The 72089-nt window shown below is 38.6% G+C and overlaps 1 protein-coding gene across 1 annotated transcript; it reads left to right on the top strand.

Annotated features, from left to right (window-relative positions):
* Positions 1-32316: 32316 nt before the first annotated feature.
* Positions 32317-54720, top strand: SLC10A2 (solute carrier family 10 member 2). Its single transcript, XM_054446651.1, has 6 exons — positions 32317-32861; positions 40359-40477; positions 46040-46128; positions 47317-47492; positions 49289-49446; positions 52467-54720. Exons 1-6 carry the CDS (start codon positions 32452-32454, stop codon positions 52592-52594), a joined length of 1080 nt encoding a protein of 359 aa, XP_054302626.1. The 5' UTR covers positions 32317-32451; the 3' UTR covers positions 52595-54720.
* Positions 54721-72089: the final 17369 nt, after the last annotated feature.

Genomic DNA, 72089 nt, shown 5'->3' with positions numbered 1-72089 from the left:
TAGGACAGAGGCATCTTATTCATGGGACCAGAGTTCCAACACCATTTGTAGAGAAACTCACCTGACTGGTCATCATAGCCATACCTAATGAAGTTTTAATAACCTGATATGTTTAAAGCTGAATTCAAGTTAACAGAGGCCTGAAGATATTAGAGTTGATTAGGGAAAGTACAAGAGAGAAAGAAAGAAAATTAAATCTGAGAAAGAGAAATAAAAATGATAATCAAATTTTACAGTAGATGATTTTGTTCTATTTTTCTGTCTCAAAGTGGAGGTGAAAGTAGAATTTTCTTTTATTCTTTAGAAAATCCACAACTGGCCCAGGAGGCCAGGCATGTACTCAGTTCCCACCTCAAGACTTCATGTATAGCGTTCTCCTATTTTTAAAAATGGATTTCTGTAAAATGTTTCATAATGTGGATTGGTTTCTTTGGGGTCTGCCTCTGCACTATAGCTGCATAAAAAAAGACATTAATAACTTCTCCGTTAATGGGTTTTTCAGAGTCTCCAAAGACTCACCTTGTACATTATAACTTCCTCCCACTTAGCCCCCTGGCTATATCTTGATTGCCCTTGTAAGACATCTTCAGGACATATTGCTTAAGTTAAAGATTGTCCTTATGAGAAATAACTTCTCATACTATGCACAACGTACACTCAAGAAACAGCAGTGCTTAAGTGCCGTCATTTCATGTGTCATTTTACCTTCATCCTGTGAAATGCTCAGCTCTGAGAGGGGCTGACCCTGCCTAGTAAATGAAGAATTTCAAAGACAGAGGTAGCTGAGGCTCTATCTAAGACATGAGAGGTGACTTTGAACTGGTTATTTCATGTTTTTGTCCTTTGCCAAGACACTCTAGTCAACTCACCCAACCTTCACTTTTACAGGGTGAGGTGGAGTTCCCAGAAAATTACTGTTCCATTTTGAAACCTGTAGAAGAGAGAAAAAAGATTCCATAAAATCATAATTTGCTAAGTGTATGTATATGTGTGTATACATGAAACATATGAGTATCTTTTCTATCATCCAGATATGCTAATATTAAAGATAGAGTCTTGCAACGGGTCTCAAATTTTGCTACACTGTCTATGACACCATAGAATGTAAATCATTAGAGGGTAGGAACTATGGCAGCCTCGTGTTTGTCACTGCTTCTAGTCTTGTAATTTTAGCATTTTCTGGTCCCGAAAGAAATCAGCCTTGCATCTCCCTAAATATCTGTCATTGGGACTAGCAACTGGCACCAGCAGCTTTAGCTTGGCAAGTAAACCCTGAATTCAGAAGTGACAAGCAAAGGTCCCAAGATTCTTCTTGCTAAAGTAGAAGTTCTTTACCTTTTATGAGTTACAGACAGCTTTGGGAAGGTTTTTTAAATGCACATAGCTACAAACAAAAGTTTACATGCTGTTTTTGGAGGGTCATAGGCCCTGACAGCTAATTCAGCATCTCTACCTTGAAAATATTTTTAAAAGCAGCCTGCCCCATCTCCTCATATTCTGCCCTCTCTTCCCCGGGTTGGCAGCCCCTTGCTTTATTTTGGTCTCTGCTGTCTTCATGTTACTCAGAGAGCACTTGTTAAGTAAACAGCCTCCGCAATGATCGGGTAACTGCAGTGGTAGTTGTGTGCCTCACCATGCTGCTATTAAAGAAATGACAGTCTGGTTAACCAAGCAGCACTGGTTTTTGACAGATGACAAAGCATTCATGGCACTGAGATCAGTTTCAAAACAAACGGCTGTCTCAGGCTACTCACCACTCTGTCATGAGACTGTCAGGGGCTGCCTGTGCGTGGTTCATATCCGAGGAAGCTTGGCCAACTGGCACTCACAAGAGATGACATCTATCAACAGCATCAGTCTCTACAGGCCTCCAAGTACTACACCCAACATTCAAACACAAAGCGTGATAGAAGAGGCATCCCAGTGCGGCAGCTGCAAATTAGCAGCAGACAATGAAAAGCTGGTTCAAAATTTGGCTTCATGGTTTTCATTCAGGGCAGCATGATGAGTGAAAGCAGATTTTTGTCTCCAGTGGACCTCATTTGCCACTCACTTGCCCTTTCAAACCACCCTTTTACTCAGTTTCCCTTTATAGAAAATGGGGAAAATTGAAAAAATTATTTTCCCAGGTTACTGTGAATGGTAAATGTAGTGGTAGTTAGTGCAGGTAACTAATACAGTGCCTGTCAAGTCTTAAAGGATTCAAGAAACTTATGAATGAAACAGTAAATGCAAGTTAATTCTAACTTATAAAAGGAAATCATCTAAGTTTTATCTGAGAACTACATAGTGAAGTCAGTCTGCATGGGCTGCCATAACAAAATGCCATAGACTGAGGGGCTTAAACAACAGAAATTGATGTCTGGAAGTCCTGGAGGCTGGAAGTCAAAGACCGAAGTGCGGATGGAGATCAAAGTGTGGGTGGTCTCTGTTCTCGGTGTGAGTCTTCTTCCTGGTTTGCAAATGCTGCCTTCTCGTTGTGTCTTCACGTGGCAGATGTGGTGTGGGGGAGAAAGAGGCAGACCTGGTGCTTTCTGGTGTCTCTTTTGTAAGCACACTAATCTCATCAGATCAGGGCCACACACTTATGACTTCATGTCACCTTAATTCCCTCCTAAAGGCCCTGTCTTTAAATACAGTCACATTAGTGTTTAGGAATTAGTGCAACTTAGGAACTTGGGGGGAATACAATTCAATTCCTTGCAAATGGCAATAGATTTTAGGCATCCTGAGAAATTCGGAAAATGAGACCCAAACTGAAATAATATCTCTAATTCACAAATTTTATAAATCTCGAACTGAGAAAATTAAAATTCTGAATTGAGAAAGTCCATATGAAATTATATTTCTTCTTCTCTGGGTTGAGGGCGAGCCATGCCAAGTCCAGAAATTCTCCATTTGGCCCATTTTGTGAGTCTATTGGTACAATTTAAGGGTTGGACCACAGACACAGAAGTATGATCCAAGGGGCACTCCAGCAACTGTGCCAGGGAGTGAGGGCAGGGAAGGCGGGCTGGCCTGCAACTGCCACTTGCTCCGAGCGGCCATTGTCAATGAAGGATCCTGGGGGCCAGAAAGAGTATTTTAAAGTTCGTGGCACACAAAGAGTATGGAAGAAGTCAGGGATATTTTCTGAGTTGGGAAAAATATACCTAGTTTTCGGCTAACTCGACACAGCTTTTCTTTTTCTTCTAGCTCTGGAGAAACTAAAATGTGAGGGAAAATCTCCCCTGCATTTTCATGCCCAGCTGTCTGTGCTTTGCCATTCCTTTGGCTTCAATACTGTTCCTGCTTTCCCTCATGGGCAAAATAATCAAGTCCCAAGGCAATAACACATCCTCCTTATAATTTCTCATAAGTCCCTTAGCCCATCAGCATTCTCTCTCTTTCGCCCCATATCCCAATACACTTTCCTCTTGCTACTCTGTGACCTCTTAGCAAGTTCTTTACCCCTCCACCACTCAGTTTCCTTGCCTGCAAAATGGGTATGTTATTGATATATATCTCATAGATTTGTGGTAATTAATGAAACAATAAATGTGAAGCATTTAGTACTGTGCATGACATATTATAGCCGCTTAATATATTTTAATCTATTGCTATTATAAATAGTTTGTAACATGTGTTTCATATATCTTGAACAACTTTCCAGGCCTTAGTGCTTCTATTAACTACATAATGTTTATAGGACTGTATAAAAATAGACAAAGACACTTAAAAGTATGTATGACATGTTCTTTTTAAAAAGTTAGATTGAATTTATGATTCTCGGAGAAATGTATGATTTTCTCCTATAAATCATTATACTTTTAAAATCAGTCATGTTGAGGCATTTAACATTCAATGAAATTAACTCATTTTATGTGTAAAGTTTAATGCATTTTCACTAATGCATACACCACTGTGACTGTCACCACTCATGAGACACAAAACACTTCCATCCCCCTGAAAGGTCCCTTGTGTCCTGGTCCACCCAATTCCATTCCACTCCTACTCTGGGAAATTACTGATCTACTTTTTGTCACTACAGATGAACTTTACCTGATCTATAAGTTGATATAAATCAAATCCTACAGTTTGCTTTCATTTTTTTCTAGCTTCTTTTCCCAGATTAATGTTTTGAGATTTGCCTATATTGTTAAATCTATCATTAGCTAATTTTTGTTGTTTTCAATTTATTTTTTATTTTTACCCATTGTATGGCTGTACCACACAGTTTGTATATGGCTTCACCATAGACGGACATTTGATTGTTTCTGTCTTTTATGCATCATGAATAAATCTGCCATGAACATTTCATTACAAGTCTTCATATAAACATACATTTTCATTTCTCTTGGTATTAAACTGTTAGGTAAAATTGCAAATGCATATTTATAAGAAACTTCCAGGTTGTCTCCTATTTTGATTTCCCCCCAGTGATGTATGACTTCCAGTACTCAATGACATTACCAATATTTTGTGCTGTAAGTCTTTACTTTTTGCCTTTATAGTAGGTGCACAGCAGTATCTTACAGCAATTTTCGTTTATTTTCCCTGATAATTAATGATGTTGATGATCTTTTCATGTGCTCCTTGGCCATTCTTATATTGTCTTCTATGAAGTTCCTGTTCAAATATTTTGTTTATTTTTTTCTCATTAAGTTGTAGAAACTCTTTCTGTATTCTAACTATAAGTCCCTTGTGAGATACATGTATTCTAACATCCTCTTACAATCTTCAGCTGGCCTCTCATGTTCTTAACAGTATCTTTTAAAGAAAAGAGCTTTGGATATAGTCAAATTAATCATTGTTTCTCATATTTAGCTTTGTTTTCTGAGGAATTTTTGCTTACCCCAATGTCACAAACATTTTCTTGTATGTTTTTGACTCATAGTTGTATGGTTTCAGCTTTAACTTTTAACTCTATGATATATTTAAAGTATATTTTTGTGTAAATTGCAAAGTAATGGCTGAAGTTTATTTTTCCCATACATGTATCCAGCTCCTCCAGAACAATTTATTTTTTAAGAAATGATTTTTCCCCAGTGAACAACTGTAACACCTTTTTTGAAAATCAATTGACTGCATATGTATGTGTCTATTTTTAGACTCAATATTCTGTTTCATTGCTTCATGTGTTTTTCTTAGGCCGATATCAGTCTTGAACACAGCTAAGCCTTGTGTCCCCACCCAAATCTCATCTTGGCTGTGTCCCCACCCAAATCTCATCTTGAATTCCCATGCATTGTGGGAGGGACTCAGTGGGAGGTAACTGGATCATGGAAGCAGGTCTTTCCCATGATGTTCTCACAGTTGTGGGTGAGTTTCATGAGATCTGATGGCATTATGAGGGGGAGTTTCCCAGCACAAGCTCTTTTTCTTTGCCCGCTGCCATCTGTGTAAGACATGACTTGCTCCTCCTTGCCTTCTGCCATGATTTTGAGGCTTCCCCAGACACTTGGAACTGTAAGTCCATATTAAACCACTTTTTTGTAAATTGCTCAGTCTCAAGTATGTCTTTATCAGCAGTGTGAAAACAGACAATACAGTAAATTGGTACCAGGAGTGAGGTGTTGCTGAAACAATACCCAAAAATGTGGAAGTGACTTTGGAGCTGGGTAACAGGCAGAGGTTGGAACATTTTGGATGGCTCAGAAGAAGACAGGAAAATGTAGGAAAGTTTGGAACTCCCTAGAGACTTGTTGAATGGCTTTGACCAAAATGCTGATAATGATATGGACAATGAAATCCAGGCTGAGGTTGTCTCAGATGGAGATGAGGAACTTTTTGGGAACTGAATCAAAGGTGACTCTTGTTATATTTTAGCAAAAATACGAGTGGCATTTTGCCCCTGCCCTAGAGATCTGTGGAACTTTGAATGTATGAGAGATGATTTAGTGTATCTGGCAGAAGAAATTTCTAAGCAAAAAGCATTCAATATGTGACTTGGGTGCTGTTAAAACCATTCAGTTTTATAAGGGAAGCAGAGCATTAAAGTTTGGAAAATTTGCAGCTTGACAATGTGATAGAAAATAAAATCCCATTTTTTGAGGAGAAATTCAAGCTGACTGAAGAAATTCGCATAAGTTACAGGGAGGTGAATGTTAATCCCTAAGGCAATGGGAAAAATGTTTCCAAGGCATGTCAGAGGTCATCAAGGTAGCCCCCGCATCACAGGCCCAGAGACCTAGGAGGAAAAAATAGTTTCATGGGCCAGGCTCAGGGTCCCTATGCTGTGTGCAGCCTAGGGACTTGTGCCCTGCATCCCAGCCACTCCAGCATGGCTGAAAGGGGCCAATGTACAGCTCAGGACATGGCTTCAGCAGGTGCAAGCCTCAGGTCTTGGCAAATTCCACATGGTGTTGAGCCTGCCAGTCCACAGAAGTCAAGAATTGGGGTTTGGGAACCTCCACCTGAGATTTCAGAAGATGTATGGAAATGCCTGGATGTCCGGGCAGATATTTGCTGCAGAGGAGGGGCCCTCATGGAGAACCTCAGCTAAGGCATTGAGGAAGGGAAATGTGGGTTCAGAGCCCCCCACAGACTCCCCACTGGGACATCATTTAGTGGAGCTGTGAGATGAGGACCTCTATCCTCCAGACCCCAGTATGGTAGATCCACTGACAGCTTGCACCATGTGCCTGGAAAATCCCCAGGCACTCAACGCCAGCCTGTGAAAGCAGCTGGGAGGGAGGCTATAACCTGCAAAGCTACAGGGGCAGAGCTGCCCAAGACCATGCGTATCCACCTCTTGCATCAGCATGACCTGGATGTGAGACATGGAGTCAAAGGAGATCATTTTGGAGCTTTAAGATATGTCTGCCCTGCTGGATTTCAGACTTGCATGGGGCCTGTAACCCTTTTGTTTTGGCCAATGTCTCCCATTTGGAACAGCTGTATTTGCCCAATGCTTGTACCCCCATTGTATCTAAGAAGTAACTAACCTGCTTTTGGTTTTACAGGCTTATAGGTAGAAGAGGCTTGCCTTAGACTGTACTTGGACTTTTGAGTTAATGCTGAAATGAGTTAAGACTTTGAGGGACTGTTGGGGAACCATGGTTGGTTTTGAAATGTGAGGACATGAGATTTGGGAAGGGTCAGGGGTGGAAAGATATGGTTTAGCTGTGTCCCCACCCAAATCTCATCTTGAATTCCCACATGTTGTGGGAGGAACTCAGTGGGAGGTAACTGGGTCATGGGGGCAGGTCTTTCTCTTGGTGTTCTCATGGTGGTGGGTGGGTCTCACGATATCTGATGGTATTATAAAGGGTATTTCCCTGCACAAGCTCTTTTTCTTTGCCTGCTGCCATCCACATAAGACGTGACTTGCTCCTCCTTGTTTTGTGCCACAATTGAGGCTTCCTCAGACACTTGGAACCATAAGTCCATATTAAACCTCTTTTGTGAGAGGCTTAGTTATATCTTTATTAGAAGGCTCAGGTATGTCTTTATCAGCAGTGTGAAAATGGACTAATACACTTTGAAATCAAGCAGTATAAGAGATTCCCGTTCATTCTGCTTTTTCAAAAACTTTAAGCTATTCTTTACCACCATCCAATGTAAATTTTTGTGATGATAAAAATGTTCTATATTTGTGCTATCCAATACAATATCCACAAGCCACATGTACCTAAGAGCATGAAAAATTTGGATTTTATAGCAGAAACTAAATTTTTAATTTTACTTAATTTAAATTTGACTTTAAATAGTTACATGTGGCTAGTGGTTACCATATTGTACAATAAAGTTCTTTGCATTTCCATTGAAATTTTAGAATCACTTTGTAAATTTCTACCAAAAAAAATCCTTTCTAGGATTTTGATTGGGATTGCATAGAATCCATAGGTCAATGGGGAAAATTCATAGCTTAAGATCAAGTCCTAAAATATAAATAAAGTCCCATTTATTTATATCATCTTTAACTTCTCTCTGTTTATTTTTTGTAGATTTCTGTACACAGATTTCACACACCGTTTTAGTTCATTCTGGCTGTTAGAAGAAAACACCTCAGACTGGGTCACTTGCAAACAGCAGAAACATTTCTCACAGTTCTGGAGGCTGAAAGGTCCAAGATTAAGATGCCAGCAGATTGAGTGTCTGGTGAAGGCCTGCTTTCTGGTTCATAGATGGCACCCTCTAGCTCTATCCTCACACAGTGGAAGGGGTAGCTGAGCTCCTTCAGGCTTCCTTTATAAGGGCACTAATCTCATTCATGAGGGCTTCACCCTCATGACCTCACTACTTCCCAAAGGCCCAGCCTCCTCATACCATCACCATGGGGGCTAGGATTTCAACATATAAATTTTGGGGAGACAAATCATTCAAACTAGAGTGCATGTTTTGTCTAATTTATTTTTAAGTTGTTTACATTTTTATATGCTATAGAAAAGACTTTATGTTTTTCTATGGTTATTTCTAATTTACTAGTGTTTTGCTAAGAATTTTTGAATTTATGTTCACTAAGGTGTTAAGACTGTAATTCTGGTTTGCATTGTCTCTTATGAGAAATCAGTGGTGACTTTTAACTTTGTTCTCTTATGTGTCATGCTTTTTTCTCTTGCTTCTAAGATTTTTCTCTTATAACTGTTTTTCAGCAATTTGATTCAGATGTGTCCTAGAGAAATGGCATTTTTATTTATTTTTGTATTTTTTATAGCTAATACATAGAAACAAAACTGATTTTTGTGTATGAAGCCTATATCCTGCCATTTTACCAAAAACTCACTAATTCCTGGCTTACGCAGTGAAACCCCGTCTCTATAAAAATACAAAACATTAGCCAGGTGTGGTGGCGGGCACCTGTAGTCCCAGCTACTCCAGAGGCTGAGGCAGGAGAATGGCGTGAACCCTGGAGGCGGAGCTTGCAGTGAGCCGAGATCATGCCACTGCACTCCAGCCTGGGCGACAGAGCGAGACTCCGTCAAAAAAAAAAAAAAACTCACTCATTAGTTCTAGTATCTGCTTTGTAAACTGTAGATTTCTAAGGTTATATATGTACAATTCATGCCATCCATATATAAAGACACTTCTTCCTTTCCAATCTAAAGTCTTTGTTTTCCTTATCATATTGCACTGCATAGAAAATCCTCAGTTACAATACTGAGTTTAGGTGATGAAGATGACTAGCTTTGTCTTATTTCTGTCTTAGGTGCCTAACGTCAGTAGGCATGACTGAAGTAGGTTTCTTTTATAGACACCCTTTACCAGGTTGAGGAAATTTTCTTCCACTCCTAGTTTACTGAGAGTTTTTACCATGAGTGGATGTTGTATTTTGTGAAATTCTTTTCCTCAACTATCAAGATGACATGAGTTTCCTTTTAGAGTAAGAGTTAATAAGTTTTTCTTTTATAGCAAGAGTTTATCTCTGGAATGCAAAGTTGGTTTATTGTTTGGAAATAAACCAACAATGTAATCATTATACTAACATAATGGTTAATATAATATGGTTTCTATATATCACTTAATTCAATTTGCTACTCTGTGTGTGTGTGTGTGTGTGTGTGTGTGTGTGTGTGTGTGTGTGTCTTGAGATAGAGTTTTACTCTGTTGCCCAGGCTAGAGTGAAATGGTGTGATCATAGCTCACTGCACCTCAACCTCCTGAGCTCAAGCAATTCTCCTGCCTCAGCCTCCTGAGTACTCTGCCCTGCAAATTCCAGCCTCCTCCTTCTCTGTCTTCTCAGCTCAGTGCAACCACTATGCTCTGCTTGTGTTCCCTCTCCTCATATCACGGTCCAAAAAGTGTTCTCAGGGAGAAATCTGAGGCAACTATAGGACTCACATTATTAGTTTCCCTTTTCTCAGGCATTAGAAGACTGTGCTGCCTATTGCCAAATATCTGAAAAGTTATTTCCTATATATCAGCCAACATTGCAGTTGATTGCAGAGAAAAATGAGTCCTATATTACCTATTTCCTTCTCTTTTTTTTTCTTTTTTTGGGGAGGGGGAGGGACAGAGTCTTGTTCTGTCACCCAGGCTGGAGTGCAGTGGCCCAATCTTGGCTAACTGCAACCTCTGTCTCCCAAGTTCAAGGGATTCTCCCACCTCAGCCTCCTAAGTAACTCAGATTACAGGCATGTGCCACCATGCCCAGCTGAATTTTTTTGTGGTTTTGGTAGAGATGGGTTTTTGCTATGTTTCTTGGCCAGATTGGTCTCAAACTCCTGACCTCAAGTGATCCACCTGCCTTGGCCTCCCAAAGTGTTGGGATTACAGGCTGAACCACTGTCCCTGGCCCCTATTTCTTTCATAGTTGAAAATCTCTATGTATTTCTACATACATTTAATATACAATGTGTCAAATGAATTATAGCTTTTTAAAATTAATCGACAACACCCTGCTAAAACACTTTGAGGTCAAGAACTTCTGTCTTTCATATTTATGAAACCTGTATTTAGCAAAATGCCTGGCATATAATGAACATTGGCGTAAAATGTTTGTGGAATATGTGCTTTCTTCTTCTCTCCCAACTCTGGCCTCCAGTCTCCCAGATGTGTACTGGCAGGCTGACTTAATTTTATTTTTCATGAACCTTGTTTCCCCCATTATTCTCTCTGTTCCCTTCAATTCAGGTGCAGAACTATGTAATTTAAGCCAAGTCAGGTAAATCTACCCTGATTCCTATTTATTTCTTGACTTGATTTTTGATTTTTGGTATCCCAAATCCAACGAAATTAGTAAGAGAAAGGGAAAGATGTAAGCTTCCTCCCTTAGCAGGCCTAGGAAAATCAGATAACATATGTGGTAATACATATCCAAAAAATCAGGTAACACATAAATGGTACTTAATCAATGTTTTGTTATTCTCCTACTCTCGCTTATCAGCCTTCATCAACACAGAAATCATCAAAAGACCCACAACTTTTCCATTCCCAAATACAAGTTAACAAAAACACTCAACAGTTAATTTGCCAACCCAATTACACAGCTACCTTGCCTTTTACATGCAAAATTTTTAATCCAGTTTTGACCCATACTCACTTTGAGAGTTTTTGTCTGCTGACGTATTAGTTCTGTGTTTTATGCCTTTGTCTATCAGTTCGTCATGTACATAAGCTCCTAGTAGGCAGTAATATCAGCAATAGCTCACGTTTATCTGGCACTTAGTCTGTGCCAGACACTGTTGCAAGTATTGTGGATCTATTAACTCATTTAAATTTCCCAACAACCTTGGGTGGTAGGTGCTATTATTTTCTCTACTATAAAGATGAGATAACCGATGCCCATAAAGCACATGAAACTTGCCCAACGTCACCTAGCTAGTAAATTCAGGAGCTGGGATTCAAATTCCAGAGCTGGAACTCCTGCCCACCACAAGATGCTGCCTCCACAAGGATGTTCTTATGTTTCCTGACAGCAGAATAGTCCTCATACATTTATATCATGTGCCTTGAATTGGATGCCAGACCATTTTATCATTACCCCAAATCCACCAGGCCCCATCTGCCCCCTGGGTCCCAGCCACTTGCTTCATCTTCTGGCCACAATGGCTGCAGTAAAGACAGAAGCTTCTGCAATCATTTCTCTGCATCTCATAACACCATCACTTTTCTCAGTCTCCCTAGAGGATAAGAGTCAGGCTTTGTCTTGGCTTTTATCTCACTCTTTCCTGCAGGAAATACAACCATCTCAAAGCCCAGATCCAATGTGACTGGACCCACCCATGGTCTAGCTATTCAACAAGATGTCCAGAGTGACAAGTTAATACTGCTAAGAAGGATGAGGAGTTGATGCCTCATGGAAAGTAATGTGACCTTTGATAGACAGGAAGAAGCCAGGAGATCAATTATTCTTCCTTCCTTCCTACTTGACTGCTCCAAGACACAGTGATTCCACGTCGCCTCTCCAACTCTCTAGATACAGCCCCAGTAACTGAGCAACCAACCATGTCATCTTGCAAAGATGTAGCCTGCTCTACTAGGCACCACTTTGAATTGTTTCCTGTCTTCCTTGCCTTGCTTTATTTTCCCCTCATTATTGTTCCCTCCAATTATATTCTCCAGTAAAGCATAAGCACACAAGCTTGACTTGAGGCTCTGTTTTCTTTCGGCAACGAACTTGTTTTATTCCAATAATACTTAATTTGTGCTGACATATATGTTCTCCGTCTTTGTATATTAATTATCTATTGTTGTATAACAAATTAGTCAACACTTAGTGGCTTAAATCAAGAAACACTTATTATCTCATGGTTTGCATAAGTAAGACATGCAGAAGCTGCTTAGCTGGGTGGTTATGGCTCAAGGTCTCTCCAGAGGTTGCAGTCAAGATAACAGGCAGAGCTGCAACCTTCTGAAAGCTCAACGGGGGCTGGGCCATCTGCTTCCAAAATGGCCCACTCACAGCTATCGCCAGAAGCCTTGGTTTCTCACTAACTCTTAGCAGAAGGCCTCAGTTCCTCACCACATGTATCTCTCCATAGGGTTGCTTACGTGTCCTCCAGAATGAGTGTTCCACGAGAGGGCAACAAGGAAGATGCAATGCCTTTTATGACCTCAAAGTCACACACCATCATTTTTGCCTCATCCTATTCATTAGAAACAAGTCACTAAATGTGGCTCACATTCGAAGGGAATAGAATTAGTCTCTACCTTTTAAAGAAAAGAGTGTGGACAGAATTTTAAATTACCACACCTGGTTTTTCTAGTTGCTAAGAATATATATTTACAAGACAGATTGCTAGGGTTACAGTCTACAAGCTTGAAATAGAGTTGCTAATGATTCTACAAAAAAAAAAAAAAAAAAAAAAACTGAACTCATGGCCACCACTAACACTTTGCAGAGTTCTAACTAGCTGTCTTGCTGTACTGCACTATCATAAATGATTCAAAATTCTTTTAGGATGTAATATGTGATGTCAGCATCCCAAAATCATTTTGGTTCTGCCTTTCTTGGTTCTTTATTCGGTCCTCCAAACCTATATCTGCATTTTATGATAAACATCCCAACAAGTGATCAATACTGACCACATCTACTATTGGTAATGAATGTTAACAAAAATAAATCTTCTCATTTGTCAGTAATAACAAGGTTATTAGAAGAATCAAGTAAGTTAGCAAATGAAAAATGACTATAGAGTACTGTCTGGCACAGTGGGTGGTCAATAAATGTTCTCCTTTAAATCAAAACAAAAGAAATCTAAAAAAACTATTTATCAGCTAATAGCTCTTACCTTGCTGCTTCTTGAGTCACTACAACTATACTCTTGCAGATCACATAACCCAAATTTGTTCTGTCCCTACATGGTGATAAGTAACTTGCCTCTTTCATCTGATATTTTGTTGGTACAAAACATATAAAAACAATGACATGTCAGGTTGGGTATTTCTGCTTAACTATCTTCGTCCCATACTTTTGATATACCTTGTCTACCACTTTGGCCTTGGTGAAATTGAATCTCACTTACACTACAGGTTCAATGAGATTATTATTGCCCTGCATATTCAATAAGATAGTAGTTTATGTCATTAGTTTCCTACTTCAAGATACATCCACTCAGCTATTGAAACAATTAAAATTTTAACTGAAAACAAATGTTAATTGCTGGCCACAGACACAACTTTCTATGTATTATTATTATTTAAAATGAATGTTTTGAACACACATAAAGGTAAGCCTTATAGCCACTCATCGAATATCTTTAGGTCTCTTGTTAAGTTCCTATGTAAAGTTAATTATTTATGCTAATAAGTAACAACATAATTGAAATTAATGAGCCAGTAACTGTCTCCTATCTTCCAAAAACCTTCCCTTTTCTCTTTACTACAATGTCTACCACACTTAAATTATGTGTTTTATTTCCTTCTATTTCTTCTACCTATGCTTATAAAGTGCTAATAAGCAGAGAAGAGTCAAAATAGGTCAACCTGAAGAAGAAAAGCAGAGATCTTAGTATACCTAAAGATGAATATTCATTCCTCAAACAAATGGGAATGCAATGCACTTCTAGGTATAAATACAGAGTGGGAAAAATCTTTATATCATGGTAATTGTAAGTGATATGCCCTTAGACCAAGAAATTATGTTTATAACTAGGCCAATAAATAGTTTTCAACTCGTGCCAATTTCATATGGTACACATACTGAAAAGGATCCCAAAACCAAGGACACAAGGGACAGAGGATGATAGCACATCCTGGAGACGCAGTTGATCCCCACGCTCAGCACATAGCTCCCCAGGTGTATTTTGTCACCAGGCTAACACTTTATTTGGCATCCATTTCTTTAATGAGTACATTGCCCTCACAGGGTTGACTGTTGACTCAGACAGATGCAAAAGGCCTCCACACTTGATGTGCCCAAGATCTGGAATGTCCTTCCAGCCAAATGCCGAGTAGCTGGGAGCCCATTTATTGGAAAGACAAATGCATTTGTTCCCATCACAGAACTGCAGGCAAAGTCTAGCAGAGTGGGAACGGGAAAATGAAAAATATATCTTTATAGTCTATGTCTGTGTATGATTTCAACCAAAGTAACAAGGCCAACAAACTAACAAGGCAAAATAAATTTACACCAAAGTCTTCCTACTCCAATGTTAACATTGTTGTGGATACAGTTTGTAAAATATAAAAAATAAAAACTGGATGCGGTGGCTCAAACCTGTAATCCCAATGCTTTGGAAGGCTAAGCTGGAAGGACTGCTTCAGGCCAGAAGTTTGAGACCAGCCTGGGCATCATAGCAAGACCCTGCCTGGAAAAATTAAATAAATAAATAAATAAATAAATAAATAAATAAATATAATTTTTTAATTTTTAAAAAATCTGTTTTGAAGACCAAATCTTAATGTTGTAAGTACCTAATCTAAGTACCATTTATTTAGGTTACTCTAGTGGGCCCTAGATGATATCCATGTGCAATTTTTACCTAAATTTCTATGACTTTACTGTTGAAACACTGGACTTAGTATTTTTTAACTTTCCTAGGCTACTTACCTTCAATTTTTCTTTTCCTATTTTTCTCTTTAAGCTAAATTCTAACTTCACCACTTCCAGGCTATGTGATCTCGAACAAGTCACTTCACCTCCTTCTGAAGTTTACCTCCTGAAGTTTCACCTATGAAGTGCAGATAAAATAGACCCCACCTCATAAAGCTGGTGGAAGAACTGAATATGAATACATTGAAACCTCACAGAACTGAGGCATGCCATTCTCAGATTCAATATCACCATCGGAGAGAGGGAAAAAATGCAGCTTACAATATCTGCAACTTCACTCTTATATAATGAATATTAAATAAATATTGCCTATTATTATTGGGCCCACTACCCAATAGGACCATGTTCCAAGTATACCAATCCTAGGCATTTTTATCTTATTCAGTCATTTTTCATCAACATTGTTCTCATCATAAGCTGACTCCTGACTTTAGACTTTTCCTCTTTTAAGTAGGCAGGCTTTGTATTTGTCTTCTGGTTCCAGTCTTTCCTGGTTGGAAAGTATGGATGCAATACCTATCCTCCCACGCCTCCCTCCCAACACCCTTCCCAGGGTAACTGAACATTGATAAACAGGCACCTGTGCAGTGAGAGGGAGCTGCTCAAGGGCATGAACTGGAAAACAGTGTCTTGAGCAAGGCCTGGATAAATCAGTATAAGTGCATTTTTGGAGCTTGTTTCAGCTCACTCTTTCTTCCATCACTTTGTGGTTTATAGAGTGATAAATAACATTTTTAAATGTTGCTTTCGTGATACTCAAGTGGAAAGAAAATTTGCCGTCAACTAGATAGCAACCTTTGCACATGCTATCCCCGTTCCCATTTCCTGGGCAAGCCTAGAAAGCCCAGGACTTAGGAAGGAAAGTGAGACACATCTAAGTCCAGAAGTAGTGGGGAGCTGATTGATTTGGTCTAGCCAAGCCTCTTTGAAAGACAGAAGCAGGCACAACTGACGCTCTCGGCTCTCCTCAGATCCACCGTTACTGCCACCAACCTTCTTTAGAGTCTTATCACCTCTCACATGGATTCTAAATTGCTTCCAAGTCTTTCTTGCTGTTACTCGCAAATTCCTTCTGATCCACAGCACTTTTCAAATGGATGCCAAATTAATCTGATTATTGCACTCAGATCTTAAATGGTTTCTTGCAGCCGGCCACATTAGGTAGAAAAGACGCATTCTGGCATTCAAAGCCCTTCAGAAGTTTAGCCCCAACCTCACTTTCTAGCCTGTGCTCCTTTAACTGCCTACACACACCATACTCTCCCGCAGGGCCAGATCTTTCTCAGTGATCCTTTTCAATGACTTGCAACTTGATATCCACCAGAAACTTATCTCCCATTTCTCCCCCAGTCGATTTCCATTTCAAATTTTCCTTCCTTCCTGAGCGCAATCACCCTATCCTCCTGCTCTCACAACGAGACGTAATCTCTTCTCCATCACACATGTCTCGTTGCTGTGGGTATAGCCCTCCTTAGGCTCTTACTACATTCTGTTCTATATGATAATCACTTTCATATTGAATTTTTTCCTTGCCACCATCAAACCATAATCAGCCTGAGCATAAAGACTGTATCATTACATTTCCTCCGATGCCTAAAACAGAGCTTGGCCTGCTGAAAGCACTGAGTAAATATTTTTCAAATTGAATTGAATACCGTATCATGGAGAAATATCCTTTATTTACCTTATATTTATTTAAATTTATTTTATTTTGCAAATATTAGTAACTATATCAACCTGACATTTATTTTTCCCTTCTGTTCCTATTACTGGCAGTGAACAATATTTTCCATAGCTGTGTCTATATACTGAAAGCCAGAGACAGAGAGAGAGAGAGAAGAGAGAACCAGGCACTATATTTAAAGTTTCCAGATGAAAGCCCACCAGTACTTCATGTTCTCAGGTGACCGCATAATGCACCAGGCCATGGAGTCACTGAAATAAAATAAAGTTTAAAAGGCAAGATTCTACTATTATTCTTTGGGACCATACTTCTCAATTGCCCTTTGGTTTATCTTTAAAAGAGTCTTTCATCCCATGAAATTTAGTGTTCTCTCCCTTTTCTCATTATATACAATTCACTTCACATATGCAGAAAAATGAAATTAGGTTGAATAATACAAAGTTATGAATGCTGACAGAAAATAAATATCTTCTTATCTTCCTTTCACTTTGCTACTTGGTCTCTGTGGTTTTGCCTTTCTGGATCTGCGCCTTTTAAATGCCTTAAAGTCTAAAAGTTGAAAGGTAGAAAAGACGAGAAGATTTACTGTTAATGAGCACAATTGGGTCCTATGTCTTTATAGTCAATATTTTAAGTAGTTTAAGGAAAAGAATGTTAATTTAAGAGATAGGTCAAATGTGTTGTCTTGTTTTTCAACAGGAGCACCGGGAAGAATATGTTGTTTTTATTTATTAGATATTTACAAGGCTCTCATAGCCCAGCAAATTATGATGAACACTAGGTATTTAATACTATGTGATAAACATAAAAACTGCCAATACAGTTTGTTTGTTTCCCGATTTTTAAAAAAAGTACTGAATCACGGAACCAGTAAAAAAAAAAATGACAGAGAAATAGAAAGAAGGAAGAGAGGAAGGAAAGAAGGAAAGAGAAAAGAAAAAGGAATGCGGATATTGGGAGAGTTAGCCCAGGCTGTCTTTCATAACAAGCACATTGAAAGAGCAAAGGGAAGGCTTTCAGCTAACTTACCGAAGCACCTGTCAAAATCCAGGGTTGAGTCTATCTAAAGAAAACAATACGGTCAGTTTCTATTTACATTAAAGAGCTACAATAAATCTATTTGAAATGTCTAAATATATGTTTATCATGAGTCACTGTTTTCCTGAACACACAGTCATGTACCTATCTCTTATACAGGCAGTAGCATTTAAGGTAACTTTATAGGTTGAATGACCAAAAGGCTATGTGTCTTGCAAACCCTTTGCCCTTTACCTTATACAGAACATCTATGCTGGAGGATCGAGGAACATCAAGGTGGGGTCAGGGGAGGGTGCTCAGAAATATACAGTTAAAAAAAAAATGAGAAAGAAAGAGTACTATTCCAGGGATTATTCCCACCCCAATTCTTCATTCAGATATTTCTACTCAAAACCTAATTTTCTGAAAAACAAAATGCCTACGTATATTTCTCTTGCCATTTCCTTAAATTAAAATTCCTTCTATTCCCTATTTCTCTTATTGGGGTTGCAAGATTTAGCAAATAAAAATACAGAACATCAAACGAAGTTTGAATTTCAGAAAAATAATGAATAAATTTTAGTAAAAGTATATTCCATGCAATATTTTGTATATACTTACACAAAAAAAATTGTCTGTCTGAAATGTAAACAGTGAATCATTTTCAGTATAAGTATGTCCCAAATATTGCATGAAACATATTTACACTGAAAAAAAATTTGATGTTTATCTGAAATTCTTATTTAACTGGACACCCTGCATTTGATCTGGCAACTCTCATGTAAATTCTCCCATCATTCAAAGCCCATATCAAATCTCATTTTTTTAGTGAATAGTTTCATAGCCATTTTATTTCAAAAGGATTCATGCATTTATTCATTCAATCAACAAATATGGGTTGAACATTTAGTGTCCTCCAGAAACTGTTAGGCATTAGGGCTAAAACAAAGAGCCTGTTGTTAGAAGGCAGAGGGTACCCTTGAAACCAGCAAGAAGGACACAGGGGAACAAGAGGTATGAGAAAGGTGCACGGGACACCATGGGAGACCCTCAGTGAGCCTCTCCCTCTTGTCTCCTGTCTGACTGCATCACACATCAGCATTTGGAGCTACACCTTTCACTTCTAAGCTTCTCCCTAGTATACTACGGTGCTTATGGTAGGCACTTAATATTTATTTGTTTTCATATAATGAAGGGCTTTTTCCATTCACTTACCCTTCACTGGAGTTATTAGAAAGCTAACCACAGGGTTGGGTTTGGTTTGTTTCTCTTTAACCAAAGTAAGAAACTGCCTTTTCCAATAAGCTAAATGTGACAAGCTTTGCTCCATATTCTTTGAACAGTCATTTAATCCTCATGCTGTCATCATGAACTAGGTACTATTTATAACCCATTTTACTAAAGAGGAAACAAAGACACAAAATGCTTCCGTCAATTTGCCCCAAGTCAGATGAGTAGGAAAGGTGGGGCTGAGATTCAGACGAGCGGTCTGGCTCCAGAATGTTCTGTTGCCACTCTGTAATAAGTAATAGAGGTGATTTTAAAAATTAAAATTAATAAGCTTCTGGAATTTTCTGTAGACATTTAATATGTTCCTTTTTAATTTCATATTTTAAAAGAGCTATTCTTATTATATTTCTGATGATCCGCAAATGAACCAGATAGATTCCTCTCTAATTCAAGAGGAAGAAATGTTAAGGAAAAGGAAGCCAAAACTGTGCCATCTAACACAATGAAAGCATTTGTTTGTTCATTGCATTTTCCTTCATTGCAGCCAATGCAAATCATTCTGGTCTGTGCTGCAGTCTAATGTCTGATTCCAAGGGTCAACTCCATACCCACCCATATGGCTTAGTACTGGACAGTAGCAAATCTGATGTCACTGGGAAAGTAGAGTCATGAAAGCTTTTCCAAGTGACTGTTTAACTTAAGGTTGGCCACTGTGGAGTTAAAATAAATGAAAACATTCACAAACATTCACTAAGAAATGTTGAGGAAACGTAACACAGGAGAAAGAGAAGTCCCAGGTATTGAGTGTTGTGACTTTATTGCCTGATCTATGAAAATTCGAATTTAAATATCCTGAATGTTATAAAGTCTAACTGACTTCCAAAATGTGTTCTGTGTGAAGCTGTTGATGAATGTTAAAAGTATCCATTTTCCATTTGTATAGAATGAGGATACTTAAAACATAAACAGATTAATTTGGATGCACTACAAGTCCCCTTTCTCTCAACACAGTACTGCCTGTTCCCACTTCTTGATAGATAGGATTTCTCACAAATATGTCATGATTTAAACATTAGCTACCTGGGATACCAATAGGAACCAGATAAAAACCACTTTTACTATGGGAAAAGATGAAGAATTGACACTGCTCATAAACAGACTTTCATCTTCAGGAAATAATTGTCCTGCTTTGAATAGTGCAGGTTCTTGTGATTTGGCCTCAGTGTTTATGTCCCACTTAGATTAATGCATTATATTAGGAGAAGGCTAGCTTCGTGGAGTCTTTGCTAATAAATTATGTGTTAAGATAAGTAAAATAAATAAAATTGTCGGGATAGACCTGTTTGTCCCTACATGGCATTCTGATACCAAAGCTAAGACTCCACTGATATTTTTTAAAGGTCTGTTAACTGTAAAATATAGTTTATGGCCTCCTTCACTTTCAAAGTCGGAAAATAATGCAGAAATTGGAAGTTATTGTAGAAAATTCTGTTTAATATCTTATATAAATCACAAGTTTCAGAATCTCAAAACCATACAAAGCCCTCTTATTTTGCATAAACTGTCCCATATAGAAACTAATATGAATTTCATATATAATTGATAGGAGAGTGACATTTAGAAAAATATAAAATGTCAACAGGGACATCTTGAGTAAACACATCACAAAAGCCTGTGTTTATAACAATAAAAGACAAACAGATCTGGGGGGAATAAAAGAATCTCAGAGGTTGAAAGAACTTTAAAGTTCATCTAGTTCACCCATCCCACTCTCATACATTCTATATTATCTCCTCCAGAAACTTGAGCCTGGGTGCTTGGACAGTATCTCCTAAGAGTTCACAGACTCTGTGTCCACCCAAACATTATCCCTGGGACTTATTGGAAAAGAACAAGAAAATAAGGCCAAGATCAGGAAGGACTTTGAAAGCAACTATTTTCCCCCTCTCCCACAACAAGCAATACTTTTGTCTCCCTCTTAACCTCTCAGCACTTTGCCTCCTAACCCTTGGGGAATGTAGATGCTCGAGGAAGCACCATGGGGTGAACCAAGAACCATGGACAGGAAAATCCACGTGCAATGAAAGCAAGGCCAGGAAAAGTGTGAAGGTCCGTGGGACAGTGCAGGGCTCTGATGGAGGTGGCAACTGTCCTGGCATTGGTCTGAAGCTGAGAAACAGCCATATGATCCAAGACTATCCTTTCATGTTTAAATTGTGGTTGAAAAAATACGTAACATAAAATTTACAATCTTAACCATTTTTAAGTGCGTAGTATTAACTATATTCACATTGTTGTGCAACAGATCTCTAGAACTTTCCATCCTGCAAAACCAAAACTCTATGCCCACTGAACAACAACTCCCCATTTTCCCTTCCCACACCCCCTGGTGACCACTTTTCTACTTCCTGTTTCTAAGAGTCTGACTACTCTAGATACCTCCTGTAAGTGGAATTATGCAGTATTTGTCTTTTTGTGACGGGCTTCTTTCATTTAGCAGAATGTTTTCAAGGTTCATCCATGCCGTAGCTCATGATGGGACTTCCTTCAGTTTCAAGGCTCCATAATATTCCATATATATACAACACATCTTGTCAGCCTTCCATCTGTCCATGTTTATTTAAGTTGCTTCCACCTCCTGGCTATTGCGAATAATGGTGCAATGAAACATAAATGTGCAAATAACTCTGTGAGATATTATTTTCAACCCTTTTGGATATATACCCACAAGTGGGAATGCTGGATCATACGGTAATTCCATTTTTCATTTTTTAAGGACCTCAAGACTTCTTATTTAACCATACTGCTACTTATTCTTTTCAATTGCCTGTTCTTCCAATTCTTGCTTCCCAGTAGAGGCTCTTTAATCGATCCAGGGACACCTGGAGACAACCTGCCACTGGCTTCTCCTACACAGATTCACACTATTACTGGGACCAAACCAAGCCTTTCTATACCACCTTTCACACATTGCTACAAAGATGAAACACAGACCAATCATTCTTTGCTTACTACATTTGGACAGGAAATAAATGTTGATTCGTTTTAGTAATTATTTCCCATTTTAGTTTCAAGACATCATTCAAGAAAGCCTCCCAACTACACAAATGCAATTTTTATTTCGAAGGAGTGATCTTCTTCCTTTTTCATTTGAGACAATATTTAGATGTTTTTAGGGGTAAAAAGTATTATTTTGAGAGACTTGATATGAAACATGTAAATATGTTTGTGTATATTAACTTATGAACATAATTTATTAACTAGATAATGCCCACCAAATAGCTAAGATGGTTATCTTCTGCAAATTAAATTAGTAAAATAAACGTGTCAAGGAAAAGATAGATTTATTGCAAAAGTCTTCAGAAAGACAATGTTTTTAGGTAAAATCCTCAAAAAGCAGAGGCTATGATACGGTTTGGTTGTGTCCCCATCCAAATCTCACCTTGAATTGTAGCTTCCACAATTCCCACGTGTTGTGAGAGGGACCTGGTGGGAGGTAACTGAATCATGGGGGCAGGTCTTTCCCATGCTGTTCTCATGATAGTGAATAAGTTTCACAAGAGCTGGTGGTTTTAAAAAGGGAAGTTCCCCTGCACAAGCTCTCTCTTGCCTGTCGCCATGTAAGACATGCCTTGCTCTTATGATGTGAGGCCTCCCCAGCCATGTGGAACTGTGGTTCAATTAAACCTCTTTCCTTTATAAATTACTCAGTCTCAGGTATGTTTTTATTAGCAGCATGAGAGCAGACTAGCCCAGAAAAAACCAGTTATCAAGAAAATGTTCAGTGGGATTATTATTCTGAAAAAATAATACATAAGCATCAAGGTCAGCAGAGGTCAAATAAAGGCAAGTGCAAAGCAAAGAAATTCCTCTCTGTTTATCGAGTATTTAGAAGAAAGCAAGACTGAATCAGGGACAGAAATGCCGTTCTCTCTAAAGCTCACTAGAGTTGGGAAATCTGGAAGGCAGAAAGAGCTCTCTGGATTTTACATAGCCTGGAAAAAAAAACAGATTTTAAGATTATCTTTCTGCCTTTCTTCTTTTTAGCAAGCAAAATTCTGAGTACCCCTAAGGTACACTGACACTGTAAAGGAGGTATGTGAATGGAGACCACCAGAAACAAATTTTCTCCATTGCAATTAATAATTATTTGGCATTTTGGTTCAAATATCACTGTCTTGTGAGTTGATTTAAGGAATCAGTCATTGGAAAGTTGATAAACTCCAACCACTCTGTACCAGCACACCAGAAGCTAAGACATAGGGAGACCCTATCCTTGTTCTTGCTTAGCTATGCAATCCATCTACCACTTCCTGAGTGATAGAAACCCAAAAAGTGACCAACTGCTTGGAATAAAAAGAAATTCTTACAGCAAAAATAATAATAATAATAATATTCAAAGAATTATTCTATCACACATGCAGCAAAAATTCAAAATGTTCTCTTCAGTAATTATCAAATGTTAAGAAAACCCTCCATGAAACAGATGGAATAAATTGTAGTTAAATTTTTAAACATTTATTGGGGCTGCAGCAACTTTGCAGACAGTCCAAAATTCCAGAGTAATATTCTTCAAGATATAGTGGAGAATTTTGGAGTTCCGACCACATCTGAGAAGCTCTGCTCTTCCTTTTCAGCACTCAGTAACAGAGAAGGGTGTTCTGATTAATAACTTCCAAATCAATGAGATTTGCTGTTTGTGGAAATAAGATATGCCACAGGAAAATCAAGCCCATATGTGAGTAAATTGTGGGGCTTTATGATGCTTGATGGGAGTTGACACCCATTTATTTTCCAAAATATACATTTTACCAGAACTCAAATTTTTGTTTGTTTGTTTTTTGAGACAGAGTCTTGCTCTGTCACTCAGGCTGGAGTGCAGTGGTATGATCTCAGCTCACTGCAACCTCTGCCTCCCGGCCTCAAGAAACTCTCCTGCCTCAGCCTCCTGAGTAGCTGGGACTACAGACGTGTGCCACCATGCCCAGCTAATTTTTGTATTTTTAGTACAGACAAGGCTCAGATGTTTTACAAGACTTTCCCACATAGTATCATCAGCTTCATTCATTCTATAATTAAGTTCAATCAATATGTCCCAAATACCAGAGGAGTTGTCAATAGTGACAATATTTAGTACAATTGATGTATAAAAATTAAAATGTTTCTTCTTTATTGCATTTAGTTACATATCATACTCCTCTTTACATCTCTAATGTCTCTTCTTAGAACCCTGAGAATTAAATTTTCTTGTGGCAGTTTGTACATATCAACATATTTTAGAGGCAAGTTTACTGGAAGACTACATAGTATGAAGATTAAACAATCAGCTCATAATAAGAGTGAGAAGTTTCCATCCCTGGCCCCTCTTTCCTGTCAGTTGGCGGGTTGAAATCAGGCTTCGTGGAAGAGATTATCTTTAAAGATGAGAAAAAAAGAAATAGAATATTCCTCAAGATACGCAATAGTAACCCCCACTTCTATCAAGTAAGGGGAATGAACTAAAATAAATTCTAAGTACAGTCATACCTACAATATTTAGTGACTATTTGAGGATAAAACAAAATACAATGGTAAAAATCAAAGACAGGCAGCAGCCAGCAATAAACTACATGGTAAGGTTTGAGATGGTGCTTACTAGTATGACTTAATACCACATTTTTCTCAAAATAAAGCTTCCACATTAATTGCAAATTCTGATTGACTAACTCATTGACAGAAATAAATTCACATATGAATGTCAATCAATAAAAGGACAAAAGAAAAGTAACACTGAAAAGAAACATTTGATAATTCATCAAAATAGAAGTACCCAAGTTAAAGCAGAGTAAGCATTTTTGACCAACATTTTCATGAGATGAAAATAGGGGTAAAAACCTTAAAAAAATCTGCTTGCAGATAACAGAGAGCTAATAAGATAGGAAATAGAGATCCAAGGAGGTTAAACAAACAGTGGAGGCCATTTTTCCCAAAGGATTGTTCTTGGAATACTATAAGAGACAATAGAGAGAATTAGCTGCACAGCTGACATTGTTTTAGGAATAGAAGACAGTGACTGGAGTCTGGTACATAATTTTTTAAAATCATCAAGGAGACAGGCCAACATAAATGAAACCCAGTATGAAAAAAAAAAGAAAAAAGGCAATGGAATCAGATCCATGGTGGTTCCAGATACTGGAGAGTCTATATTTTTAAGGAAGTCTGCTTACTGTGTTCAAGAAGATCACAAACAAAATTTTTGTCAGAGAACTAGACAACTTAAAAAACTAAAAATTCTGGAAATAAAAGGTACAATAAATGAAATTAGAAACATATAAATCAGCTCAGCAGCAGAATAAACACAGCTGAATGAAAAGAGAATTGGTGAATTGGTACAGACCAGAAGAATAGATTCAAAATAAAGGATGGAAAAAATATTATAGATGATATATAAGAAAGAGTGAGAAACTCAGAAGGCACAGGGAGAAAGCCTAAAGTATGTACAATTTGTGTCTAAGAAAAAAAAAGAAGTAATATTTGCTAAGATAGTGGCTGACAGCTTGCCAAAATTGAGACGAGATATTGAGTAATATATTTAAAATCATTATGAAGCTCAGGCAAGATAAATAAAAATAAAAGTATACGTAAGTACATTGTATAAAAACGCTGAAAACCAAAGACAAAGAGAAAATATTAAAATCAGCCAGAGGTGAGAAAAAGGATAAGTTACTTTCAAAGGAACAATAATAAGCCTTATAGATAATCACTCAACAGACACAATGGAATTCAGAATAAAATGTAATTATAGCTTCAAAGAGCTGAAAGTAAATCACTCCTAAAATATAATTTCATACTTAAAATATCTTACAAGAACGGAGATAGCAAATCATAACTGAAAAAAAATGCTGCTAGAAGCCCCTCCCTAAAGAAAATGCTAAGTATTGTCTTCAGGAGGAAAAAAAACAGTTGTTCAGAAATGCAAAAAAAAATTTAAAAAAAATAAAGAGCAACAAAATAAGAAGTATTTGGATAAATGTAATGAATATTGACTTGTAAATGAAAATAATGGTTTTTTCTTAATTTAAGCTAGGGAGACAAAATTCATGGCATTAATGACATGTGTCCATAGGGGTTCTTGCATTATCTGAGAATGAGACAAAAATAAACTATGGCTTGAAAAGTAAAGGAGGCGTGGTGTAATGTCTAATGCTACCAGTAAAATAATGATAGCAACAGTGTTTAAAACTCCCAATCTAACACATAGGACAAATGTGATAGAAAATAATAAATTAAAAACAAGGCAAGAAAGAAAAAGGGAATATAAAATATGTATTCAAATAGAAAGTATTTGGTAAAACTAAAGATTTAAACCCAAATATAGAATAAATCATATTAAATGTAAGTGAAAGGAATTTTCAGGATAAATAAACTCTACATTGCTATTAAAAAAACACACACATCTTAAATTTAAAGAAAAAGAAAGATTACAAATGAAAGGATACAAAAAGATATGCCACACAAGCACAACAAAGAGAAATCTGCTGTAGTCATTGATATGGTTTGGTCCTGTGTCCCCACCCAAATCTCATCTTGAATTATAATAATCACCATGTGTCAAGGGTGATGCCAGGTGGAGATTATTGAATCATGCGGGCAGTTTCCCCCATACTATTCTCGTAATAGTGAATAAGTCCCACGAGATCTGATGGTTTTATAAATGAGAGTTCCCCTGTACATGCTCTCTTGCCTTGCTGCCATGTAAGACGTCCCTTGCTCTTACGCCATGATTGTGAGCTCCCCTCCCCCAGCCATGCGGAACTGTGAGTCCATTAAACCTCTTTCTTTTATAAATTACCCAGTCTCAGATATGTCTTTATTAGCAGCAGGAGAACAGACTAGTACAGTTATATTTTTTAAAACTGATAAAATTTACTTTAAGACAAAAACATCACCAGAGATAGATAGATTGGCAGGCATTCCCGGTGTCACTCAACATGTCCAAATTTCCTCTTTTTCTGAGGACACGACCCTAATGGCCACATTATAACTTAACCACCACTTTAAAGACCTTATCTCCAAATATTATTACATTCTGAGGTACCGGGGATTAAGGCTTCTGATTCATGATTTTGTGGGGACACAATCAACCTATAATCAGCAATTACAGTAACTCACAGACAGTGCTGATCTGATTAGCTTGAAAATCACAGCAGATAAGTAACAGTCAGTTTTTACTATTTTATATTATATGACAAAAGCCCCCACGCTCCCTGTTGTTTATAGCACAACCTCGTGTTTCTGTGGTTCCATGGCTCTGCTCCATATGTCTTCTTATTCTAGGAACAGATGAGGGAAGAGCTTTTAGCTGGGATTTGCCATTCCCACACACAGGGGAAAGAGTGGGGAAAATGTGGTGCATGATTTTAGGAGTTTCTGCTTGGAGGTAGCATACCCATCACTATCACTATTGCTTACTTGGCCAAAGCAATCCCATGGCTCAACACTAACACTTAACAATTGGCTATTCTGGACAGGTGTGGTGGCCCATGCCTGTAATCCCAGAACATTAGGAAGCCAAGACGGGAGGACTGCTCCAGCCCAGGAGTTTGAGACCACTCTGGGCAACATAGTGAGACTCCCTCCAGCCCACCCCCGACCCCATCCCACCCCCGCCCATCTTTACAAAAAACTTAAAAGTTAGTCAGACATGGTAATGCATGCCTGTGGTCCCAACTAGCAGAGAGGGTGAGGTGGGAGAACTGCTTGAGCCTGGGCGATGGAGGCTACAGTGAGCTGTGATCACACCACTGCACTCCAGTCTAGGAGACAGAGCGAGATTCTGTCCCCCGAACCCCACAAAAAAAGCTAAAAAAAATTGGCCATTCCTTCAACAGGGAAGCACTGCAAGTCAATTTCAACAGCTGTGGCTATAAAATCCCATTACAGAGAAGTTGGAAGCAATTAACTGAGAGCAATAACACAATCAGCCACCGCAAGGTCATGGATTTACAGGAATTTGCTATTCATCCATGTTATAAAATCAAAGACAAAAAATGTGAGTAACAAAATGTTTGTCATGTTTGCAAGAGACAACAGGAGCTATTAGCAAAATACATCAATTAATTTTCTACTTTAAGATCACGTGTTACCAGTGAACCAGAAAGCATGCAAAAGTTGCTGTCTACGAAGAGGATTTGCTTGAAGCTTTATCTGGGACTGATTCACCAAAAAGTATTTAATTATAGATTCAGAAAACTTAATGTTTTCAGATACTTAGAAAATGTTTGACTGACAACAACAAAATGAGTAAGACACAGGATAATTAACAGAGCCAACCCTTGCTAAAATGATGAAGGAGAACCAGCCATCCACCTACGCACCTCCTAGCCCTATCCCCCAACTTCTCCTGCCATCTCTCCTCCCAGCCTTTATTCTCTCCTGACTTCTTCTCAAGTTCAGTGTCATGTCCTACCTTCTCGAGGCCTGGGCATAGACCACTCCCCAATCTCTTCTTATCATATGTGTCAGGTTGATTTTTGTTTTTGTTTACTTTATATTGAAGTATTGGTACTTGTGACCCCTCCTAGTCTCTGATCTTCCATACTTCCAAGGTAACGACTATCCTAACTTCTAACACCATAGATTTGCTTTGCCTGTTTTTGTATGTGTTCTTTAGTTTCTGGTTTCTTTCACTCAACATTACATTTGTGGTAGTAGATTGCTCATCCAGCTGATGTATAGAAGTCCATCGTGTGAATATACCACAATACATTTACCTATTCTACCCTTGATGGACACTTGGATAGCTTCCAGTTTGACGCTATTATGAATGGAGTCACTGTGAACATTCTATGTCATGTCTCTTGGGGAACTTAATCTATAGATTTCTTTAGATTGAAACCTAGGACTGGAATGACTGGGTCGGAGGGCATATGGACATTTAGCTATAATCATTTTTCAAAGTGGTGGGACCATCCTACAGATGTTTAATAAGGATTCGCATTCATTCATAAAAACCTGAAGAGTCTGCACAGTATTTTCAAAAGAAACAGATCTAGAACCCAGTTCTGATTCCAAGCCTAGTGCATTTTCCATCCAGTAGATTCCAGGTTCTTCTATCCTACTTTCTTCTCCTCAATACTATGCTGCCTTTTTCCTCCAAAGACTCAAGAATGAATAGCTAGTCATTCACGGGGCATTCTCCCCAGGGTACTTGTTGCCTTAAAGAGGGTTAGTGGTAACTCCAAAGAGCTGTAATTGTGGGACTTTCAGTTTTCATAGAAGATCAATCTGTAGAAAGGAACTAGAGAGGGGAGAGAGGGAGATAACTTCAGTCACGGGAAAGTACTTAACAGAGTCAATCAAATCCAAGACGGCCATTGATCTGAATAGAGCCATTTGTGATGAAACACAATAGAAGATAGGAAGCTCATCTTTTATCATGTGAACTTCAGGGCAAACATGCTAGAAAGCTATTAAACCCTGGCCTCCTCAAATTGATACACAGGAACCAAAGGGAAGCCTCAGATGTCAAATTCTCATGTCTGTGCCCAGGCGGCCAGAAGCAGGAACCGGCTCCTGGTTTCTTGAGGGTGGCCTGCATGTGAGCCCAGGGTGTGACAAAATGTAGCAGAAAAGACTGAGAAGGATGACGATGAAAACGAAGCTCCAGCCTCCTGACTACCCCTCTCAGGTGTGCATCTGTTCCCAATTCCGTATTACAATTAAAGAGAATGATTTTTATATATTTACATACTTTCAGTGTCTGGATTTGAATATAGCTGAAGTTAAGGGTACTAATTAATTGTGAATCATTCCAATACGTGAACATAAAACCTCTCGAGCCTAATGTGCAAATTTATGTAAAAAACAATGTGAAAATTAGAAATGCATTGGCACTTTTTTTTAAGCAGAACTGTAGCACTCTGTCTAGTCAAACAGACTGCTCATTTGCAAGTTGTCTATATGCAAAGCATTCTGCCCCTGGGAGCCTAAAATCTCCTTAGCAAGTCATCTGAAATTTGAGAAGAGCTTTGTTCTGAACCTGCTTTCTGCTCTCTTCACTTTTCTTCCCTGCTTCCAGTACTGTGGGCAAAAAGCCTAAGTATGGATTACACCTGGCCAACCCAGAAATAGCCATGGCCCAAAACAGGAGGCCCGCCCTGGGAAACCCATTTGAGTTCAAAGGAGGGTGTCTAAATATGCTTGTCTTGAGCCCTGTGCATTGGGCCTTGTGCTGCAGGCTTCCAACTTTAAGAGAAATTTCAGAATCCAAATCCTTCCCACCTGCAGGGCTCAAATTTTCCTTTGCAGATCAGACCTTGTGAAGAGGCTATTTGCCGTTCAATCCTAGGCTAGCTTTCTGCCTTTCACCTAATGTTTGAGGTTAAGAGAAATCAGAAAAGAGAGACCGTAAACTGGTCAACACTGCATGGGCATCTGCCTCACCCAGCTTTGGGAGTGGGGGGACGAGCCAGCCACAAGTGCTCAGGTGCAGGTGCCCAGGTGTGAGCGGCCAGGTGCAGATGCTCAGGTGTGGCAGCAGGGAGTGCACTTGGCTCATCTGCTCTGGGGAGGGCCAGCTCCCGACAGAAGTAGGCCAGAGGTCAGTCCCAGGAAATGCTTGGCCAGCAGGGTAGGGCCAAGTCATGATACACCTAGGAGTGGGAGGGGAGGCCTCTTTGGGAATTACCTGGTTTATCATTTAGCTGTTGGGGTGGGGAAGGAGGTGGGAAAGACAGAAGGCTCTCCCAGGAATTGGCAGGCAGCCAGGTCAGAGGTAATGGCAGCCCCCACTTGTGCTAGAAAGGCAGGCAGGACATGACCGCTCAGATATTCTCTCCTGGGCCAGGAGCCACATCAACAAGTACAAATCGCAGTTGCCCTGGAAGGAAATGGCTCAGGTTTTTCCCAGTAGCTCAATGCCTAGGCACTCCCACCAGTGGTTTGGGCATTTCACTCTATTAGCTCTTCTGCTCAGTGGCCCATTCTGCTAGCCACAGCTCACATTTACTCAAGTTATGAAAAAGGTTAATTTTCCCATATTGAGTTTCTCTGCAAAAGCTGCTTTCAGTTGTGACCGGTAAGTTCCGTTGTCACCAATATGGGTTACAACTGTTGTCACCCTGATATTCTGAAGCTGTGATACTAAAAGTGTGACCCCAGATCGGTGTCATCGCCATCAACTACAAGCTTGTTAGAAAGAAAACTCGCCCTAGACTTCCAGAATCAGAATTTGCATTTTAACAAGGCCCCCAGGGGAATCCTGTTCACACTGAGTTTTGAGAAGCTCTGTTCTAAGATATTACTCCAATCCCCAACAAGCCAAACTGACCACTTTCTTCACATAATCAGAACGCTCGGTTCCAGTATTTCCAGATACCAGCCATAGGAAAGCACATTGTTCTTTCATTTCCCTTTAACCTTATCTAAAGCACTCAATTTCCTCAAACCTTAAGTCGTCATCTGTAAAATGGGAGTGCTAATCCTACTTAATTTAAGATGATTGAGTTGAATAATAAATTAGAATTTGTCCTACAAATTGGGAATCATGATCGGAATATTCAATTTTATTATTACTCTGTGTCCTAACTCAATAACTGGGTTATAAACTTCTGAAAACAGGACAATCTCTTCTCTACCTCTTTCTTTATCTTCCCTATATACTGAAATACAGCGTTCTGCCAATAATGAGGTCGACTATTTGACATTTACAAAAATCTCTCTTGGAATCCCCCTGCCAAAAAAAAAAAAAAAATTGAACTTCAATTTATGACTCCAAGCACAAAGAGATCCTGTCACTTTGACCTAATTCTCTGAGGTTCATCCCTCTAAATAATTGTATTGTCTCCATCTATAAAGTACTCTGTTACTATGACAACGCACACATAAGTGCATGTGTAAGTAGTTGAGGGTGGCTGTACAAGTCAGACTCCTTTCCACTAGAAAACACAGAAAACATTCTATCTTCCTAAATGTTACTCTCTCAGATTTGCACCCAGACCCTAGAAGTTTCTTAAACTTCCATATACTTTATGGACACTATAAAGCAATTCCGGGAAACATTGATACAGTAGCAAAACTACTGGGAGTGGAAATTGGATGGAGATCTGGGTCCCAATTCAGAGTCTGACACCTGATTTGCAACATAATTAGGCACAGGGTACTCAACTATTCAGGGCCCTAAACCCTTCTATTGAAAGGGAAATGAGAGAACAATATGTGTTCCTATGGCTCAATCCCTATAAGATTCTGTACTATTCAGAGTCGATTTTAAGTGTCACTTAACTGAAATTATCCAACAAACCCTCGTGGCATTAAACATTAACGTGGCTCTTTTTATATGGCATGGTTCATTACCATGCCAATAAATGATTAATTGTAACTCTCTGTCTTGACCAATAATTTTGCTGGACTTTTATGGTTCACAAAGTGCTCTATGTTGTAATGCTACCTCTTGAAACTGACATCCTAGCATTTATTGTTTTTTATTACTTCCCTAAGGTGGTTTTCAAAAGAGACACTAAGTGACATATTTTTAGGAGGGGTTTAAAAGTTTGATGGGGTAGAAGTAAACATTGCTTAGCTCAACCGGCAGCAGAGCCAGGGCCCAGGGACCAGCGCTTCTATGGACTTGGCCTTTCAAGCAGCCGACCCAGCAATGAATGATCCGAACAGCTGTGTGGACAATGCAACAGTTTGCTCTGGTTCATCCTGTGTGGTACCTGAGAGCAATTTCAATAACGTCCTAAGTGTGGTCTTAAGTACGGTGCTGACCATCCTGTTGGCCTTGGTGATGTTCTCCATGGGATGCAACGTGGAAATCAAGAAATTTCTAGGGCACATAAAGCGGCCGTGGGGTATTTGTGTTGGCTTCCTCTGTCAGTTTGGAATCATGCCCCTCACAGGATTCATCCTGTCGGTGGCCTTTGACATCCTCCCCCTCCAGGCCGTGGTGGTGCTCATTATAGGATGCTGCCCTGGAGGAACTGCCTCCAATATCTTGGCCTATTGGGTCGATGGTGACATGGACCTGAGGTAAGATTATCTATACCTCTAACTACTGCAGTCACCTTGGAGTAATCCTTCCAGAAGCCTATGGCATTCTGAATGTCCAACTGATTTGCTACGCATCTAAAGTATGACTAAGGAATTAAACAGGAGAGAATAAATGCATTCACATGCCTTCTAGCACAGCTGTTTAGCTATTGGAATTGGGGGATTTATATTTTGTGTTTGTGTTTTTAAATCTAACTCAGTTAACAGGGAGTTGCATAATTGCTGTTGATCTCTAGGAAAAGATTCAAAGGTTTTTTTAAAAAAGTAATCTTTTCCAAACCACAAGCTGCAGCTGAGGAGGTTTATCCTGTTGGTAGCAAGAAAAAAAAAAAAGCAAAATACACTTTCTTTGTAATGATGAGGAGCTCTGGGTGCAATCATAAAATAAAACTGTTTGTCAAACATTAGAACCTCTAGTGAGACAGTGGTCAACTCCATCAAATACAGCCAGTTCTTTGGGCAAACATTTTCCTGGTATAAAACCTAAGGAAGAATTCATAAATTTGCTTCACCTCTACTGGCATTAAAAGTGGGGGAAAAAGCCTACAGCAGCTTTTTTTAAATTATGCTTACCTTACTACAAAATAAACAGAAAACGGTTTCTCCACTTCCTACGGAGTAATCTAAATTGCAATGTTTGCCCATTTCATCCCATGCCAGTCTGAACTAGCACTGGAAAAAAAAACTAATAGAAATAAGATGAAGCATTAATGTGACTAGACTGAGAAATTTAATGCTGAAAGTTGAATAGACAAATGTCTTTTTCCTTAGCTCACAATTCCTCATTTCCCTTGAAAGGTATGCATTTCCTTCTGCAAGCCATCCAGGTGCTAATGCAACGTGTGCTTATTAAATACTGTACAGTAGGCAATTAGCTCTGTTCATCCCCAGCTACTATTGGCAGAGGAGAGAAGCACAAAGTGTAGAATTGTAAACGGTGGATTGATAGAGTACCCAGTGAGCAATTAGGAACCTGCTGTCTCATTTCAACTGGTGCTGGTTTCTCCAGAAGCTTTAGAAAAGTCATGCAAACCCTACACCTTTATATGGCTTAGTCTTTCACATAAGAAAACACATGATATCCACCTTGCAATTGCTTTTTTTTTTTTTTTTTTTAAGGAAAGCCCCTTAAAACAACATAGGATGGCAAGTGCTATTCAGGTTTAGTTAATCTGTGAACCACAATATAGCAATAAGTTCTTTTTAGACCTCAGTTTAGTTTGACCTGGACACAGGTACACAGAAGTGAGAATTCTAAATGCCAGCACCTATTACACTGAGAAAAGTGAACTACATGGAACATTGGGCCTTGACCTCCAATAAACAGCTTTCTCATAATATTTGTAACTTTTAATGCAGAGGAGTTTTGTACCTCAATGTAATGCCACACATGGAACCCTTTTATAAGACAGAAAAAAATGTGTGTGGTGCTGGACTATTAGGTTGTTGAAATGAATTCTCTTCTGTGAGCTAAAAACAGTAAGATCTAACCTAAAAGCTCCAAGTTACAATTTTCTGTGGTTTTAAAGAAATCTTATTTCTCTTGAAACAGGAGATGATTATGTAATCCTGGCCACCTAGCATAACAATTCCTATAAATTATTTTTTTAATAAGAACTAAAAGTAGAATATGAAGCCTTGGTAGAAACCTCCAGCTGAGTCTGTGCAAATGAATCCTTCCCGCAAGTCAAAATAAGCCCTATAATGCAACATGGAGCAACCTCACCTATCCAGAGCTCAACAAGATCCAATAAAAGACACTGCACACCCAAAATAAATTTCACTTAATCTCATAAACGCTCCTCATGCATGACCAACTTAACTATTTTTATTTTAAAGCTCTGTTGTGCTATTTCTCAGAAATAAGAAGCGGGGAAGGAAGCAGAGTGTTAGGAAGGGCAAAAGAGAAGATCAAATGCCTACAAAGCAAAGCAGACACTGACAACACACAGCCATCTCTCTATCACTTATCCTCTATCACTTATTCTCTCTATCACATATTCTCTCTTAATTATCAATTATTCTCTCTGGTTTCTGTAGCACTTATTCTAGTCTCTGGTCTCTGTATCACTTATTCTTCTACAAACACAAGAAGATGTCACTGTATTTTAGAACAACCGATAATCATGTTTATCATGATCAGTCTTAATCATTGAGAAGAGGTTAAATTATACTGCTATGTAAGATGATGACATATGCATTGTGTGTTAGGAAAACAATATTCCAATCTTTCTTTAATACAAATTAATTAAAAGAGTAAAATCTGAGCTATTGGGTAACAGTTTTCCAAAACTTTTTATTCTTCTGGATTAAGAACTGGATAACTAAAGTCTCCTGATAATTTATTTAGATACAATCCTATCTAACATTTATATTTCCAGTTGCGTACACTTAGAATTTTACCTTCTCCATCTCCACTTGAACTCTAGCAATGGCATGAAGACATGACTGTTTATGTTAACAGGCAGCTACACTAATTGAGCTAATGCCACACAATGCAAGCAAAACCATTCCACCTGGTTTTAACTCTCTTGGTTATGGTTCTTGGGAGAAGAAACCAAAACATTTCCCTCTCACCCTATCATCTCTTATGAACCTGGAAAGCCACCGCATTTTGCAATCTCTAGTGACTTTGAAATACAAAATAATACACAATAATCCTTGATCATTGGAATCCAGCAAGTACTATTTCAGCTCCTTCTCTGACCACTCCCAGCCTGGAGTTTGTGAATCTGATTGGTGCACATATAGTTTCACCTAAGTTGCAGCTGTGCCATGGACATCACATGCACAAAAAGCATCAGGGAGAAGAGACGGTGACCTTTCAGGTGAATCTGCTGGTGGCCAAAACCCATAGTTGAGGGGACACAGAAACATCCTATCTCCTTTGTGTCTGCTCTCTCCCCAGACACAGGCAAATATCCGGTGTCTTCATCCTTCTTAATGGCCTCAGCCACACCATGCAAAGACTTCTCATTTCCTTTCTTTGGCTTCCTCTTTGGGGAATCCATTCTTATGCGTCCTTCTCCCAGTTTCCCCCAGTTCCTTCCCTGCCACCTACTTTCTACTTTCCTTTTTATTGTTTTATAGACTTTCCTACCACATCCTTTGTTCTTTGGGCAAATGCTGTTAGATTTTTCAGCTTCCAGTGCAACGTTCATTGATATTTCAGATATTCAAGAAACCTGACCCTGTAGCTTACCACAAATTCACAGCAATCAATCCTTCCTATGTCAACCCCATAAATGTCCTTCTCTTCTCTATTCTGGGAGACCTAACCCAAAACCATTTGGCTTTTTCCTTTATTCTCCCTCAAAGTAACCAAACATTGTTTCTCTCCAGTAGCATTGATTTTACTACCTACTATTTATTAAACACTAGTATATGCCACGCGCAGTGCTAAGTACTCAAAATACGTGGGTGTATTTCATCCTCCCAAGAATCCTCTAAAGTTAGTACTATTATTTTCTGCATTTGGCAGACAATAAAGTTAAGATTCATAACCTTGACCAAGGTCATTGAGTCAATGTATGCCTGAGTCAGAATTGGAATCACCCAGATCTACCCACTACCACTTTGCAGGCTCATAAGCTTTCTCTACACTGTTTCTATCACTTTTCATTTCCCCAGTTTCTAGCACTGCCTATATACACTACGTTAGAGCCTTCAGACTTGGTATTTTACTTCTAATATGATTACAGTCTTTTACACTGCTTAACACTGATTTCACGAATTCCTCAACATTCACTACATTTACATTTATTCTTTCTTTTATTTCCATACACACAAAAGAAAATCTCCCTGGCAGTTAATAGAGCTGAAGTGAAAATTAAGGCCAAGATTTTTTTTTTAATTTTCTTATACTTTACTCTTTTCTCTCATTCTAATATAAATTCAAGGCAGTAAATGTATTTTTTATATCCATGCCTTTTATAGAACTTCAGATTTTTTCGTGTAAGATGATATTTTCTTTTGCTAATTTGGGCTCCTATATTATTTCTTAAAATTCGTTATCTGTGAATTGTTTTGAATCTTATTTTGAGTGATTTGATTTTGTTCTTATATTCATTCAAATAGCATCAACTTCCAGCTACCTATTCGTTCCAGCTACCTATTCATCTGCAAGGTCTCTTCGTCAAGGCTGCTCACAAGTCTAAACCTTTCCTTCTCCAAATCCTCTTTTGTCCCTCATCACGATCCTTAAGAAACTGCTCTCACCAAACTCAAAATTATGATACAACATCATAGATTGTCTTAGCAATATTCGGAATTAAAGGTTTTGCAAGGATCTTTGAAAGAAAAACAAAGACAGAAAAAGACTTCCTTCTTAAACATTTTCTCACATTTTAAAACAAAAATTCTCAGACTTCTCTTCACTGGAACCTAGTTAATAAATCCTCCTCACTTCCCCACCAGATTCCCACTACACTCTAGAAAAAAATATTGGAGGCACAGAAACAAAAGTGATTTTATTATAGGGACAACTTTAAATCCATTCTAATATATTTTTTAAAATAAAAGATAAAAAAGAGGACACTGAAAGAAGAGAGAAAAGAACAGAGAAAAAAATTACCTTCAAACTCCAGTACTTTCATTGTAAGTAGGACAAAGTACTATTAATAACAAATTAACTTGTTTGTCTGGTGTACAATTCTGCCTTAGCATCATTTTATACCTAAATTAAGTTAACCTATAACCAGAATAGATTGAACTGCTTAAAGTTTTAAATACATCCACAGCATTTGTTTCTGTTATAATATTTTAGCTCTACTAAAACAAGTATTTTAATCTAAATTATTTAAGCCTATTTTAAATGAGGTCACTCTGGTTAAAAATAAATATATTATTAGAGAAGTTAAGTTCTCTGATGAACTTTGTCCCACTCTGTATTTTGCCAAAGCGTGCAAATTTAACTGTGCCTTAAAACAAAATTTCTCATTGCTAGCTCCTTTCTTAGTATAGTGTCTTGTTGTTGTTGTTGTTGTTTTGGGGGGCAGGTAATATAAATATTTAGCATTTTCTTTCAAGTTCACCCATAATACCCTTAAGAAATTACTACTCTTGACAACCTCAATGACAACCTGTTGGGAGAAGGGCCTTTCAGAGAAATTTCTCATTTCTCTAAGTTTCCTGATTCTATTTGGTGGAACACAAAATACACAAACATGGTAACATAAATGATCACAGCAGAGAGATGCAGGGTGCAGTGACTCTTGCCTGTAATCCCAGCACTTTGGAAGGCCTAGGCGAGCAGATCACCTGAGCCCAGGAGTTTGAGACCAGCCTGGACAACATGATGAAACCCCATCTCTACAAAAAAATTTAAAAATTAGCCTGGCATAGTGGCTCATGCCTGTAGTCCCAGCTACTCGGGAGGCTGAGGTGCAAAGATCACTTGAGCCCAGGCTTCAGTGAGCCAAGATGGTGACCCTGTACTCCGGCCTGGGTGACAGAGAGAGACCTTATTTAAAAAAAAAAAAAAAAATGGTAGTAGCAACCAGCTCTTAATAGAGTGCTTTGCATTGTTCTAAGTGCCAGACACCATTGGCTCATTCTATCCTTACAGCCATTTTAGATAAGGAAACTGGTAAAGAGAAGTCAACTAAATTACTCAAATTAACACACTAAGTGGCACCGCCTGCTTTCAGCCCAGACAGTGTGTGGCTTTAGAGCTCAGGCTTTAAAGGCAGAGAATGTACACTGTGTACAGATCACTTCAAAGAGGACCAGAAGACTCACTCCCCAAAAATATTCCTTTGACCCACTGTCCTAGTACTAGAGATAGCATCATTTGGCATTAATGTCTCCATGTAGAAAGCCTACTCAGCCAGACCCTCTTACTAAAATGCAAACGCTCTGAGCAGGGATGATACCAGACACTAGTTCTTCTGAACACACATTTGCTAAATTGCCAGTGACTCACTCAGTGCTAAGAATTTAGGTCTACCCTGCCTGCTTGCATGCTTTCTTTTGATTTTTAAGTCAGTTTCCACTTCTTTTCTCAAGCTAGAGTCACTTGGGCAGTAATTTTTCTGCTTTATGGCAACACACCGAGGCCTCCTCCCTGGGACATGCATTCTATTCCGGAGCCCAGGGAGACCCATTCCATCTCAGCATGGTCAGACACGTGCAGCCTTGGTGGTGTCAGCTGCTTTAAATGTGTTTGCTGTTCTTTGACTGAATGTTTGAAGGATGGCACACCCAGCGAACCTTATACATTATTTAATGATGACTTTTAAACCATCGTTTAATACTGTTTCTGACCCTTAAGAATAACAGGGGAGAGAAGGACGGCACAAGGCAAAGTGGAAAGACACCAAATATGGCCCATTTTGCTCAAGGCCAGGCCCTGAATACACTCAGGCACAGGTATATTACTGTTCATCACGCCAGACGATGCTACAGGTTGAGACAGATTCTTGCAGGACTTTCTTATCATGAATCGAAAATAAAAATTTTCTCCCATTCGGGAGGTTGTTTGTCTACTCAGTTGATAGTTTCCTTTGCTGTGCAGAAGCTCTTTAGTTTAATTAGATTCCAAGAAAACAACAAACAAACCCATTAAAAAGTGGGCAAATGACATGAACGGATGCTTCTCAAAAGAAGTCACACATGCAGCCAACAATCATATGAAAAAAAGTTCAACATCACTGATCATTAGAGAAATGCAAATCAAAACCACAATGAAATGCCATATCACACCAGTCAGAATGGCTATTATTAAAAAGGCAAAAATTAACAGATGCTGGTGAGGTTACAGAGAAAAAGGAACACTTATCTTCTGTTGGTGGGAGTGTAAATTAGTTCATCCATTATGGAAAGCAGTGTGGCAATTCCTCAAAGACCTAAAAACAGAAATACCACTCAACCCATCAATCCCATTACTGGGTATATACCCAAAAGAATACAAATCATTCTATTATAAAGACACATGCATACATATGTCCACTGCAGCACTATTCACAATGGCATACACATAGAATCAACCTAATTGCCTATCAATGATAGACTGGATAAAGAAAATGTGGTACATACACACCATGGAATACTATGCAGCCATAAAAACGGACGAGATCATGTCTTTTGCAGGAATATGGATGGAGCTGGAGGCCATTATCCTTAGCAAAGTAACACAAGGACAGAAAACCAAATACTGCATGTTCTCACTTATAAGTGGGAGCTAAATGATGAGAACACATGGACACATAGAGGGGAACAACAGACACTGGGGCCTATTAGAGGGTGGAGGGTGGGAGGAAGGAGAGGATAAGGAAATATAACTATGGATACTAAGCTTAATACCTAGGCAATGAAATAATCTGTACAACAAACCCCCATGACACAAGTTGACCTATATAACAAACGTGCACATGTACCCCTAAACTTAAAATAAAAGTTAAATTAAAAGATAAAAATAAAAAGAATCTTCCCTAGAACACCACAGGTGGATGTATCAATCTGCCCATTGCCTTTCAGCGTCAGCATGACCACATGCTCCACACTGCTTGCCCTTGGAATGATGCCGCTGTGCCTCCTTATCTATACCAAAATGTGGGTCGACTCTGGGAGCATCGTAATTCCCTATGATAACATAGGTAAGTCATCCATCTGCAAGACTGTTGACTGTTACCCTCAAACTCTCTGCTTACCCCTGCTAGGCTCTCAGACCAGGCTCACACCTGACCGTTATTGCCCTAGTAGGAGTTTTTGCCCGATTTCATTATAAAGTCACCCCTGTGTTTGAAGAGTGTTGGCAGAATGTAAATTCCAAACCTTGACCTTATGGGAGAACCTGTCTTTTCTTCAATTTGAATCACCAGGGAAAGGAGCCCCTTCCCTAGCCCTCAGTGTGGACTGAGGAGGCTTTAGCTTTGGGGACATGGGAGCCTCCACCTATTCCTTAACCCAGAGTGTCACTAGTTAATGGTCATAGGATTTTGCATCCAGACACTTGAATTGAAGAATTTATTTTTTTTTTGAGATAGAGTCTCGCTCTGCCACCCAGGCTGGAGTGCAGTGGCATGATCTCGGCTCACTGCAACTGCCACCCCTTGGGTTCGAGCAATTCTGCCTCAGCCTCCCTAGTAGCTGGAATCACAAGCATGCACTACCACGCCTGGCTAATTTTTGTATTTTTAGTAGGAACGGGGTTTCTCCATGTTGGTCAGGCTGTTCTCGAACTCCTGACCTCAAGTGATCCACCCTCCTCAGCCTCCCAAAGTGGGATTACATGCATGAGCCACCAAGCCCAGCCTGAAGAAACTTTTTAAAATCATATAATGGTTTAAAAAGAGAGCACTGAGTAAGCAATCCAGAGTGTCACAGTAGAAAACTACTAGATGAAATACACTGTTTCTAACACTCGACTGTGAGCCACACCTTGACCCAACTGTTGATTTAATGGCAAAGTCTGTATCTCATGCTCCAGGAGTCAAATTTACTAGTAACGACTCTGTCTCATTTCACCCTCATCCCAAAAACCTTATTTTCTGTTTCTGGGGAAACAAATTATAGTGGGAGATTAAGTTATTGTTGTAACTTAGGGATGAGGGTCAAGGGAAGAACAAGGGAGTTCCTGGTATACCAGGAATAGGCATTTCCCACAGAACTATCACGAATAAAAGACAAGATGTGGGCAAAATAGTACATCAGTAACGATCACCAGGTACACTACATGCTAAATACCTGGATTTTTTTTCCCCACTGACCTTGGAAAAAAATCCCAATGAGCTGCCTCAAAAAGGTGTGGGTTTCCCATTGAAGAAAGCATCCAAGCAAAGGCTAAATGGTGAGCCACCTGGATGCTTGTAAGAGGGACTTCTATTGGGATAGGAAGCTGGGCTGAAATGCCTTCCATTTCCAAGAAAGACTGCTTCCATGATTTAGGGTGATTGAGGGAATATACAACTGAATTAGAACAAACTTTGTGAATACTAATTGGGGATGATCTGTATTACAATGTTTGTAGCCTCTTCTCTCTCTCCTACTCTTACCATTACCATTAGACCAAAAAAAAATCGTCCTCCTTGACATGCCCTATTCAGTATGGGTTTTTGATATACAAGATTCTTCTGACTCCTGGAGAGAACCTTAATATCGTATATAACCTCCTGACAACAGACTTTAGGGCAACCCTCCACAACCACCTGCCTTTGCCTTCATGCTGCTTGACTCTCTGGCTGCTCTCTCAGTGGACACCTTCCATAGAGCTAAAAACCATAGTTTACATGAGTGGTGACCATTATATCCCTCTCAAAGAACCTGTCTGCTGAGTTAGGAATTTTGATTCCACATTACTCACCACAATAATTTAATAATTTAAGCCATAAAATATTCTCCTTTTGATATACATTCCCTTCTGGGAAATGACTCATGGAAATACTGAATAATTCTAACTACAGTGTGAATGACTTATACTATATTCTGTGATGTGAATAAATTTTGAAATAAGGAGAAAATGAAAAATCAATTAGCACCTCAATGGAGGAAAAGGTCATCATAACAGGTCAAGAGTGAAAAGAAAAGAAAAATAGAAAAAGAGAAAATGGAAAAAGAGAGAAGTCTGAAAAACAAAGATATTGTTATATGTAAAATATTAATTCAGAAACAGAATGCTTGTTCCTCAGTACCACAAGGAAAAATCAGCATTCAGACAAAAAGTTTTCTCAGCAAGGCAATTTTACTTTCTGCAGAAAGAGTGCTCCTCGCAGATGGAACAATGGTGAGAGCACGCCTGAACAATGGAGGGAAGCAATTCATATCCCTTATGCAGCTTGTCCCTGCTACTGTGTCCTGTCTCCATTGGCTGGAGCCAGACCTCACAATCTAAGCTAAAACCTGACTGGCTAGTAATTTAAAACTTTTCTAAATAGGTATAGGCAATAGACAACAAAGGAAAAGAGGACGTTACTTGTGAAAGGACTTAGAAGAGTAACAATATTTCCAAATAAGGAAGGGGCATGGGCTGCAAGCTGGAATGTGCCTGTGAGCATGTTCAGCACAAATATCTTGGTTAAAGTACAAGGACATAGAATGTACTTATTCCTTTATATCTAACAGCTACATAGAATAGGGCTTAACAAAGAGTTACTAGCACAAAGCAAGGAGGCTTGAAGGAAGTTAGTCTTTAAAAGAAATTATTATTTCTAATGTTTATTATCATTATTATTTTCCTTTAACACAAAGGGACATTTTGAAGAGGAAACTTTTTACTTTCTACAGATATTAACCCTGCTCACCATGTTTGCTCAGGCCTCCAAGCTCACCTTTTTGCTGTTGGTTTTTCTAGTTCTTTAACATAGAAAATAAATGAACTGACTGCTTCACAAGATGTTATCACTGCTTTCTAAATTGTGGCTTAGGGTAATTATTTGCCCAAGGTCACCAGGAAGCTGGAATAGCCTGCAGTCTATTCTCTACACAGCTCTATGGGCAGATGTGTTTGGTACAACTTCATGCTCCAGTGATTCAGTAAACACGTGCGAGCCCCCTCAGATGCTGACATCTGGATCGGGAGGAGGCAGACCGTGCAGCTGGTACCACTAAAATAAAACCACTGCTGCAAATTGTTGTACTTAGTCCTCTCTACTCCACATTTGTAAGTGTCTTGTGCCAAGAAGCTTATAGCCATTTCATCATTTAATTCTCGCAACAGCACTGTAAGGCAGACATAACTCCACCCATTTTACGAATAAGGAAACCAAAGCTTAGAGGGGTTCAATGACTTGCACAGTTCCCACAGTTTGGGAATACAGAAAGGTTCAGCTCCAAATCTATCTGGCTCCCAGTCCCACCACATGAATCCATTCACCACCACTCTCTTTCATTCTCATTCTTCTTTCTACCTTTCTTTCCTCTGATATCTACTGTGTAAACTTTATTAAAGACCAAGTTATGGATTCAATGTGTAACCATGAGTGGATGCTTTTTCATCTACATAGACAGGCACTTTACAGAGAGAACATGGGCATATGAGGCATACGTAAAACACACAGATCCTGGGGAAAGAAAAGAGCAAGATCGCCAGCCTACTGGAGACCAAAGTTACAACATCCACCTCTACAAGCAGGAGCCACACACTGTGGGTGTAAAGAAAAACAAAGAGTCCCTTTCCCTGTCAACCCCAGGTCCCTGAAAAACTTCATCTGGCCTCATCTGGTCAGGAAAGAAAAGCAATTCCGCCATGGATTTCGGCAGGTGGTGCTGCTTTTGTGTTATCCCGTTGGCTTGGGCTGCCTCAAAGAGATGAAGACTCTTAGCAGGAGGAGACAAACAGATTCAGCACATTAAAATATAGGACCAAAACCTAACCACACTAACATTCCAAGCACAGGACTTGCACCTAGATTTAAGCTACCACATCGCAAACAAGTCTTATATCCAGATGGTTTTAAGACCTACAAACTTCAAAAACTTAGGCAATGGTCTAAAGACCCAGGAGAGGGTGTTTCCTTCTTGTATTCATCTGTTCTCTCATTGCTATAAAGAATTACCAGAGACTGGGTAATTTATAAAGAAAAGAAGTTTAGTTGGCTCACAGTTCCACAGACTGTACAGGAAGCATGGCAGGGGAGGACTCAGGAAACTTACAATCATGGCAGAAGGTGAAGAGGAAGCAGGCACCTTCTACATGGCTGGAGCAGAAGGAAGAGAGCAAAGAAGGAGGTGTGCACACTATTATAGACAACCAGATCACATGAGAACTCACTATCACAAGAACAACAAGGGGGAAGTCTTCCCCCACAATTCAATCACCTCCCACCAGGCCCCTCCTCCAACAGACCCCTCTTTTAGTTGTAATTCTCCAACTGGGGATTATAATTCAACATGAGATATGGGTGGGGACAGAGAGCCAAACCATATCACTCCCAAAACAGTAGGATGCAAGGATACCCAAGGGGGGTTTTTCTGGGGCATCTCAGCAGTACATGTGTCAACGCCACTCTTTCACATCCTTTTTCCACTATTCCCTCCTTACTCCCCATCATTTACCTTTTTTTTCCTGCTCTTAGTACCCTTAGTCATTATTTAATTCTGCTGAGTAATTTCTGTGCAAAAGTCCTCACTGACCCTTATATTGCCAGGAGGGCTAGAAGACTACAAGGAAATTATGTTTTCATCATTATTGCATTCACTTTAAATTAATATCTATTGCCTTGGATTCTAGAATCTGTTTTCCAGTCTTAGTTCAATCTACCTAGTTCAACAATACTAAGCAACATCCACTCTCAGAATTTCACTGTTCAATATCACTTTCTTATACTGCTTAAAAGGATGTTTGAGAAAGAAACAACCTATGAAAAGTTAGAAGTTGTTGGTGCTAAATTATATGCAATTCAGCCATCGGACAAATGAGTGTTAAATAACGTGGAGAAACAAACCATATGTCGCAAGAACAGCAGTAAATTTAACACGGTGAAATTGAAATATGACTCTTTTATCTGGCCCGGTGAGCATGTTACTGCAAAGAACTATAATTACATGAGAGGTCATCAAATATATTATCTCATGGAAAATTTAAAGCATGTTTTCTCAACTTTTGTTGTCATCTCTCTGCTGTCAATTTCAATAACTAAAGCTAGTTTTAACCAGAAGTCAGGAGATGTCAGAATACCTGGTGATCTTGAGCTAATTTTGGACATTTTCTTTCATTTTAAAATATTTTAAAATTATTTTTTATTTCTACTACCATGAACTAGCAGACAAATGTAAAATGTCATCTTTGTATGCCATACACACACACACACACACACACACACACACACACACACAAACCTTGGTGAGCTATTTTTCCTAGAGATATAAAGATCCAAAGACTAAAGAAGCCAAGATTCTGACAAACTAAAACTAACGTATGCTGGCAAAATAAGAAACTCTAAAAAACTAAAAAGAAACTGCAGAATTTAGTGAAATAATTTACAGCATTGATATTATCAATTATTTACCAATAATATTAAATTATTTACTGGAGTGGGTGAAGAAGTTGAGTGAGTGTGTGTGTGTGCATGTGTGCATGTGTAATTCTGTATTCTGCTTTGCGTATTCAAGAAGGAAGACTGAAATACTACCTAATCTTTCTTCAGGCTACTTGTTCTTCTGTTTTTCTCTTTCCTGTGTCACCTGTTCTGCTGATCACATTGCCCTTCTGTCATCTTTAGGTACGTCTCTGGTTGCTCTTGTTGTTCCTGTTTCCATTGGAATGTTTGTTAATCACAAATGGCCCCAAAAAGCAAAGATCATACTTAAAGTAAGTATCCCAGTTCACACCGTTAAATATTCCACTGTGACAATCAAAACGATAGGGTTTTCCATCCATGAAATGGTTTCATTCTCATTATATGATTACTGTTGAGTGGGGGCCTGAAGTCATTAGCCATGAAGTCTTCTCTTTTAGAATGTCCTTCTTTATATGTGTATAGAGAGAGAGAAGTGGGATCTCACTATGCTGCTAATGCTGTTCTTGAACTCCTGTGCTCAAGTGATCCTCCCAAAGTGCTGGGATTATAGGTATGAGACACTGCGCCCCGCCTAGCATGCCCTTCTTTATTGCAGTCACAGGAAAAATTTCTACCCATTCTTTAAGACACTCAACTGAACTATCACCTCTTGGTTTTACTCTATTCTGTCCTCACTGCATATTATTGTTATCTCTGTGACGTGAGTTTGTGTTATACAATATATCTAAATGGCTTTCTTAGAAAATAGAACGTATCTTTCTTATGTCTGTATCCATATGGCCATTTCATTGCCTGGCAATCCCATTCACTAACTATATTCTAGCTAGATGATCTGGATATGGATGTAGATAATATAGATAGATTCTGCTGCTCAGGAGCAAAGTAAGTCCACTGTATTCCTTGCTTCTCTTGACAAAAAATGTTTATAATCTCCAAATTTTGTTTTAAATGTGAAAAGGAGAAAAAAATAACAACAGTGGTTTTCATTTGCTTATACCTTTTTTAAAGTTGTATAGAGTTCCATACCCATTTTCTCATTATCGTAACAATCATAAAAGGAAGCTGGGGCGAGATTTTATCCCCAATTACAAATAAAGAAACTACAGTTCAGGAAGTTCCTGATTTACTGAAGGAAACAGAATAGGAGTAGTTGAATCCGGAAGCCAAGTCTTCCAGGCTTTCATTGAAATGGGTTGTCTTTTTGTTCTGACAAGGATAATTTTCAAGTCAGAAAATCTTCAGACTAATTGCAAATGGATGCTACATGTCCTGTTGTGTTCTTAAAGCTTAAAGCATGGGACAAGCGTCAGTATTTCCAGTGGGCTGATTGCAGCCTCCTGGCTTGGAGTACATAGAAAGACAACTTTATCACCACTTCCCCCAAGGACAAGGAGACTGCTGAGGTTTTGTCTCTGACAAACATACTTGGATTTGCTTTGACTCATGATTGCTGGATTCACTTATTTCTTTTTTTTCAGATTGGGTCCATCGCGGGTGCCATCCTCATTGTGCTCATAGCTGTGGTTGGAGGAATATTGTACCAAAGCGCCTGGATCATTGCTCCCAAACTGTGGATTATAGGGACAATATTTCCTGTGGCAGGTTACTCCCTGGGGTTTCTTCTGGCTAGAATTGCTGGTCTACCCTGGTACAGGTGTGGCATTTTAGTAAATCACATTGGGAATTGTAATCTGTAATATCTGTTGTATTCCTTTGCTAGAGTTGCCACAAGACAGAACCACAAACTGAGTGGTTTAAACAACAGACACTTATTGTCTCATGGTTTCAGAGACTAGTATTGAAAATGAAGGTATCACTGAATTGATTCTTTCTAAGGGCTATGATGGAGGGATCCCTTACTGGCCTTCCTCGTGGCTTGCAGACAGCCATCTTCTTCCTGTGCCTTTCCTCAGTGCACCTCTCTGTGGCCTGACTCCCTTTTTGATAAGGACACCAGTCATTGGATGAGGGCCTCCTCTAATGAACTCATCTTAACTCATTATATCTGCAATGACCCTGTACCCACATAAGGTCACATCCTGAGGTGCGGAGTGTTAGGACTTCAACATATGAATTTGGGGGAAAGGGAGACATAATCAACCCATAACAGCTGCAAACACTGAAGACAGGATCAAAATCCTTAGCCTTTCATCAATCACTTTCATCCTATTTCTGAATATGTCATTCTAAATAGGCCCATTCATTCCGAAGTCATGCAAGTCCCCAGAAAGAAAATACTGACTGCCTCTTTTTCGCTCAAAGTCTTCTGGACCATTCCGCTTACAAGGCAGATGGGGATCTTCCATTGCTAAGCTTTCTTTTTCTCTGAGTGGAATGACATTAATGAAAGCAGTTGGGCTGCCTTGGAATAGACAAGCATTCCTCCGGCTGGCAGCAGGGTGAGCTCATCCTCCAAAGATGCCGAATATTAGAATGGGTTTCACGCTTCTGGATTTGGTACTGGGCAAAAGCAATTCGTTTTGACTAATCCATCGAATCCACAGGCAGAGAGAACACAGGTGTAGGGACAGATGCATGTATGAAGTTGGGAAAGAGAGGAGTGGGTATGGGCAGCAAGAAGAGTACAGTGTTTGAGTCAGGCAGACCTGGGCTTGCCTTCCAATCCGACCACACACCACCGGGGGACCTCAGGCCCAGCACTCTCTCTTTCTCTGAGTCTTATCATCTGTAGAATGGGGACAATCATTTCTACCTTATAGACTTTTTGTCAAGATTTAAACAAAACAATTTTTTATTTTTATGAGACAGGGTCTCATTGTGTCGCCCAGGCTGGAGTCCAGTGGCACAATCATAGCTCACTGAAGCCTCAGCTCAAGTGATCCTCCTGCCTTAGCCTCCCGAGTAGCTGGGACTACAAGCGCACACTACCTTGCCTGGCTAATTTTTTTGTTTTGTTTTGTTGTTTTAGAAACAGGGTCTCATTATGTGGCCCAGCCTGGTCTTGAACTCCTGGACACCTGGGCTCAAGAAATCCTCCCACGTCAGCCTCCCAAAGTGCTGGGATTACTGGTGTGAGCCACCTGTTTAGCCCAGCCTAAATAAAACAAATTAAACAATAAAACAGCGACAACAAATACCGTATCTTGAGCATTTTCTGAGCTGCTGCCCTGTGCTCTACACTATTACCAAAATCATAATTGAAAAGGGTGAAATGAACCCTCTTGGCCACTTTCCAAACACTGTAATAAATGAGCCAACTCTTCATATGTACATATTAAATATATTTATTTATATTATATACAATAGGGGATATGATGTATAATATATATTAATAAGTATTATACTTATTCCACATAAGCCTATCTTAAATATATGCATTAAAAGCAGAGACAAAATGCATATATATGTACTTATTATTATATCTGCTTTTAATGTTTCACAATAACAAAACAACAACTAAAACATGTGCTCTCTTAACATCTTCCTTAGGTGCCGAACGGTTGCTTTTGAAACGGGGATGCAGAACACACAGCTGTGTTCCACCATCGTTCAGCTCTCCTTCACTCCTGAGGAGCTCAACGTCATATTCACCTTCCCGCTCATCTACAGCATTTTCCAGCTCGCCTTTGCCGCAATATTCTTAGGATGTAAGGAATCATGCCAATCCCTTTTCATGATGATCTTTGAAAAATCCTGGAGTTGCTAAAACAACATTTTTTAAAAACTCCCCATTCCTGGTGGTGAATTGTACAAATATATGAGAGGAAAAAGCCACCGTCATATTGTCATGACTTTCCAATTGCTGATGAAAAGATGGTAGTTTTACCAAAAGATTCTAGCAAAGATTATTTTTGAGTGAAAAGTAATGGAGGGCGATTCTCTCCATTGACTTTCTTTTCCTCAGTAATAAGGAAGGCAGAGGAACCTGTTGGGACCATTTTATTGTGTGCCTTCTGGCATTCGCCCAGGAACTCAGAATTTGGTGATCTTTTTCAAAACATTGTCTTGATATGCTTTATAAATATAGGATATTTATCTGGTATACAAAGATAAATATAGGATATTTATCTGGTAAACTGGTATACAAAGAAAATTTACCAGGCTAACTTACAAGGAAGATGTGTGTGTGCATATGTGTAAATGCATGTATATATATTTTTTAAATACCCATATAATTGAAGTGGTTGAAGCAAAAATGTTCCTTATGTAAAGTACTAGGTGTAGTTTAAGTAATTCTTACTTCTCCTGCCTGTGGCATGAAGCTCCCAGCGTCTGCCATCAGGCCCCACCGCCCACTGGCCTTCACCTAGTTGAAAATTCCTTCTACATTTTCCTTTCCAAGGGCTGATAATATTTAACCTCTATTTTTACATTGTATTTTTTTAATAAAAAAGCTAGTTTTTAAAGCCTCATGACATTTTAATGGGGAATATAAAGTGAAGGCACACAACACAACTAATGTAAATGTTAAGTCACAAAATGTCCAGAGATATAGTTTGGTTTTGTTTGGGTTTACTTTACTTTTCTCTCTCTCTCTTTTTTTTTTTTTTTTTTTTTTTTTGAGACAGCACCTCGCTCTGTCGCCCAGGCAGGATTGCAGTGGCGCAATCTCTGCTCACTGCAAGCTCTGCCTCCCGGGTTCACGCCATTCTCCTGCCTCAGCCTCCCAAGTAGCTGGGACTACAGGGGCCCACCACCACACCAGGCTAATTTTGTTTTTGTATTTTTAGTAGAGACCGGGTTCCGAGGCGGGCAGATCACGAGGTCAGGAGATCGAGACCATCCTGGCTAACACGGTGAAATCCCATCTCTACTAAAAATATGGTTTTGCTTTACTTTTCTGCTTAGCTTCATCAGCTCTTCAACTTGCCCTGTGATGCTGATCTCTGCACTACTGTCTTGAATGTCATTCTCAAAGCAGAGACGTCCTTTCTAGAATAGAATACTCTGAATCCACTAACATTCCACGGATTTATTGCTGCTCCAGTAAGCAGGAGTCCAGGCCTAATTACCTTGTTTTCTGTATAATAACATTGTTTGATCTGCCCAATTTGGCACACAGTGGGATTTTTCCAAATAGTTACTTAATGATGTCTACTAGATAAGCCAGAGAAAGTGGTCTGGTTGATAGAACAATTAAGTAATGCACTAGTTGAACACTAACCCCAAAGAGATTGATTAATAAAAAATTAAGTTGAAGGAATGTGGAAAAGGGAGCACTCAACTCGGTCTTGAAATTTCCCAGTTATATCAGTAAGTATAAAAATAAGGGAGGAATCTTTGTTAAGTGTATACAATGCCTGGAAACATATTCTGGTGATAAGACTAGGATTCTAAATATTTTTCTGGAAAAAGGAGAGGAAGAGAAGAAAAAAGGAAGGATGGGGGAGGGAGAGAGGGAGGGAGGGAGGAAGACAGAGAGAGAAGGGAGGGAAAGAAAAAGGGATAAGTAAGAGGTATAGTTTGGTTAAATGAAATCATTGACATAAGTTTAAGCTGAGGGACTCTCAACTCAGAACAGTTTATAACAAGTGGCGGATCTTCAAATTGACCACAAGCTCAATTAAATTCAATACTGTGGTTCAGTGGCTTTGAAAATAATATATTACTAGAAGTTCAGGGACCAATCTAAAGGAGATATTGATCTTGGGTTAATAAGATCTTTGAAGCAAGTCATTATCTCTCTCAGCTGTGTGTCATAATGAAAGTTAACATTTATTGAGCATTTACTATTCTTCACAGACCATGCTAGGCATTTAATTTTATCTCATTTAATGTTCACAATTGCCCTATGAGGTAGCTAATATTATTATGGCCATTTTATATGTGAGGTATTAGAATTCGAGGGGTCCTATAAGGAGTATTTTCTGTCCTCCTCTTGCCGTTGTGACCAATTGGGAAGTAGAAGAAAAATCAGATATTCAGATAACAAAATAGCACTTTAACTATGGACAAAACTTAATTGGAAAACATGACTTGAATCTGCAACCAAATGGGCTTGTTGAAACCACCCTTTCCTCCACTGCCTCACACATGTGCAGACATGTACTCACACATACATAGACACTGCACGTCTTGCCTCGCAGGGCAGAGCCTACCCTGATGAGCTGACCTTAAAAATAAGCTGAGAAATGCTTGCTACCAGAGACCAGCAGCTCCACAGAAAAGAGGAATGCTGATCACCCATCAGCCGAGTCTCTTCTCTCCGGGGGAAAGATTGAATGAAGGCAGGGAGGGAATGGGAATGTTGTTCTAGTTCAAGTCCTTCTATGGAGGACCATCAAACCAAGGTCCTGGAGGTTGCACTGCACCGTGTGTATTTATTAAGAACTAGCACATTAACTGGGATGTGGCGGTACAGAATAAATCCTCCCTATTGTTCTTATCATTGTTGAGTACCACGTGCAGGGCTGAATGCCTGAAGAAGCTTGTGGCTGCCCTGAGCAAATGTCTCCTAAAGATTTATGCTAGGTCTTCCTGAAGTGCAGTCATTCCTCTCACCGTGAGTAGCCACGGAACTAAGAACGGTGATTTATTTCTCTAAGCAGCCTCCAGTCTACAGAAAATGTGATCTGCCATGTGAATCATAGGTTATAATCTCTATGCAAAGTAATTTTGCAGTTTGTTATTATAAAATTTACTTAACTACCTGTGTATTGTTTTCTAGTTTATGTGGCATACAAGAAACGTCATGGAAAAAACAAGGCAGAAATTCCAGAGAGCAAAGAAAATGAAAAGGAACCAGAGTCATCGTTTTATAAGGCAAATGGAGGATTTCAACCTGATGAAAAGTAGACATCAAGTGGACAAAAAAGACGAGTTCTAAATTACATTCTTAAACCGTAACTATATTTAATTATTTGTTTTGGTAGGACAGTTGGCAGAAAAGAGTTAAAGTGAAAATTTGAATTTCATTTGAATTCATGTATTGGTTTCAGTACCAAGTGACTGGTGGCCCAATTCTTTAATGGGACAAATATTGTTTCCTATATATATGTATATTTTTATATATGTATGTATGCTCATATAGATATATTGTCATTGAAATATTCCCCCAAAATATTCTCAGACTAAACCTGACATAGGGAACACCAAGAGTGAAAACATCGTAACACCAAAACTGAATTCTTATGCAGAATTTCCTAGCCCAGAGATGACGACCTGACTTTCTGTATGTTAAAGTAGATGTAATTAATTATTATTATTATAGTGGTCAAGATTTTCTTCAGTGTTTATGATTATAAAAATTGACATGAACATCTTTCACTGACATTTTAATCATTATTTTGAAAGCTTTGCAACCTATATATTTATATAACTTTGTAATATAACATCAAATATCTGACTTCTGTATTTTTAAAAAGTTGCCTTCTCCAGTGACAGTCCAAAAGCAGAAATGAGAGGAAATTATTATGAAATAGAATTCAATAGCCATATTGGATGCAGGCTCTTAACTCAGCAGGGATATTGCACATCTATTGCTCCACCTCAGGGGTCCAGTGATACCCACTAGATCTTTCAAGGAAAAACATAATTCTTTCAAATGGTGTGTATTTGGCAAAGAGCTCTTCAAACCTGGGAGAAGGACTTCCTCAAGGTTTTCCTGTGTGCAGCGGGTCCACATAGCTAATATGACAGCTATTCAGTTGACAGGGACCACCCACAGTAAGCACCAAAGTCAGGGAGGTGGCAGGAGGTGCAAAGACAGAAGTATTGGGAGAAACACCAAGACTCTAGTGGAGAAATTAATTCAATGGGAGATAGTATAAAATACATAGAAAACACAAGTAACAGAAACCCGGTTGAAATGCTTAACTAGAGTCAATTAGATGTGCAGGAGTAAGTAGTATAAGAAGAATCAAGTCCGAGAGTGATCAGGAAGTGAGTATTAAACAGTATTTGAAACAGAGAACGTGTCCCAGGGCCCAAAAGTCAGAAGGGCCCCACCAGCCAGGCAAGTTGTTTGAATGCTGTAAGTAGGTGTAGCCAAGGGAAGCCAGTATCTGATATACAGCAGCAGGGGTTTATGGCTGCCAGGGGAAAATAACTGATCAAGTGTTGGACTTTCAATTATAAGATCGAATTTAATTTCCTTTCCCTCATTCTGCAGCAATCAGAATAGACAATCTTAACCACTCGGTCCTTAGTGGTTTTGTTCCATCTTGCACTGGGTATTTTCACTGCCTCATAGAGTCTATTTCAAGTGTTTTGGCTGAAAGGGCTTTTTGCATTTGCATGTTCTGAGTTCAGATCCTGCTGGTGCACCCAAGCATTATGGGAACAGGAACTCAACTTAGCTCTTCCAGTAGAGGTGTGAGGGATTCTGCTTTTCAAATTCGTAGCATTTATCTTTTTATACAAGGTTTCCATTTACATTTGAATAAGTACTTCATATTTTTCCATCATTAGACAAATACAAAATGGACTAAATAATTTTAAGAGATAGTGGAGGAGAGCGGTACAGACTTCCTTCTTAGAGAGTGTCACAGAATATGCTCCCAATGGTGGAAAGGAAGATTTTCAGTCTAGCGGCTAAGTACCTCCTACACATTTCTCATCAATCAGAAAATAGACAGGTGCACTAAAGGGACCCTGAGAACTCCTATCATAATTTTAACACACCCAAAATCAAGGGCCTAGATGCCAGCAGCTGCAGCAAGCAGGGTTTTCCTCCCTGTTGATTAAAACAGGTGAGCAAGATAGAACTTGGCTTTCTTACATGATGCGGTAACTTGTGACTTGTGTCTTTTTCCCTAATGTGCTAGTGGGAAGAAAAATAGCTGAGCTTTCTAAAATGATAGCTCTCTATTTTTAAATGAATTTGAAAAGTCGATTAAATTATGTATTTTATTGCCTCTGAGTATCATATTAAATGAATATTTTATTTTAAAGGCTTAAATAAATGAAAATGATTTTTGTAATGTTTGGTCTAGTTGAATCTTTGTGACTTGTGTCAAGATTTTCTCACTGCTCAGTTCTAGAGATACAAATAAGGTGGAGTTTCTCAGATATTAAATTGTTCTTTGAAAGGTGCCTGAAAGAAACTCTTAATTAAACACTTTCATAATTCGGTCTCCCACTGATACTGACTGGGATTTTCCTCCAGAAAATCATACAGGGGGAACATTAATTAAAGACTCTTAAAAATAGTTTGACAATGATAGCTGATTTAAAACAATGATGAAAGTATTTCATGAACTTACAAACGAAGCCACCATCTTCTACGAAATGGTGATGTATATACATATATATACACGTATGTGTATATATACACACATACACAATGATAGCCTATTTAAAATAATAAAAGTATTTCACGAACTTATAAATAAAGCTTTCACCTCCTACAAAATGGTGGTAAATTATATATGTATATTGTACATATGTCATATATATAATATACACATATATTATATGTATGTCATATATATAATATACACATATATTATATGTATGTCATATATATAATATACACATATATTATATGTATGTCATATATATAATATACACATATATTATATGTATGTCATATATATAATATACACATATATTATATGTATGTCATATATATAATATACACATATATTATATGTATGTCATATATATATTATATATATGACATATATATAATATACACATATATTATATGTATGTCATATATATATTATATATATGACATATGTATAATATACACATATACACACAAAGAATTATGGAGCTCTTGCATTAAAATCTCTCATAAATGAGACTTGAAGAAATTCAGGTTATCAACCTCATTTGACTCCTCCTCAAAGACATCATTCTCTTTTCAATCTAGGAAACTCTCACTCTCTTCCAGCAGGAAACAATTTGTCTCCTTGGAATATTTGGTACCCCATTGCTTCTCAATCCTTCACCTTTTCAAAAACCACATAAGTTCAGAACAACAGTCTTCAAATTGTGGTGTGGTTACCTCTAGGAGTTCACGAAATTGTTCAAAGGGTATGCAGGCATGGATAGGGAGTGAGTTTCCATTTCTTCAACGTCCAGATGTCTGCCTTCCCCAAACTGCCCTGCCTGAAATGCCCAGTGTTTGAGTTGTCCTGGGTTCTCCATTTCCACCTCCTCTCTCATGGTCAGGCCTTATTCTCAGGCCTAATCTTACTATGGTACATTGGTCAAGGATAGGAACACTTTTTAACACCAAGCAAACAATTCAAAATATTGATATCTGAGAAAAGCTTGTCTTTCCCAATTGTACAGATATGTATTTAATGATTTAGAAATGAAGTATGTGGGCCCGTGTTGGAATATTTGTATCGGTATGTATTTCATGATTTAGAAATGAAGTATTTGGGCTTGTGTTGGAACATTTTGAATATATAAATACTATAAAGTGGTCTAGGGGAGAAGACACTTTTCCATTAACATGCCAGCACTTTCATCCCAATATTTACCCACAAAAGCCATCACCCTTGAGAGCAAAACTGTGAGAGCAAACAAAGGAGCATTGGTTAGAGACAGTGAAAGAGGACACAGGGTTTTTTTCCCTCCAAGAGATACCAAACTATAACAAATGTCTGAGCCTTATCTATCTTTCTTAAGTTGGAATTCAGATGTGAAATGGTCAACACAGAGGCCCATGTTGAAATATTGCTAAGATTGAAAAGAGAAGTCAAAAAATTTTTTCTGACAAAAAGTCTGATGTCATTGACTGGTTTCTCTGCTAATTAAGAAATATAAAAGACATTTCTTGTAAATTACATGAGCTCAATCTGCAGCTCTAAGGTTTAAAAAATATATTTAAAACATATGAAAAGCACATTGTAAAATAATTGATCTAAAATATACAAAGAACTCTTGAAACTCAATAATAAGAAGTCAAGAAACCCAACTGAAAAATGAGCAGAAGAATTTGAATAGACACTTCAGCAAAAAATGGTACTAAAAGCAAATGAGCATATGGCAATGGGAGGTACATTCATGAGAAGATACTCAACATGACAATATTAGATAAATCCAAATTAAAACCACAATAAGGTACCACTGCATGCTCAATAAAATAACTAAAAAGAAAAAAATGCTGACAATAACAAGTGTTGACAAGAATGTAGACTGCTAAGTGGTACAACCACCTTCAAAAACGTGTTGCAGCTTCTCATAAACATACACTAACCATGGGACCCAGCAGTCTCCCTCCTAGGTATTTACCCAAGGTAACCAGAAGTAAAACAGTGACAGAAAGCCAATCAGGCATCAAGCATCTGGGGAGGCAATTACTGCAAAAAGATATGACGTACCATTTGGTAGTGACAGAAATGTCCTCTATCATAACTTTGGTGGTGGATCTACAACTTTGTACATTTGTCAAAATTCACAGAACTGTACTTTTAAAACTAGTGACTCTTATTCTATGTAAATGTTATTATAATAAAGCTGATCAAATATTTTATTGCCCAAGATGTAGCAGGAAATGTATCTAATATTTTTATCTTCCCCACCCTTTTGTGAGAATAGAGTTAAATGTGGAGACTCTAAGTAGAAGAATAACAGAGTCTAGAGCTCTTCGATACGTCTAGCAAAGCCTTTGGTAGCACACTTTCCAGAAAATGAGGCAGCAAATGACTTCAGTTCAAAAAATATTTTGAAAGATGGGTAATTCCAATTCTTTTTTTTTTTTTCTTTTTATTATTATTATTATTATTATTATTATTATACTTTAGGCTCTATGGTACATGTGTGCAACGTGCAGGTAACTTACATATGTATATGTGTGCCATGCTGGTACGCTGCACCCACCAACTCGTCATCTAGCATTAGGTATATCTCCCAATGCTATCCCTCTCCCCTCCCCCCACCCCACAACAGTCCCCGAAGTGTGATGTTCCCCTTCCTGTGACCATGTGTTCTCATTGTTCAATTCCCACCTATGAGTGAGAATATGCGCTGTTTGGTTTTTTGTTCTTGCGATAGTTTACTGAGAATGATGATTTCCAATTTCATCCATGTCCCTACAAAGGACATGAACTCATCATTTTTTATGGCTGCATAGTATTCCATGGTATATATGTGCCACATTTTCTTAATCCAGTCTATCATTGTTGGACATTTGGCTTGGTTCCAAGTCTTTGCTATTGTGAATAATGCTGCAATAAACATACGTGTGCATGTGTCTTTATAGCAGCATGATTTATAGTCCTTTGGGTATATACCCAGTAATGGGATGGCTGGGTCAAATGGAATTTCTAGTTCTAGATCCCTGAGGAATCGCCACACTGACTTCCACAAGGGTTGAACTAGTTTACAGTCCCACCAACAGTGTAAAAGTGTTCCTATTTCTCCACATCCTCTCCAGCACCTGTTGTTTCCTGACTTTTTAATGATTGCCATTCTAACTGGTGTGAGATGGTATCTCATTCTGGTTTTGATTTGCATTTCTCTGATGGCCAGTGATGGGGAGCATTTTTTCATGTGTTTTTTGGCTGCATAAATGTCTTCTTTTGAGAAGTGTCTGTTCATGTCCTTCACCCACTTTTTGATGGGGTTGTTTGTTTTTTTCTTGTAAATTTGTTGGAGTTCATTGTAGATTCTGGATATTAGCCCTTTGTCAGATGAGTAGGTTGCAAAAATTTTCTCCCATTTTGTAGGTTGCCTGTTCACTCTCATGGTAGTTTCCTTTGCTGTGCAGAAGCTCTTTAGTTTAATTAGATCCCATTTGTCAATTTTGGCTTTTGTTGCCATTGCTTTTGGTGTTTTAGACATGAAGTCCTTGCCCATGCCTATGTCCTGAATGGTAATGCCTAGGTTTTCTTCTAGGGTTTTTATGGTTTTAGGTCTAACATTTAAGTCTTTAATCCATCTTGAATTGATTTTTGTATAAGGTATAAGGAAGGGATCCAGTTTCAGCTTTCTACATATGGCTAGCCAGTTTTCCCAGCACCATTTATTAAATAGGGAATCCTTTCCCCATTTCTTGTTTTTGTCAGCTTTGTCAAAGATCAGATACTTGTAGATATGTGGCATTATTTCTGACGGCTCTGTTCTGTTCCATTGATCTATATCTCTGTTTTGGTACCAGTACCATGCTGTTTTGGTTACCGTAGCCTTGTAGTATAGTTTGAAGTCAGGTAGTGTGATGCCTCCAGCTTTGTTCTTTTGGCTTAGGATTGAATTGGCGATGCGGGCTCTTTTTTGGTTCCATATGAACTTTAAAGTAGTTTTTTCCAGTTCTGTGAAGAAAGTCATTGGTAACTTGATGGGGATGGCATTGAATCTGTAAATTACCTTGGGAAGGATGGCCATTTTCATGATATTGATTCTTCCTACCCATGAGCATGGAATGTTCTTCCATTTGTTTGTATCCTCTTTTATTTCCTTGAGCAGTGGTTTGTAGTTCTCCTTGAAGAGGTCCTTCACATCCCTTGTAAGTTGGATTCCTAGGTATTTTATTCTCTTTGAAGCAATTGTGAATGGGAGTTCACTCATGATTTGGCTCTCTGTTTGTCTGTTATTGATGTACAAGAATGCTTGTGATTTTTGTACATTGATTTTGTATCCTGAGACTTTGCTGAAGTTGCTTATCAGCTTAAGGAGATTTTGGGCTGAGACAATGGGGTTTTCTAGATATACTATCATGTCATCTGCAAACAGGGACAATTTGACTTCCTCTTTTCCTACTTGAATACCCTTGATTTCCTTCTCCTGCCTAATTGCCCTGGCCAGAACTTCCAACACTATGTTGAATAGAAGTGGTGAGAGAGGGCATCCCTGTCTTGTGCCAGTTTTCAAAGGGAATGCTTCCAGTTTTTGCCCATTCAGTATGATATTGGCTGTGGGTTTGTCATAAATAGCTCTTATTATTTTGAGATACGTCCCATCAATACCTAATTTATTGAGAGTTTTTAGCATGAAGGGTTGTTGAATTTTGTCAAAGGCCTTTTCTGCATCTATTGAGATAATCATGTGGTTTTTGTCTTTGGTTCTGTTTATATGCTGGATTACATTTATTGATTTGCGTATATTGAACCAGCCTTGCATCCCAGGGATGAAGCCTACTTGATCATGGTGGATAAGCTTTTTGATGTGCTGCTGAATTCTGTTTGCCAGTATTTTATTGAGGATTTTTGCATCAATGTTCATCAAGGATATTGGTCTAAAATTCTCTTTTTTTGTTGTGTCTCTGCCAGGCTTTGGTATCAGGATGATGCTGGCCTCATAAAATGAGTTAGGGAGGATTCCCTCTTTTTCTATTGATTGGAATAGTTTCAGAAGGAATGGTACCAGCTCCTCCTTGTACCTCTGGTAGAATTCAGCTGTGAACCCATCTGGTCCTGGACTTTTTTTGGTTGGTAAGCTATTGATTATTGCCACAATTTCAGCTCCTGTTATTGGTCTATTCAGAGATTCAACTTCTTCCTGGTTTAGTCTTGGGAGGGTGTATGTGTTGAGGAATTTATCCATTTCTTCTAGATTTTCTAGTTTATTTGCGGAGAGGTGTTTGTAGTATTCTCTGATGGTAGTTTGTATTTCTGTGGGATCGGTGGTGATATCCCCTTTATCATTTTTTATTGCATCTATTTGATTCTTCTCTCTTTTTTTCTTTATTAATCTTGCTAGCGGTCTATCAATTTTGTTGATCCTTTCAAAAAACCAGCTCCTGGATTCATTTATTTTTTGAAGGGTTTTTTGTGTCTCTATTTCCTTCAGTTCTGCTCTGATCTTAGTTATTTCTTGCCTTCTGCTAGCTTTTGAATGTGTTTGCTCTTGCTTTTCTAGTTCTTTTAATTGTGATGTTGGGGTGTCAATTTTGGATCTTTCCTGCTTTCTCTTGTGGGCATTTAGTGCTATAAATTTCCCTCTACACACTGCTTTGAATGCATCCCAGAGATTCTGGTATGTTGTGTCTTGGTTCTCATTGGTTTCAAAGAACACCTTTATTTCTGCCTTCATTTCGTTATGTACCCAGTAGTCATTCAGGAGCAGGTTGTTCAGTTTCCATGTAGATGAGCGGTTTTGAGTGAGATTCTTAATCCTGAGTTCTAGCTTGATTGCACTGTGATCTGAGAGATAGTTTGTTATAATTTCTCTTCTTTTACATTTATTAAGGAGAGCTTTACTTCCAAGTATATGGTCAATTTTGGAATAGGTGTGGTGTGGTGCTGAAAAAAATGTATATTCTGTTGATTTGGGGTGGAGAGTTCTGTAGATGACTATTAGGTCCACTTGGTGCAGAGCTGAGTTCAATTCCTGGGTATCCTTGTTGACTTTCTGTCTCGTTGATCTGTCTAATGTTGACAGTGGGGTGTTAAAAGTCTCCCATTATTAATGTGTGGGAGTCTAAGTCTCTTTTTAGGTCACTCAGGACTTGCTTTATGAATCTGGGTGCTCCTGTATTGGGTGCATATATATTTAGGATAGTTAGCTCTTCTTGTTGAATTAATCCCTTTACCATTATGTAATGGCCTTCTTTGTCTCTTTTGATCTTTGTTGGTTTAAAGTCTGTTTTATCAGAGACTAGGATTGCAACCCCTGCCTTTTTTTGTTTTCCATTTGATTGGTAGATCTTCCTCCATCCTTTTATTTTGAGCCTATGTGTGTCTCTGCACGTGAGATGGGTTTCCTGAATACAGCACACTGATGGGTCTTGACTCTTTATCCAATTTGCCAGTCTGTGTCTTTTAATTGGAGCATTTAGTCCATTTACATTTAAAGTTAATATTGTTATGTGTGAATTTGAGCCTGTCATTATGATGTTAGCTGGTTATTTTGCTCGTTAGTTGATGCAGTCTCTTCCTAGTCTCGATGGTCTTTACATTTCGGTATGATTTTGCAGTGGCTGGTACCGGTTGTGCCTTTCCATGTTTAGCGCTTCCTTCAGGAGCTCTTTTAGGGCAGGCCTGGTGGTGACAAAATCTCTCAGCATTTGCTTGTCTGTAAAGTATTTTATTTCTCCTTCACTTATGAAGCTTAGTTTGGCAGGATATGAAATTCTGGGTTGAAAATTCTTTTCTTTAAGAATGTTGAATATTGGCCCCCACTCTCTTCTGGCTTGTAGGGTTTCTGCCGAGAGATCCGCTGTTAGTCTGATGGGCTTCCCTTTGATGGTAACCCGACCTTTCTCTCTGGCTGCCCTTAACATTTTTTCCTTCATTTCAACTTTGGTGAATCTGACAATTATGTGTCTTGGAGTTGCTCTTCTCGAGGAGTATCTTTGTGGCGTTCTCTGTATTTCCTGAATCTGAATGTTGGCCTGCCTTGCTAGATTGGGGAAGTTCTCCTGGATAATATCCTGCAGAGTGTTTTCCAACTTGTTTCCATTTTCCCCATCACTTTCAGGTACACCAATCAGACGTAGATTTGGTCTTTTCACATAGTCCCACATTTCTTGGAGGCTTTGCTCATTTCTTTTTATTCTTTTTTCTCTAAACTTCCCTTCTCGCTTCATTTCACTCATTTTGTCTTCCAGGGCTGATACCCTTTCTTCCATTTGATCGCATAGGCTCCTGAGGCTTCTGCATTCTTCACATAGTTCTCGAGCCTTGGTTTTCAGCTCCATCAGCTCCTTTAAGCACTTCTCTGTATTGGTTATTCTAGTTATACATTCTTCTAAATTTTTTTCAAAGTTTTCAACTTCTTTGCCTTTGGTTTGAATATCCTCCCGTAGCTCGGAGTAATTTGACCGTCTGAAGCCTTCTTCTCTCAGCTCATCAAAGTCATTCTCCGTCCAGCTTTGTTCCGTTGCTTGTGAGGAACTGCGTTCCTTTGAAGGAGGAGAGGTACTCTGCTTTTTAGAGTTTCCAGTTTTTCTGCTCTGTTTTTTCCCCATCTTTGTGGTTTTATCTACTTTTGGTCTTTGATGATGGTGATGTACAGATGGGTTTTTGGTGTGGGTGTCCTTTCTGTTAGTTTTCCTTCTAACAGACAGGACCCGCAGCTGCAGGTCTGTTGGAGTACCTGGCCGGCCATGTGAGGTGTCAGTCTGCCCCTGCTGGGGGGTGCCTCCCAGTTAGGCTGCTCGGGGGTCAGGGGTCAGGGACCCACTTGAGGAGGCAGTCAGCCGGTTCTCAGATCTCCAGCTGCGTGCTGGGATAACCACTGCTCTCCTCAAAGCTGTCAGACAGGGACATTTAAGTCTGCAGAGGTTACCGCTGTCTTTTTGTTTGTCTGTGCCCTGCCCCCAGAGGTGGAGCCTACAGAGGCAGGCAGGCCTCCTTGAGCTGTGGTGGGCTCCACCCAGTTCAAGCTTCCAGGCTGCTTTGTTTACCTAAGCGAGCCTGGGCAATGGCGGGCGCCCCTCCCCCAGCCTTGCTGCCGACTTGCTGTTTGATCTCAGACTGCTGTGCTAGCAATCAGCGAGACTCCGTGGGCGTAGGACCCTCTGAGCCAGGTGTGGGCTATATTCTCCTGGGGCACCGTTTCCTAAGCCCGTCGGAAAAGCACAGTATTCGGGTGGGAGTGGCCCGATTTTCCAGGTGCCGTCTGTCACCCCTGGAAAGGGAACTCCCTGACCCCTTGCGCTTCCCGAGTGAGGCAATGCCTCGCCCCTGCTTCGGCTGGCGCACGGTGCACTCACCCACTGACCTGTGCCCACTCTCTGGCACTCCCTAGTGAGATGAACACGGTACCTCAGATGGAAATGCAGAAATCACCCGTCTTCTGCGTCACTCGCGCTGGGAGCTGTAGACCGGAGCTGTTCCTATTCGGCCATCTTGGCTCCTCCCCCTCCAATTATTTACTTTCAAGAAAACTGAAAGAGGATCCCATCAAGTTGTTAATCCTTGTATTTTAAAAAAGTTTTGATGATAGACCACTATGTGATATTGTTTTTGTGTGTAACTTGGAAATTTGAGGGACAATATATACCAAAAATCCTCTCGTTATCATCTTCCTCTTTATGTAAACAAGGTTTATAAGCACTTAAATCCATAAAAAAGAGACACAAAACAGTTGTTGCTGTGTCTCAGTCTAATGATAACAGGATAGTGTGTATTGCATTCCAGGCTTTCGTCTAAGTTATTTACACATGTGAACTCATTTAGTCCTCACAATAACTCTACGGGATATGTAATATTTCTCCCACTTTTACAATTGAGGGAACTTAGGCACAGAACGGTTAAGTAACTTTCCCAATGTCACTCAGCTTGCAAAGGGTGAAACTTGAACTCCAGAAGTTTAGCTATATATTCTGTACTGTTGACCACAGCACTAAACTATATAATATTTATCCAAAAATACACAAAGTGTCCAAATTTTCATAAATACATTACATTAGAATAAAATTCTATAATGGAAAATGGATTAACAAATTCAAGTCAAAAGAAAAACAATGTAAAATTCTCAAAAATGAAGGCAGAACTTCTCATTTTTTAAAAATTGGTAATAAATATCTATGAGGTGTGTAGATTTCAATGGACATATTTAAAAGTGACGTATCACTTTAATTTTAAATTTCCATTTTTACCAAATTGTATTTTCAGCTTTTGTCAGAAATTGAACTTGTAATTATTTAACCTTATGATAACAAATGTTAAATATCAACTAAGAATGTAAAAAGTATACATCAGTTTTAAAAATTATTTGGAGTTATATAATCAAGTTTCTTTTTTTTCTAAATTCCAGTGGTTTGACCTTCTATTAATTTGCTAAGTGGTACATTTAAAAACCTGTTCGGTGTTATAAAGCTGGTAGGGAAAAATTAATTCTAAGAAATGATCATTGCCTTTGCTGGGAATAAGTACATACCAACAAATATACATGTAAGTAATAAGAGAGACAGTATCATCGTTTAAAATTAAAAATAGTAGTTTAGGATGTTGAAATACAAAGATTACTTGCATGTCAAACCAGTAGGGTTTTCAGCTGATTGATTGATTTATACAATATAAGTGAATTCTTAAGTCATTGTGGTTACTGTTCTCAAATCAGAAGAATTTTAAAAGAATAGCTTTGAAAAATAACAAATACGATTCTGTCCTTTTGCTACTGGGACATAATGACTCTTTTATGCCTCGTGGCATAAGAAACATAAGGCTAAGGCTTCTACGCTGTACCGCTAATGTCAATCCTTTAAAGGAGTCAATGAAGACAATACAGACATTCATTAAGAACAAAATGAGACAGAGAAGGAAAAGGGTTATGAAATCATGTAAAGTGAAAAAAGCAAATTGGTAATTAATTATATTTATATTGCAATCCTTGCAAATAATAGGGAATAAACAGGAGGGGAAACATTAAAGGGTTTTTTAAGGAAATGAGACTGTGAGGTTGCTTTTTCAATATTTTTCTTTACTATCATATGATATATCAGACAATAAAATCAAGAGAAAGAAATATTAAAAGTGGCTTCAAGGGTTAACATGGCTTCCCCAGGGTCAATGTACGGGTCTGGTGAGTATGGATGGAGTGGAGAGAAATGAATCTCTCCATTGGTCTTGCAATTTCTGCCATTTGTACCTTCTTCCTTCCCACTGGCCCTAAGAATCTCTGCCCCTCACCAGTAAGGCACAGGCTTTTCAGGTGTAGCAGATACTATTGTCTGGTTAACGCACTCATTTCCAACCCCCTCTCCGATTCCCACCTCAACTAAAAACTCACATGTCAACCTTCATTTGCAGCTGGGTAGCCATGTGACACCTTTCTAGACAATTACATAGAAGCAGAAATCTCTTCAGGAAGATTCTAGCAAAGCCTTTGGTAATTTTTTGTTGATGTTGCTATCGAGGTAATAGAGACACCCGTCATTGACCCTTCTCCCACCTCCTCCTGCCTTAAAGACAAAGGGTTGCCTGGTGCTGCAACAGCGACTATAGAACAGCACAGAACCAGCTCTAGCAGTGTTGAGCCACTGAAGCAAAGCCAACAGGTGCCACCTGTAAACTTGACAACTAAGCAAAACAAACACCTACTTACTTAATCTGTTGTTACCCAGATATGTTATCAGTTGCAGCTAGAAGGATTCCTAATTTATAGACCTGTTGATCCCTGTCACTGGAATTTCCTTAGGTATAAGGTACCCACAAAAATGCCTGAGGAATCAGTAATGGTGAACAACAGAAAACTTAAAAGGCTAAGAGGAATATCAAGGCAGTCTCTCCACACAGCTTTTGGCTTGGGGCACAACAAGGTGGAAAGTTCCATAAAGACGATGACTACAACATTTGATTTGCCATGTCTCTCATTATCACAAAGGAAACTTATTGCATACTTATATTCATATTGGCCCTGAATCAGAATATTTAAAACGTTGCTCATTTCCAAGCCAAAAGAATCTTCCCCATAGACTTCAATTTAAAAGTAATAAACACAGAAGTTGCAGAGATAGAGAATAAAAATTACTTGTTAAATTTCCAAATAGTTACTGCCAAGCTATGTGTTAAAAATATTTCATTTGTACACAGTGCAATTATAATGATTTTTATTAATTCTCCACCAGACCGTTACAAATTTCTTTAAAGGACAATTACACTATTTATTTGCAGTAATAAAAATAAAGTCCTGCCATATAGCAATTAGGTGGGGGTAGAGAGCAGAAAACAAAATAAAAATTATGTAATTCTAATGTGTAGTAATAGTTTTTAAAGCTTTTGAATACGTATTTATTACATTGGGCTTCCAACTACACATAGAGTCATCACTCATACCTTCGTAAGACTTCTGAGTAAATATGCATTAGGCGAGTTTTAAGCACTCATTATTAACTCAGTCAACCAGAACAAATTCATTAACTGTAAGCTTATGTAGTTTATCAAGTGAATCTAGACTAAGTTCATGGGAATGTGCTTAAACTTTAAATATTTATTTGTTAGACCTTGCTAGAATCCTAGAGTAATATATTCATTATGCCAGGGATTTTTAATGTGCTGTGTCAAATTATGTTCTCCTAAATGCTCAAGTGATATAATATAATTAACTTTATAGCCTGGGTGTTAATTCTTATGATATAAAGGACCATGAATGAATCACCAGCATTGCAGGGTTTTGCTGCCTTTGGTCACGAAATCCCCCATATGTTGTCTCTTCCAACATTTTCAGCTCTCACCTCTCTACTCATACTAGGAAATTTGGTTTCTTTCTTCTTCACCTGAAAAGTCTACTGTTGAACAGAGAAATTCCCTCAAGCCAAACACTGATACTTCCCTGAGGATGTATCTTATTGATACTCAATAAGGTCCTGTGCTTAAAGTTGCCCCTAAATCCAGCCTCCCTTCAGAAGAATCTCTCACCTCCCTAGGGCCAAGGAGGTGAGAATAAAATCACTTGTCCAGCATGAACTGCTATCTCTACAGGATTCACTTTATCTTACATGACACACAACCATACTGATTAAGATACTGTCAATTATTTTTCATATTTGGTTATCTCATTATTCTCCACCCTTTCTAAACTCCCATAATTTTTATTTTCTGCGCTATCACTTGGCACTTTGCAAAGGCTTATTTTGTTAGTTTTCTTTCACCCTCTCCAAACTTCATAAATAGTTATGGTTTGATGACTATTCAGTAAATTAGTGATGATTTTAATGACTGTATCAGAGACCTATCATATAGGCGTTTAAAAGTTTCAAATTGTCTTTATTCCTTTTCCATGCCACCTAGCAAAGCCATTCTTATTCTTGTTGAAATGTGGAATGAGCAGAACCTGAGGTGTATGACTTACGCCCATCACCATCATATATAATACAGCTTCTTTCTTTACTTTGGGGAATGAAGCTGCTGAGTAGGCCTTTTCTGCATTGTTAGAACTAAGTGTGTAATAAACAAAGGGAAGAAGCTTCAGTATGCTGGACAACACACACAAGTGATAATCAGAAGGTCTCTCCTTTGCAAATACACATCTTGCTTTTGCAAGGATAGTGTTGTATCTTATTCTTGTCTTTCAAAATATCATTAGCCCTGCAACAAATCATCTCTTAACTCATGAAATATACAATGACTCCACAAATACATATCAGCAACCCTTTCACAGTCACACCTTGCTGTTCATACCAAATGTTTCCTGGCTAAACAAGCAAGCATTTATGTAGGGCCATACTTAACCATTACCTGAATTATCATCAATTCCATGGAAAAACTTATGAGAAATGATGACAGTTACCCAAGAGCCAACTGTGTGACTGTGTTTGTGTGTATGTATGTGAGCATGTGCAAGTATGTTTCATGTGTCTAACTAGTATAAACAGGATCCTGATATTTACACAGTTTTCCATGAGATACAACACTATCCTTGCAAAAGCAAGATGTGTATTTGAAAAGGAGAGACCTTCTGATTATCACTTGTGTGTGTTGTCCAGCTTACTGAAGCTTCTTCCCTTTGTTTATTACACACTTTTCTAACAATGCAGAAAAGGTCTGTCAGCAGCTTCATTCCCCAGAGTAACAAACACGTCTCAAGTGCCTAGTCCTGCCCTGTTCCTTTACCGACCCCCTCTTTCAAGGACTTGAAAAGAAGACTGTAGACTTGGAAAGAAGCTGTGTTATATATGATGGTGATGGGCGTAAGTCATACACCTCAGGTTCTGTTCGTTCCACATTTCATCTTATCTTTATTTTCTGACTCTATTTTATTTTCATTGAGATTACTGAATCATAAACCTAAGAGGAAAAATGTTCCATTTTAAAATATATTTTATACTATTTGCGGGTTACACTCATAGTATGAATCTTCATATCTATGTCATTTAGTTAAAATGCCTGTGTATTGTATCACACAATGTTATAGTATTTCAACCTCTCTTGCACTCACCCCACCGACAGGTGACCTCCATAAAGTCAGGGACTTTTATACTCAGTCTTATAAACTTAGTGACTAAAATAGTACCTAGCTCATAGTAGACACGCAACAATATTTGTTAATACGAAGTCTATCAAAATTAATATTGAAAACCTCAACACATGTGACACTTGGCTGCTCCCATTTTCATCCCATTTTTCTGCCCCTCGTAAGTCTTCTCTTCATCTTTCTGTTATCTCTCCTAGCAGTTGTGAACATGTGTGATATTTATTTCTTGCCTCTGTGATATCAAGCATAGAAAATAAGTAATTTGCCTTATTAAATTAGATGTATTGACCTTAACTTTATACTGTTAATGACTCTAATATCTATTTCCAATCCTGATCTTTAATTTAAGCTTCAGTCCTATATCTCTAATTGCATACAAGACCCTACTATTTTAAGGTGATACCTGTCCTCTTCACACTAAAATTGGATCCACTTACTTAATTCCATTCTTTCTATCAATAGGATTCTCTCAGTCAGCCCACTGAAAATCTGAAGCTGTCTTCTACTCTTTCCTTTCCTTTATGCCCGATAGCCAACCAGTTAAAATGATCTGTTTAATCCTAGTTCAAAAAGTCTCCTAAATCCAGTTCTTCCTCTTTGTTTTCATTACTTTATTCTAGTAATAGTTATCATTTTCTCGTATCTGGACAACTACATCAGCATCTTGGTTTCTCTTATTCTAGTCTCTCCTTTCTCTAAAGCCTTATACACCCCATACTTGACTACATGTTCAGTGAATATTAGGGGTCAAGTACTATTTGTTCAATGAATAAATGAAAGAATTATTTAATGGATAAATGTTGCACCATATAACATGCCTTAGATGCTGAATTTATCACAGGGGATGTCTGCCCCCATACATTTCAACCTAGACTTCAAATCTGTTCATAACCTGACTCCAACTTTTGTCTACCATGTCTAAACAACCCCCACTGTCCCAGGTAGTTTACCCGCATCAGTCCAGACTCAAGTTTCTCTAGCCCTGAAGAGCACCTCTCACACTTTTCATATATGTAAAATTTGCCCTATTACCTCCATGAATAGGTCAAGAATGACTTGTGCTGCTCATTGGCCTCTCATCTTCTCTGAATTCTTCTAATATTCTCTACATAATAGTAATAAATTTTGACATCCTATCTGCAATGTCACTTCACAACTTCTTGCACATAAGTCTTTTTCCCTCAGAGAGATTTACATAATCTGGGAGGCCTGAGACTGTGTCTTAAGGTCTTTGCTTGACTGACTCCAATGATTTAAAGGACTGGGTATTTCTTTAATGTCTACATACTTCATTTTGCCTTTGTATACTTCCTGTGAAGAATAAAAAGGGAAACTAACTTTAAAGCAGAACAAAATCTACACATAATGGGTTCCTGAAAGGAGAGAAAAGCACGTTCTACATCAATTTATTAACAAGGAGTATATAACTCAAGAGGACCTTTATAAGTAAAACTCCCTAAATGTTTTTCATTTATAACCATGAAATAGAAAAAAAAGGAAAATATCAGGATAAGAATATCTTACTTTTTTTATTATTGTTTCCTGAAATGTCCAAAATTGACTTGCTAATACTGCATATTAGTAGTCAGTTAAAATGAGAAAAAGCACATACACTTGTTCCTGTTCTTATAAAAGAAATGTCTAGAAAAATATTTCATTCGAAGGTTTTCTATGTACTTAAAAGTAACAAATCTGAATGACCTGTTTTTAAAAGCACAGTAATAGTAATATTAATGCCAAAAGAAAGACAATAAACAGAGCTAGAAATCAGATATCAAAGAAAGTACCATATAATTTTATTAAGAATGTTTGTTCCTGCAACTCAAAAGTTGAAAATACTCTTATCAGATAAGTTTCAAAGATAAGAAGAATGACTGAAGATAAGAGTTTATTTTTGACCCTCCAAGGACTTTACTTTTAGTAAAGTATTAAAAATAATAAAAGATATAACTCATATTTTTTCACCTAAGGAAATACTCTGCTGTTACGGAAATAATTTCCCAACTTTTACTTCCTCTTTTTTCAGATAATTTTTTCAGTATTCATTTGGTTTTGGTGCTTAATGGTAAAATAAGAGTTTTTGAGGAAAGATCTCAGGCAAAAACATTAATATATAAACAGAACCAACCCGAGGCAATTTTGAGAGATGAATCGTGTATCTTCTTTTTCCCCTGCAGTCAGCTTCCCTCTTCCTGCCAGGTGTTCTCTGTTGGTTATTATAAGTTTCTAGTCTTATCTTGTACCACTTCCCCAGAAAACCTATTTTCTAAAAAGGCCAATTCACTCAGTGTGTTACAGTCACTCCTCATACACACTCAACTCCACGCTTTTATGTGAACCATTGCAGTGGCCCGGAACATTTTCCTCTTCCCATCCAGATCTCACTTGTCTTTCAAGGTCCCATTCAAGCCCCACCTTTTCTGTATAGCCCTCCCTGATCACATCAGTATCTTCTGAAACTATACAGAGCTGTAACATTCAGGCAAATGCTGTGTCTTCTCTCCTCAAGTAGATTTGCATGTCCTGGTAAATAATAGCATGTTTTATATTACAGAAAACAACTGATTTGGACCAAAACATACATCTCTCTTGACAAAAATGACTACCTATTCTTTTAACTCTCTCCTCCACTTTCCTGTGTAGAGTTCTGTAAGTTTTCACATCTTGTTTATTGCCCTGTATTTTGATGAGTGCTTATTTAAACATTTCTTTCTTTTTTTTTTTTTTTGCTTTGCTTTGTTTTGTTTTGTTTTTTTCAGATGGAGTCTCACTCTGTCGCCCAGGCTGGAGTGCAGTGGCACAATCTCAGCTCACTGGAACCTCCGCCTCCCTGGTTCAAGCAATTCTCCTGCTTCAGTCCCCCGAGTGGCTGGGATTACAGGCATGCATCAACACGCCTGGCTAGTTTTTTTGTATTTTTAGTAGAGACAAGGTTTCTCCATGTTGACCAGGCTGGTCTCAAACTCCTGACCTCAGGTGATCCGCCCACCTCGGCCTCCCAAAGTGCTGGGATTACAGGCGTGAGCCACGGCGCCTGGCCTGTTTAAACATTTCTTATCTTCCTGACAAGAGTATAATCCTCAAAAGAGCAGGGATCTGTCTTATATTGTATGACTCAACAACCAAGACTAGCACCATCACAGGCAGTCTGCTCTCCATATCAGTGGGTTCCATGTCTGTAGATTCAACCAACCATGGATTGAAAATATTCGGAAAAAAAGACATTCTACAAAGTTCCAAAAAGCAAAACTTGAATTTGCTGCATGCCAAGTACTACTTTGAATCCACATAAATGAAGTCATGTGTAGGCTTTGTAGTAGGTGTTTTCAGTAATCTAGAGGTGATTTAAAGTATACAGGAGGATGTACATAGGTTATTTGCAAATACTACACCATATTATACAATGGACTTTAGTATCCTTGGATTTTGGTATCTGTGGAGGGTCCCGGAACCAATCTCCCATAGACACCTCATGAATAGTAGATATACAACTGTATATGTAATAAGAGATAATTGGGAACTCAACAGTAGTCTA

The sequence above is a fragment of the Pongo pygmaeus genome, chromosome 14 (genome assembly GCF_028885625.2).
Source record: "Pongo pygmaeus isolate AG05252 chromosome 14, NHGRI_mPonPyg2-v2.0_pri, whole genome shotgun sequence".
In the NCBI taxonomy this organism is placed as follows: domain Eukaryota; kingdom Metazoa; phylum Chordata; class Mammalia; order Primates; family Hominidae; genus Pongo; species Pongo pygmaeus.
This window is presented reverse-complemented; position numbering and strand designations above follow the sequence as displayed.

Coding starts and splice junctions, on each gene's coding strand:
- SLC10A2 (XM_054446651.1), top strand. CDS start 32,452: ATGGACTTGGCCTTTCAAGCAGCCGACCCAGCAATGAATGATCCGAAC. Junction 32,862..40,358: donor GATGGTGACATGGACCTGAG/GTAAGATTATCT, acceptor ATTGCCTTTCAG/CGTCAGCATGACCACATGCT. Junction 40,478..46,039: donor AATTCCCTATGATAACATAG/GTAAGTCATCCA, acceptor TGTCATCTTTAG/GTACGTCTCTGGTTGCTCTT.